The sequence below is a fragment of the Melanotaenia boesemani genome, chromosome 7 (assembly GCF_017639745.1).
Source record: "Melanotaenia boesemani isolate fMelBoe1 chromosome 7, fMelBoe1.pri, whole genome shotgun sequence".
Taxonomy (NCBI): Eukaryota; Metazoa; Chordata; class Actinopteri; order Atheriniformes; family Melanotaeniidae; genus Melanotaenia; species Melanotaenia boesemani.
In genome coordinates, this window is record NC_055688.1 from 14,270,256 (window position 1) to 14,342,344 (window position 72,089).

The 72,089-nt window shown below is 38.5% G+C and overlaps 2 protein-coding genes and 2 long non-coding RNA genes across 5 annotated transcripts; 1 reads left to right on the forward strand and 3 right to left on the reverse strand.

Moving 5' to 3' along the window:
• Window positions 1-6,868: 6,868 nt before the first annotated feature.
• On the reverse strand, window positions 6,869-7,809 carry LOC121642962. The gene is made up of 3 exons (XR_006011017.1): window positions 7,361-7,809; window positions 7,158-7,254; window positions 6,869-6,901 (listed from the first exon to the last, which is right to left on the reverse strand). It is a non-coding gene; the product is annotated as an uncharacterized LOC121642962 (long non-coding RNA).
• A 4,821-nt stretch (window positions 7,810-12,630) lies between these two features.
• LOC121642621 lies at window positions 12,631-25,497 on the reverse strand. Its single transcript, XR_006010928.1, has 3 exons — window positions 25,417-25,497; window positions 23,522-23,525; window positions 12,631-12,643 (listed from the first exon to the last, which is right to left on the reverse strand). It is a non-coding gene; the product is annotated as an uncharacterized LOC121642621 (long non-coding RNA).
• A 5,990-nt stretch (window positions 25,498-31,487) lies between these two features.
• On the reverse strand, window positions 31,488-37,557 carry tmem144b (transmembrane protein 144b). 2 transcript variants are annotated; one of them, XM_041990493.1, is made up of 12 exons: window positions 37,391-37,557; window positions 36,316-36,486; window positions 36,094-36,216; window positions 35,587-35,686; window positions 35,361-35,441; window positions 35,154-35,232; window positions 34,888-34,967; window positions 34,136-34,257; window positions 33,816-33,935; window positions 33,240-33,337; window positions 32,241-32,294; window positions 31,488-31,994 (listed from the first exon to the last, which is right to left on the reverse strand). In XM_041990493.1, exons 1-12 carry the CDS (start codon window positions 37,458-37,460, stop codon window positions 31,911-31,913), a joined length of 1,182 nt encoding a protein of 393 aa, XP_041846427.1. In that variant the 5' UTR covers window positions 37,461-37,557; the 3' UTR covers window positions 31,488-31,910. The 2 variants fall into 2 exon arrangements, with proteins under 2 accessions (XP_041846427.1, XP_041846428.1); XM_041990494.1 differs by having other exon boundaries at window positions 31,492-31,994; window positions 34,136-34,254.
• A 715-nt stretch (window positions 37,558-38,272) lies between these two features.
• Window positions 38,273-44,753, forward strand: gask1b (golgi associated kinase 1B). The gene is made up of 4 exons (XM_041991202.1): window positions 38,273-39,406; window positions 40,370-40,587; window positions 42,298-42,524; window positions 43,577-44,753. Exons 1-4 carry the CDS (start codon window positions 38,527-38,529, stop codon window positions 43,782-43,784), a joined length of 1,533 nt encoding a protein of 510 aa, XP_041847136.1. The 5' UTR covers window positions 38,273-38,526; the 3' UTR covers window positions 43,785-44,753.
• The last annotated feature ends 27,336 nt before the right edge of the window (window positions 44,754-72,089 follow it).

A 72,089-nucleotide genomic window follows, 5' to 3' on the forward strand; every position in this document is an offset into this window, starting at 1 on the left:
TTAGGACGACAATACACTGTATTTGAGTATTTGTAGATGAGGGAAAATTGTTTTCCAATAATCTCCAAAAATTAAGTTTCTTAGTAGCAGCCACTTTATGAGAAAGTCTGTTGTAAGGCCAGTCATGATATTTCCTAAACAAATAGTTTTATTATTGAAACCAAACCATATGTCAAAACTTTAGGTTACTCACGTAACCCTGGTTCTCAAAGTAGCATGAGTGAGATATCTCACTATGGGATACACCCCCTGCGTGTTCCTCAGAAGCATCTCATTACGCCAATCCTGATTGGCTCATGAACATGACGCTCACGTCACCCTACCTTTAAATAGCCTGGGCAATGACACAGCATCATTCAAGATGAGCACTTCTTCTGGTTTTGCCCGGCAAGCAGGGCTGTCTGGTGAGACATCTTATTCATGCTACTCTGAGAACTGGGATTACGTGAGTAACCTAAAGTTCTCCTTTTTAGCATTCGTTTCAATATCTCACTATGGGATACGGAGACTCCCGAAATACCAGACAGCTTATCTCTTGTAAAACACCAGCAGTCAAGGAGAGGAACTCCCCTCCACTGAATGCCCACTGCTCACGGGCCAGGCCCATAGTGCCAAGCGCTCGGGGTGTAGATGGAAGACTGTTCCCCCTGCCTGTGACAACATATCCCGACGAAGTGGAAGCTGCCACGACTGTCTGCACAGAAGATGATATATTTCCCCCAGCCAATGCATTGCAGGTCAGCAAGCAGCAATCAGAATCAGTCTGTGCCCCTGTTCCCTCACTCTGGATAGAGTTGGGGGCATAAAGTAAGACATGGGGCCATACATGCGCCAGTGCAAAAGGAGAAAGCGTTTCAGTGATAAAACCACCGCTAAGATCTCCAGGTAGTCTATGTGAGAGTGCTGGAGACTCCGGCTCCAAACGCCTCTCACACACTGGCCCTCATGAATCCCGCCCCAGCCGAACAGGCTGGCAGTGACCACTTTCCGCAACAGGATGGCGCCCATGATCACCCCCTGTGACAGGAAAACCAGACGTCGCCAGCAGCAGACCGCCATTAGGCACTCCACTGTAATGGTGACCTGGCGTGTGCCATGGGAGGGTTTCGTTCAGAGGAAAACGGGCGAGACTAGCCCTGAAGGAGCACATCCTTTCTGCTGACAGGTGGGCAGCTGGGAACCCAAGCTGGTCATGGCATGCGGCTTGGGCTCCGCATTAGTCTCCTGCTTGTCATCACCAGCCCTGCAGTGGACAAGTAGTGATCTTCGCCCACCAAGCTAGCTTGGCGTGCTAGTCGTCATTGGAAACTCCTCATGGTGAAGCAGGTGCAATGCATGCAAGAACCAGGGGCTTGTATAGCCGCCCGGGCGTGTCCCAGCCTGAGGCAGCTCGAGCAGACCTGGTGTGAATCCTTACTCGAGATTTTGTTCACGCAGACGCAGCAACGAACCCCAGAGTCCCAGTTCCCTCAGATGTGAGGGACGTCATTGGCCATTCCTAGCCAGCTGGAGTGCTAGCTAAAAGGTATTCGTTAGCTTGAGTGCTAAACAAACAAAACGGTGTTACCTGGTGTGCCACACCATGCGGGTATAACCTTGCAGTCATACGCCTCAGTCTATGGGGAAGACCGGGAGATGCAGCTAGCTGGGGTTAGAGAGATCCGTCTATGGACAGTTAAGCTAGCTGCATGAGAATGAGATATGCTCCTAACGAAGCAAGAATAAGTTTTTGTATGACGCTGCTTGTAGCGCAGGCTACTTAAAGGTAGGGTGATGTGAGCATCACGTTCACCAGCCAATCAGGATAGGCATAATAAGATAGGTGGCACTGAGGAACACGCAGGGGACGTATCCCATAGTGAGATATCGAAACGAATACTATGAAGGAGAATCTAACAAATGGTAAATGGTCTATATTTATATAATGCTTTTACTGTACCTAGGATGATACCCAAAGTGCTTTCCATTATACATCACATTCACCCATTCACACACTGATGGCAGAAGCTGTCATGCAAGGAGCTCAATGGGGGTTCGGTGTCTTGCTCATTTCTCTATGTTGACCAACATTCACACAAAACTAAAAGCTATCATCATTTCACTGATTTTCTCTTCTCTAGTCTCTTCCAAAGCTCAATGCAACAATCACAACACTGATCCTATATTAATGATATGCTGAGATAAAAATGGTTGTATAATTTTTTGGGCAAAACATTTAGATTCTAGTTTACCATAGTTAATATACCAACAGCAATATTCACTACAACAGTGAAAACAATTAGTGATCAATAACAACTTCACCTTATCTCAACTTAGACTTAAGAAGGGTTTTGAAACTTTTACAGGCAGAAACACACTCCATACGGAGTTGTGAACAAAAGACCTCGGACCTCAGACCTTAAATACATTTAAGAAGCAAGTATAAAACACTGCAACCACTTAATTTACTACACAACTAGATAAACAGTGACAAACTCAGTCAAAAAGTGTCCTCAGTATTTAACCCTAAGGCTAATAAAATTTTCCTCATTGGCACAGTTTTGCAGCTATTATTGAGTTTGACAAGGACAGATGTGTACTGTATATTTGTGTAGACTAGTATAGCTGACTAGCCCAAGTATTAAAATAACCACTTGTCAGTTTAACATAGCACATAATATTAAATATCTTTATGTTACACCAGGAAATCACATATGGGATTGTTGTGATTACCAAGACTTTATTAAACAGAGAATAAACCAAGGAAATGTCTTACTGGAAGACAGACGGACAAGTAGACGGAATCCTGGAAACAGAGCTGTGAATGGAAAGGTGCAAAGTCCAAGTGAAAAGCAATAAGGTCCAACCAGGAGTGACTGTGGAGCTGGTGTATATAAAGTCCAGTGAGTAAATTGGAAACAGGTGTGAATGATTTGGAGCCTGGAGAGTGACAGGCTGGAACAGATCAGCAATCTGGAGTGTGGTTGCTGTGGTGCGTGGCTGAACCTGGTGTGGGTGTGACAAGAACCTTCTGTATGGCCAAGGCTGGAATATCAAGTAGCTTTTATGTGTCGGCTGAAGGGAAATAAATTACTGTACTGCAACAAACCACAGCAACATTTACAGTAGAATGGAATTTTGACAACAAGCAGTACCATCTTTACTATTACAGCTATTTACAAAGAAACAGGGAGCATCTCAACTAGCAGTCATTATGTTATGTTTAGACAAACGTTTGCAGCTTGTAACACACCAGTCATCTCTCCTCTATCACTCATTTATAGAATGGTGAACTCACTTGCTGTCCCAGATGAATCCTGCTGCTGTTGGTGGGGATCTTGGAAAATATCAGAACATGTCCTACAGTTTCTCTCCTCATCCTGAAGTGGCTTTATTTATTTATTTAATTTATTTTATAATGTCCCTCTCTGCTTATATTCTGCAGTTCTGACAGTGACTAATCAAAAACAGGACTTTCTGTCATTATGACTTCTGTTATTAACATTGCAGATACCCAGATTAATATAAACCTCACTCCATGTCCATCTGTTCATGTCAGAAAATAGTGCCACACTTTTGTTAAAAACAATTCCTCTTATCAAGCGTTAAAACCACAGTTAACATAAAAAAAACAAAAAACAAAGATATATTCAGTTAAATGCTGTAACCCACTATCTTTACTTCAGAAGAAGGAAGAATATATATGCACACTAATCACTCTTGTTTAGATTTTTTTTCTCAGAAAATGAACTGAAAATCATACAAATGAAGTCTCTGAGGTGCTTTGCCATTTCTCTCAGGGTAACATCTGACTGTTTGACCCGAGTCCATGTGACTCTCTGTGTAAAGCTCGACTGTTTGAGCATCGGTGACATCGCTGATACCCTGAACCTCGTGGGTGTAGCAAAAGTCAACTCACTGGAGTCCTGAGATGTACTTATTCTCATATCATGTGAGTTTCTGCATCAAGATTCTGAGATCTATTCCAGTTATCTAATTTATATGCAGAAATGTTCAAGTACAAAATGAAATTAAACAAATACTATTGGGTTATGTGTATTCAGAATGTTTTATCTCAAAAGGTCTAAAAGAAGACATGTTGAGGTGGAATAAATTAGAAATATATTTCCCATTTTGTTATCATCATATATCTATATCTAAATCTATAATATAAAACATTTTAAATATATTTCCAAGGTTTCTGTTTGTAGTATCTCACCTTTAATTCTTGTTGCCAGTGTTGGGGTAGTTACTCTAAAAAAAAGTAATTAGTGACTAGTTACCCATTACCTCTGTAAATTGTAATGAAATTACTTTACTAGTTACTGTATTTGAAAAGTAACTTCACTACTTATTACTTTACCATTTCTTAATTCACCGAGCAGACATGGACAAACTTCATAGCCGAATCATCACTGCCTGTCTACATAGTGTTTACTGTATATTGTAAACAAAATGGCTTTAAAACCACAAGAACAACATCCCTGTCTGTGGGAAGAAATGAGCACACTTGTCTAAGAATCATTTTATCTAGTATTTTTCTAAACCTGGGCGATTCTATAGTCAACAGGGGGAGCATGTCTCCTACAATGAACCCTACAACTGGCTTGTTAATTTCTGTCTTATGAGCTGCTGCGCTCCAGAAAATGTTGAAAAAAGCTTAGCTTGCTTAAACAGTCGGCTGCTGAATGATTCCTTTCACCGACTGGCGAGCAGGATCTTTCGCCACAAGTTTGAACTGAAACTGGACGGAAAGGAAAATAATTGTGAATATCAATATATAACACTGCTTGTTGCAATATAAATTCTTATAAATGGTGAATTTACATAATTTATATATGAAAATTTTTAGTGTAATGAATACATTTGAGCTTACATAGATAAAATAAATCATGCATTCTGTACTGTGCGGCTTTCACACTTTTTTAACTTCTGAATTTAACAGATGTTTATTGCCTTTGAAAAAAGAAAAAAAAAAAAAAAAAAAGGTTAATTCACTCATCCTATGCCTTAAAGCAATACTCTGGTCCTCGAGATCTACCATCCTGCAGGTTTTAGTTTTTCCCTGCTGCAAAACACCTGACACAAATCAGTGGCTCATTATTTGGCTGGTTTAAAAGTTGACAACAAGCTGTTGGAGAACCGTTTTATTTCATTCAGGTGCGTTGTTGAAATACCAAAACCTGCAGGATGATTTGTCTTGAGGAACTGGAGTCAGTGACAGCTTTCTAGGATATCAGTCATTGTTTTCTACTGAGGTTAAGGTATAAGCTATTCATATTCTAAGTGTCAGTGTAAGTTTATTGCATTTTAGGATAAAGACTTAAAGTTGCAGAATAAGGTTACTGTTTAAAGCAAGCTAATTTGTATTGTTCTATGTTCTAAGCTGATATTTTCAGCTGAAGGTTGACATTTAATCAAAATTTTGTCATATTCTCCTGTTATAACATCAGCAACTCAAAATGGGATGTTCAATGAATATAACTTCTTTATTACAGATGCAGATCAATGCAAGGCAAGGCAAATTTATTTGTATAGCTTGTTTAACGTACAAGACAATTCAAAGTGCTTTACATAAAACATTAAAAGCATTACAGCAGGGTGCAGGAAGCAATAACAAGTGTATTAAAAAAGAAACATTAAAAGAAAAAGCTAAAATATAAAAGATGAAATGCAAGAAATTAAGTTCCAGTGTTGGTAAAACAGTATTAAAACATGATCAAGTTTAAAATTTTGAGCTTAAAAGAAAGAGATGCAGATTTGGATTTCTAAATAAAAACTAGTAAAATGCAGCAGAGAACAGGTGGATCTTTAATTTGGATTTAAATAAACTGAGTGTTTCAGTTGATCTGAGACTTACTGGGAGTTTGTTCCAGACATGTGGAGCATAGAAGCTGAATGCAGCTTCTCCATGTCTGATTCTGACTCTGGGAACTGATGAGAAACTGGAACCAGATGACCTGAGGGTTCTGGTAGGTTCATACTGGGTCAAGAGGTCACTGATGTATTTTGGTCCTAAACCATTCAGAGCTTTATAGACCAGCAGCAGAACTTTAAAGTCTATCCTCTGATCAACAGGCAGCCAGTGTAAAGACCTCAGAGCTGGACTGATGTGGTCCACTTTCTTGGTCTAGGTGAGGACTTGAGCAGCAGAGTTCTGAATAAGCTGCAGGTGTCTAATTGATTTTTTTTTATGTATAACTTGTAAAACCACTGTTACAATAATCAAGCCGACTAAATATGAAAGCACAAATTTTCAAGGTCTTCCTGAGACATCAGATCAGTGGCGGCTGGTGAAAAAAATATTTGGGTGGGTGCAGAATTAGTTTAATATTTTTTTATTTGAAAAAAACAAAAAAACATTGATTAAACAATGAACAATGAACCCTGAGTAAAGTAATAAACTACTACTTAAACATAAATTTGGCTCTTCTTTCTTTTTGTGCTGCAAATTTCTCGATTACTCTTTGATTAAAGTTCAACATGTTTGTAATGAGTCCCTTTTCCATAGAAAGCATAGTCAATGCGTTTAGTCTCTCCTGGCACATTGTATTCCTCAAAAAGGTTTTTATTCTTTTCAGAGTAGAAAAACATCTCTCTGCCTCTGCTGTGCTCATAGGTGTGGTTATGATTATTTTTAACAGTTTGACCGTTTCAGAGAACACATCCTGGAGATTATTTTCTATAAACATCTGAAACAAGTCCACAGCACCACGGCAGTTTCTAAAGTCATCAGTACTGTACAGGAGACCAAGCTCAGTTTTAAGCCTGCTAGCTGTGAGCACTGGGTATACAATCAATGTTGCAGTCAGTGCTTCATCTGGAAATGCAGTGTTGTAGTCTTTGAACTGTTCTGGTTGTAGCAAAGTAGCACAAATAAGATATCCTCTGAAGGAGAACCTCTCAGAATTGTGTCGCAGACCTACCAAAAAACAAAAGAGTAATATTACAAAGTACTCCTGAATCACTTAAACCCACATTTAAGTAATAAATAGCCATAATGATTAACAAGTCTGGTACAGTTTCCAATTAGCAAATAAGACAAGTTAGACAACTACGGGTAAAAAGTGTGTTTTTTGTTTTTTATTACATTCAAACTCTAAATATTATTCTTTGTAATCATGTATGTACAAATGCATTAAATTATAACACTCATCAAAGCCTGACTAAGGACTCACCTCTGCTGCAATCCTACTACGCTCATCTGGATTTAGCTTCCGTCTCCTCTTTCCTGGTTGAGATCCACTGCTCTCAGTCAAGGAATGAACAGCATTTCTGGACAAATTATGAAGATAAGTTAAACAATAAATGTGTGTATAGTTGTTTGTAGCTATAAAATTTTGCTAAATAAAAAATGTTAATATAAGAAATGTAATTATACCTGATTCTTTGTATCTCGCTCTGGAACTGCTCCATGCTGCGTTTAATGTGAACAGAGTCGACATTTTTTTTCTGGAGCTTGGCATATAGAATGTCAACATGACGCATTATTTGGTGGAAAAGTTCCAGAAAGAACTTGAAATCCGAATTCTCCAATAGCATAGCTAAGGCTCCAGCTTCTCTCATTGTATTGGGGTTGAAGTTACCACAGTCCCTTATTCTTTCAAAACACAGGATTAGCGCCTCCCGGTGTTCAAACACTGTGTTAATGGCACGGCTATGGAAGTTCCACCTGACAGTGCTGGTGCTTGGTAGTCTATGAGCCACTACTTCCTTCAAAACACTGGTACGTTTGAGCGATTTGGAAAAAAACACAGAAAATCCACCTATGTCAGAAAAAAAAAATCCTCACTCGGGATATGTGAGAGGTGGCCTGTTGCATTATTAGGTTGAGCTGGTGAGCATAAAAATGGATGTAGTGGGCATTAAGGTACACATCCTGTACTTTTTTTCTGAACACCTGCACTGGCACCTCTCATTACACTTGCACCATCATAGGCTTGACAAATGAGTTTATTTTGGTCTTCATCTGGGATTATAGCAGCAAGTTGTTCTTTTAATGCAGTGGCTATGGCCTCAGCGTTAGTTGACTGCATAGGAATAAACCCAAAAAAACGTTCCTGGACATTACTAGTATTGTCTATGTAAAGTAGGACCAGTACAAGCTGGGATTGGGTGGAAATATCCGTTGTCTCATCTGCTTGGATTGCTAAAAATTTACTTTCTCTGACCTGTTTCACAATTTCTTCTTTGGTGACATTGAGCATGCATTGTAAAAGTTCATTCTGTACAGTTTTTGAAGTCCCTTTAAAGACAGTGGCCTTCTCAATATGTTCTCTCAAGACATCATCCAATGAAGCAACAAAATCCACAAGTCCACGAAATACACCAGGGTTCTCAGATGTTTCACTCTCATCGTGGCCACGTAAAGCCAACTCGAATGCCCCGCAGAACTTATTGCAGTCTATTATTCGAGACAATATGTGCCGATTTTTTGTCACCTCCTCATTGTGTCTTCGAATTCCAATTCTGTATCCCTCATCTAGCTGCGCGGCTATGCTAGCTCTGCCAAATATCCTTAGTTTCATACTGTTATCAAGGTGGCTTCTCACATTTTTGTGCCGTTTACATTTTTCTGACAGATGTTTTAAGTCGCTTACCCCCTTGACAGTCCACAACGTCTCCGTGCCACTGCACTGAAATAACAAACACGGAAAACAGAAAAAGGCGTAGCTAACACCACACCCTGTCAGCCAGCTCCGCTTCTCATAAGCCGACCGAGAAAACGCTCACGTGTAGTTACGTCCACGGTCTTCTCCTTGCTGTTGAATGTTTAAATCAGGTTGATCTGGCCCAAGTTCCTTCACTCTTTTTCTTCTCTAAAGAACGTTTTGAAGTTGTTTTGAGACAACTGAATTTTCTTTCACTACCGTTGCCGTTGCTGTTTGCGTTGAACTCGCCATCTTGCCTTCTCTGATTGTGCTGTAGTGAACTCTCTGATTGGCTGATTGCAGCTCTGCAAAGGTGTGCGGGCTGATGGGTGGGAGATTGGGTTTAAGTGACAGAAGATCAGAAGCAATGAAAGAAAGATAAAATGACATTATAATCAAGCCTAATTTTCTAATTGGTCAAGGGCGCACAACCCTGCGTCCCTGGGTGTAACCTAAAGCAGCAAATTAGAGACAAGCCTCAGGACACGTGTTTGTCAAAAGTTTCGTTTCTCTCATAAGCTTACATCAGTCCGGCGCCCAGTGAAGAGGAAGAAGGCTATTATGCCAGATAAACAAAATAACAAAATAAAATGCTCTTTTATCGAAAAGATTCTGAATAGTTAGTATTAAAGAGATAGAAACAATAAAGACAATAAAACAATATATTTATTGACAAAACTGTTCTTTGTCAGTCTGGCTTCACCACCTATTCCAGCCTGAGGGCGGCGCCCTTGCGCCCTATATTAACCAGGCGCCACTGCATCAGATCATTTCCGCTTGATATAATCTCAAGGTGATAGTTTGGTGATAGAATGTTTACATGGTTCAGCAAACACAAATTTGCACAGGGGCTTTCATTTTGAAAATTAACTGAAGCTTTTACACTGTTCCCGTGCCCAATTTCCCGTCTGTTTCATCAAAAATAAACTCAGTGTGTATGTTTAGCGGAGAGCTGTGACAAGGTGCTTTAGGGATGCTTCTGACACACACCGTGGCATGCCCGGTGTTAATCTAACTTTTGACTAAATTGGCAGTGAACAGCTGCGGAGGCCGCTGCACAGTGGAAACTGAGGGTTATTCATTGCTTGGGTACCAACAATATGAACAACATAGGGTTTATATGGAGCCAATCATCAGATTTACAGTAAAGAAAGACAGAAACTTAGGTCTTGCATGAGTAATCCTGCCACAACTCTTTCCAGTCAAATTTGTCTGAATTGGAAAAATCCCACTGAGTGCCAAAAGAATGTAATATGTAGTTCCGTACATAACATTAATTTATAATTCCATATGTAGTTATTTTGATATATGTCAAAGTCTCCATCTCCCACTATTTCCCGCTTTACTTCCCCAAGTCTGACTGCATAAACTTTTCTGGTTGTGAGGATCTTTTGCTCCGGTTTCTTTCTATTCCTCATTACCTCTGTTATAAACCCGGAACACTAGATGGAAAAATCCAATTTAAGGACTTGTCTGTATAATTTTGTTAAAAACAATAGATGCATGTTAAGTTTGTACATTCAGTGTCCAAGGCTGCATCTGAAGTCCCTTTGAGACAAATTTTGTGTTGGTATACATGAGGATACATGAGGTTTTTTCAGGTCAGGAAAAAGTAGATAACATTTAATTACCTTGTCAAGCTTAGACAATGCTCTAATGATAAAACATGCCCTTTCTCTTTTTCTTTTCTTCTTGTTCCCAGTTTGAATTTGTGAATGCCTCATTGTCTGCTTGCCATTTTTTTTGCCTCTGGCACCTAATCTTCCCCTTCTTGTTCATTAAAATTAATTCTGGCAAGACTTCTTGAAAGATTTTTCTGTTGCTAAAAGGTAAAGAACGGAAGTTTGCCCAGTTTCAAGAAAAGATGGATCAATACCTTGCAGTACAATATACATTGAAAATACAATCTGCAAAATAAAACATTCAATGCAAGGCAAATTTATTTGTATAGCACATTTCATGTACAAGACAATTCAAGGTGCTTTAACTAAAACATTAAAAGCATTACAGCGGGGTGCAGGAAGCAATAACAAGTGCATTAAAAACAAACTTTAAAAGAAAAAAAGATAAATAAAAAAAATCAGAACAAAAAAAGCTAAATTAATATATATAAAATTCAAGAAATAAAGTTCCAGTGTGGGGAATTAACAGTTGTTTTGATAATAGGCAGTAAAAAGAAACATTTTAATCCTGATTTTAAACTGCTGAGACTTTCAGCAGACCTGCAGTTTTTTGTATTTTTCTGGGAGTTTGTTCCACATGTGAGGAGCATGAAAACTGAACACAGCCACTCCATGTTTAGTTCTAACTCTGAGAACAGAAAGTCGATTTGACCGATGACCTGAGGGATCTGGTTGGTTAATAATGAACCAGAAGATCCTGAATGTATTTTGGTCCTAAACCATTCAGTGCTTTGTAAACAGCAGGATTTTGAAATCAATTCTTTGACAGACAGGAAGACAGTGTAAAGACATGAGGACTAGAGTTATTTGATCTACTTTCTTGGTCTTAGTGAGGACTCGAGCAGAAGTGTTCTAGACTAGGGAGACTAGGGAGATCTGTGAGGACAACTTTACAGTAGTTCAGTCTACTAAAGATAAATGCATTGACAAGTTTTTCTAAATTCTGCTGAGTCATCAGTCCTTTAATCCTCAATATGTTCTTTAAGTGATAATAGGCTGACTTCCCAATATAACTGCAAAAAATAGGTCGCAGTCCATGACAACTCCCACATTTCTGGCCTGGTTGTTAGTTTTGAACTTAACTCTTTGAAGCTGAGTAATGACTTAATTTTTCTTCCTTGGCTCCAAAAATTATTATTTCAGTTTTGTCTTAATTTAACTGAAGAGTGGTAGACAGGGGCCCAATCCCATTTCACCCCTTGGGCTTACCCCTTACCCCTACCCCTCTGTCCTAAAAGGAATTGGGACACCCCTACCCCTACACGTGGACGCGCAAAACGGAGGGGTAGGGCTAAGGGATTGGGCCATGGTCTATACTTCAGCTATGCAGGGGTGGGTCTAGAAAAGCTTTTATGGGGCGGAGGTGGTGGGGGTGGTGGGGGTGGGGGGTGATGCTACTGTAGGACTTTTATCACTGCTGCACAAACACACTTAAATGATAAAAGGAAAAATGTGTGTTTTGCCAATTTTATTAGAGTTTCTTCATCAATAGTGGCTGTTAAACTTCAGTAGTCACATCTGGTGGTTTTATGACAGTTATCACCATAGAGATGGCTGGTGAGATGATGCTGTATGAATTCTGCATCATGATCTAGAACATGGTAGAGATGAAGAACAACACAAAGAAGTATATTACACGCTGCATATACTTCTTATTCGGTCTTGTCCCATGATGACGATGGATCAGTGGTGTCATGAGATGGTGAAACAGTGAAAATTGTCTGCTGTGTCATCACCATCAAGAATAAAAAGTCCAGTGTTGATGAGCAAGAAAAAGTAAACTGGTGCTCAAGTGTGAAAAGCCTGATTTAACCAGTTATCAAAAATCAGTATACAAAGGGAAAAAGCACAAACTAAAATAGAGTTTACCTAGTTAAAAAAAATGTTATTGTCCAGGATCAAAAGGCATGTGCAGGGCAGATCTTCTCTATCATGCATGTTAGAAAATGCAGGCTCAAAAACTTATTCCCTACATCTCTGAGGAGACTTCTTACTCAAGAAACATCATGCAGCAGAGTTTTTTGGAAGCATCTCTCTGAACAGAACTCCGTTCTGTTCTCTTCATCTCCATCTCTCCATCTCCTCTGTTCATCTTCTTTTATCTCTTCTGAATCTTTTGTCCTTTTGCGGAAGTTTAGGGTGGCCCATGCCCATAAGGAAGTGTGGCTGACTATTTCAACCAATGGACCAACTCTGTGGGCTTGGTGGTCAGGTCAAATAACTACGTGGGCTGGTTCAGTATTACCTTTCTGATCCCCTTTGTAAACATATCAGATTAAACATTTCTTAAATACATTTGCACACAAAGCTATTAAAGTCTTAAATGATGCACTGTGAAAACCCTACATTGATACATATTGGAATAGACAAAGATCATCTATTTAAACACCAGTAAGTACAACAAATGTTATTAAAATATCAAACAATAAATTAATTAATGGTTAACAAAGTTTCAAATCATGAATTAATCAGAATTGTTGATTAACTTGTGCCAATGGTGAGGATCTGAATGGTCTGCAGTATTCTATAAGGCATGCACAGGTGTTTACCATATAAGGCTCTTAATGTCTTAGGTGCCTTAGAGATTGGACTTAGCACACGAACATCACATATGTAAACATATGTGTCTCCACAGGATTGGCTCATAGGACTTAAGGAATGTCTTTGTTTGAAAGGTATATAATGCTGCCACACACATGTTTTTTTATGCCTGACCTTTTGTAATAAATCTTTTTATTATACATGAAGCTGGTATCCGAAGATATTTTTTCCCGAAAGCAATTTTTTCCACATCATCTGACCCAAAATACATCAATATTTAATGGCAAAACAAAATCTTTATTCTCTTTATTACCCTTTTGGAATGTTAAGTTAAAGTCCTGGTGGGGGGATTAGACCTGTGGGTGTTAGCCTATCACCTTTGAAAAATACACATTTTAAAGGTAGAAGAAGGTCCCAGGTCATGAATTCTGGACCTCTATTTGAAAGCAGTAAAAACCTTATTTTTGTTTTAGTCACATCATGACCAGGGTTTGAATTACATTAGGGCTTTTCAGTATTGTCGCCTTCACTATATGCATTTGTTTATTTTTTGTGAAGCCAAAATCTTCAAGGAGTTAAATATCTCCTTTGACTACAGATCTTTACTATTACAAACTTGCTGGTTATAGACTGACCCATTCATAAAAATACAACAACTAAGTCGGTTGGTGGACACATAAATATAAAAAGACTGCAACAGCGCCACCACGCATGGATGGCCACATGAGGAATAAATTTAAAACTGTCTCATAGTAAGTATTATGTCCAAAAATTTAATGGAATGAATTCATAAACATCGACACAGGAAAAAATATTATTTTAAATAAATATCAGAAACTTTATGAAAAATTTAATAAAATATAGACTTAGACTGGACTATGTTATAGAGCTCCCCCAGTTTCCCATAAAAGTCTCTTCAGGGGAGCTCCACTACCTTTCAGGGGAGCCAAGCTCCCCCTAGCTCCCCAGTAACTTGAACCCTGATAATGACAGATTTGTGGGTATGCAGAAGATTAGTTCAGAAACAACCTTGATCCTGAGTTTAAGAAAAGTTCAACTTCCACTCTTTCCCAATGCCAGAGTTGACCTGTGGAGAGGGACCAAGTCGTAAATTCCTGAGTTTGGGGCTTACAGAGCAGATTTTATTGCTCTTTGGGGGGAATTTTTTCTGGTCTGTAAGAAAAAAGGTTAATCAGAGATGTTAATAGTTATTTAATCATTTAAGACTTTGACATCTTATAACATACAGATGTATTAACAAATGTTCATCTGATACTTTTACAAAGGGAATCAGAAATTTTAGCACTTTACCAGCCCACGTAGGTATCTGATCGCCATCCATCTCCCAGAGCCTGCCACTGGCTGGAATAGTAAAACCACACTTCCTTATGGACGTGGACCACTCCAAAACTTCCAAAACTTAGATTCAGCACTTGTAGAGTTTTATAGATACTTCAGAAAAACTTTTTTACGTGATCTCTCTTGGGTAAGGAATCTCTCTTCAGAAATGGAGAGAAAGAGAGGCAGAAGGAAACAGAGTGAGATAACAGAGTTTGCAGAAGAATAAAGTTTTGTCATGATGCATAAAGATGCATTGAGCCTGCATTTTAATATGCATGAAGGATGAAGAGAGGAGTCCACCTTGCATGTTTTCTGTTTTACATCTACATTTTTCTTGTTTAACTACGTTTAGTCCACATTTTCCCCTTTTTAATTTTATAACTGGTTAAATCAAACATCATGCTTCAGCGCCAGTTTGCTAAGTTTTGGGCTCATCTTTTTGGCCATAACACAACAGATAATTATACTTTCCACCATCTATAGATGTTACACCCCTGAATTAGGGTGGAAAGAATCACAAGAGTGATTAATACTGCTTCCCTCATGCAGTGGGTTTATTGCAATGCTGTACAAGTAAAGAATACTGAACAAATATACATGGCTGTTCTCCTGCCATGACAATCAACGAAAGAGAATATTGCAAAAACAAGACAAGTTGTGAACAAAATAAGTAGGCTACTGCTATATTTCTCAAGGCAAAGGCACATGTCAAAGTAAAGCAATTATGTCTCAAAATAGTAAAAAAAACTTTGATTTGACTTCACCAAACTAACATAAAACAAGCTAGAATATGTTTAATCACTGTGCCATGAAGACCATTCCCTGAATTAGGGTGAAAAGAATCATGACAGGGATTAATACTGCTTCCCTCATGCGGTGGGTTTAATGCAATGAGGAAACAGCATTGCAATTCCCTTTAGTGGTAGGTGAACCAATTGATGCCAGGGCAACAGGATTTAAGGCCTTTTAGCTGCTCACCCATGCATAATGGATTAGATTGAAAAAATGACAAAATCCTTACAAAGGAAATATTTTATTTTAACTAATATTTAACACTTACATAAATTATTATGTTTTACTATTTATTGCAAACCTTGTTACCGTTTTTAACCATTTTACATATTTTAAAATGAAATCTCCTTATGGATTACTCCGTCTTAAGAAAGTAAAGGTACAAAATGTGGTTCAACCCATCAACACATCACATAGACACGCCAGCAGAGTCTTGGAACAAGACCGCAAAAGCAGACAATTTTTCTGACCCACACCTGCGGACTGCCATGAATGACGAACCCTCGGGGCCTTCCTGGGAGCTTAGTTGGGAATCAACCCACCGAGTGTCACCATAACAGTTGTAAGTGGGTCGACTCCATCCAAAAGGAACCAGACAAGTCCTACCAGTTTGATCTCTGTTTTTCTGTTAAGAAAATGGTTGGTTGTCTGAGAGAGTCAGTTATAGAGAAATAATTTGCACTTCAGTTAAGCTTTCAGCTTAAACAGATGAGACTCCTCTTTCTTTTTAGTTTCATAGGATTCAGAAATTCTTCTTCCCTTTAAACATTAGTTTATTTAACACCGCAGGTTAATTAACTTCTATTTTCATTTTGCTCCACATCTTACATTGCTTACACTAAGATGCTGGTCTGAAGATCATACTTGCATTTCACAATGTTTGTTTGATTCATTTTTTTCCCATTCACCCTTTTTGTAAATATTCCTTTGACATTATGCATTCTATATTAGTTAATAAATATCCACATTTATTTTAACTAGTCCGGTTTGTGATTTATTCTTCTGGATCATGTGTTTGATCCCTTTGATTTAGCATCTTGAGACTGATTTGATTTGATACACTTCAGTTAATTAATTAATGTAGGACTTTAGTGGTTTTCCATGCTTCCATTAAAAGAAAAAGCTTGTTGGTGCTCCGAGGTAATTGCTAGTAATTAATACTTTATATTGATTATTAAAATTAATATTTTATCTAAACATTTTTGATGTTTAATGATGCTTGAGCACTACATCTTTTAATCAGGTTTCCAAAAATAAAGTTATTATGGGTGCTATTTTAAAAATCAAAATTTATCTCAACAGAGGCTGATAGTTGTCATTTTGGCCTCAACAGCTGTGCACATAATTCACCAAAAACATTTTATCCTCCTTATTTATGAAGATTCTGAAAGATTTTAAGCCTTACATTTAGAAGATGGCTGCAGGATGACCCGTTTGATATATTCCACACAATTAACTACTCACTTATTGCATTTGTCTGACATTCTGAACTGTAATAGAATTTACTACTGTTCATATTAGTTCTCAGTATTGGCAAGTACTCAAATATAAGTATTTGTACTTGGTTTAAAAAAAAGGGGTATCGGTGCATTCCTAATCTTAGCCAGTTTTTAAGAATCGAACACTAAAGCTGGTTCATTAGAAAACAAATCCTTGCTAGCCAACTAGCATTTATCCAAGGCTAACTGAGCTAGTTAGCAGGACAATTAAACTTGCTAAAAACGTAGTGTTACCCTCTCTGCCAACTCATATCACATACAAACTTTTTTACATTTATCCTTTGACTGTCTTTCTTTCTCCCTTTGTCTTTTCTTCAAATGTTTTTTTTTCTTCCCCCTGGAGTTCTTGTTTTTGATCTCTTAACACAATGTTTCATTCGTATATTCACTAAAAGGGTTGATGTGTCCCTGTCAATCATTTCATTCCAACCATCTTGACTTAATTATCCTGTAAAAACACCAGCAACAGCTGATCATTTTAGTTTAATTTATCATTTTATCCTAAATTTATTTTTAAGCATAAAGGAATAAAGACAAATAATTGTCATTTGTCTTAGATGAATTTGATCATTATTCTCTGGTCCCTCTGGTGGGGTGTGGGGCCCTTTGCATTTCTATAGTCCACTAGCATGAAATGGGCCTGCTCTAAATCTGATTCATAATATAGTGGCCTTCCTCGCATTAGAGGTCCAATCAGATATAATGAGTTAAAATGTAATCACTAAGCTTAGTTTTCGTTCAGATGCCCTGTTTTTGGTTTTATCAGTAATGACTGTAGACACAAACCATCCACATTTTAATTAGGAATGACAGCAGAAAATTACTCACATTGATCCCAGTCCCTAGTTAAACCATGCCTGGAGTGTGCTGTTTTATGAAAGAGGAAATATTTTTATAGAGGAAATATATGAATATCTCAAATTATCGTGGAAAAAAAAACAACATTGTTGCTGAAATTATGAGTAGAATGCTCAGAGATGTGCAAAGTTCTGTACTATTATTTCTGATATGTCAGATGTGCATTACAACTGTCTAACTAAATGTGACACTCAAAGCGTTTAGGACTTGTTCTGCTGCAAAATGAAGGATCAATTTAATTAGTTTTATGGTCTTCTGGAATGAATACCAGTAAGCAAATGAATACTCTAATCTCTTTCTGTAGCTGTGATACAAACTGTATGAAATTGAGACCAAACAGAAAAATTATACATTTTCTACAACATCAACTAAATCCATGTACAGTAGACTCTGAAAGGCTGAAGACAGATGTAAGGCTTAGACAAGTGGCATTAATAACATGTTTTCCTCAGCACTGAATGTGGACAGACAATAAATGCTAAAATGACGGTTTTCTGTACACACAGCTTAAATTTAAAAATCTGAACAGTGATCCCCATGTTAAAAGGGAAACTTGTTTAAGAGAACAAGAACTCTGACTTTAGGCTGAATGTACCTTGCACACCCATTCACCTGGCTTTGTAGTTAACCTCTCTGCTTATTGCAGTGTAGTGTCCTCTCCTCAGCATTTCATAATTAGAATTAATTAACATTGATTAGATGCGGACTATATTTGCTATAGCAGACTCAGCAAACTTAAGTCGGGGGAGCACACAAACCTTTTAGGGTGTAGTATTACATGTTTACAGTGATGTGGGGTCAGGCAGGTGAAGCAGTGCCTAACCTGTCATGATAAAAAAGAAAAAAACGTACATAAAGCATATATGAATATTTTCCACTGATCTGTGATAAAAATGTCTTTTCAGTATGACTCTACATGTTTTTGACATTTTATTAACTAAAAATTGCAGAATTTGAGTATTTCCCGATCAAATACACGGCAGAAATCCTGTGCCTCAACTCTGAATGCGCGACCCAATACAAACTGGGTTTTTGTTCCTCAGCACACCACCAATATGAACTTTACAGAAATATTTCTTATACACCAATACTCTACATAGTCTGAATAATGTATTTAATGTATTAGTGAGAGAATTATTCCTGTTTATCGTACAATAAATTGGAGAGAAAAGTCATCAAGTGAGGCAAACAGCCTCCTCACCTCAAAGAGGCACACTCACACACCAGCTTAGGACTTTGTCACTATATTTAGCGAGTTTTCAGACCTGTCTAGCATTTTCTTTTTTTTCTTTTTTTTTAATCAAAAAAGCAACAAGCGACAAATCTAGTGAGTTTTTCTGGTATTATGGGAGACTTTTGGAGACTGACATGAATAAACGTAGTTTGTTCTTCTCAATTTGGAATTGGTGCTGCGCAGACCCCTCCCTGTCCAACAGCAATCAGAAGAGGCTTGGTCCTCACACAGAAGCAGCTCCCAGCTGCATTCAGAGCAGGAGATGATCATTGCTGCATTTTTACATTGTCTTTTCATCAATTTTTGCCTTTCCCATGACATTCCTCTTCACGACAGCCTCCATTACAACTATGTACCAGGCTATTATACAAATTAGATGATGACATCATTTAGCAACTTCTAGTGACTTTTAGGACAGCCAATAGCTATTATTCTTACTGAGTTGGCAACAGTGGGTTTGTGAGTGTAATTGAAAGAGGAATGCTAATGGGATATGAAGCATTACCAGTAGTTGCATGCTGTTGGATGAATATTGAAATAAGATGCTCTTTTCAGTTCTTGCAATTGTAAATCTGACTCCAGAGGAGTCAGTACTTCACCAGCCACGAACCTCACCCCACGTCACTGCATGTTTATATAGCTGCAGGAGCTCTGAAGATTGGTTCTTTATTTGAGGCATATAAAAAGCACATGTGGGTTTTCTAAAGACTGGCCAGAGACCTCACAGATTCACCAGACCTGTTTAAGATGTCACTATTTGTAATAAAACCATCTATTTTTATTATACATCAAGCTGGCATCTGGAGCACTTTTGTTCCTTAAAGTATTTTTGTCACATCCCCTGCTTGAAGTAATTCATTACAAAATGGCAGCATGATCCAGAGGAGAATATCGTCACATGATGTCACCATATCACGAAACCAAGGACACTAAAAGAAGGAAACAACAGGACAGCACAGAGAAGAGGGAAGGTTGTCAACCACACCATGGCTTCATTAACTACAGAATGTTGGCAAGAACAAATAAACAACAGCAGCTATTCAAATCATTTCCAAGGAGTCCCACCTACCATCTCCAATTATCCTCATTCTGCACAGCTTTAAACTCTTTTGGAACCTCCAAGCAACTCCACTTATTTCAACCTATCATTAGGCTCAGTTCATTCCTCATATCAACATGCAACCTGAGCAGTAAACTTAAAGGTCCCATATTATACACTTTATTCCCAATCTGAGACCATTCATTAATATCTAAATGAAATATTTCCGCCATGGTATGGACAAATCGACCCTCAGTTTGAGTGCAGCGGCTTCTCTTCACCTCCCTCTTTTTAGCAGCTTCAGAAATGTGCCGTTTATGGTGGGCGGAACCCTGGTGGAGCAGCTCAGCTGTTGGCTCCGCCCATCGCATCGCCCGTCATGAGGTGATTCACAGGTTAATATATTTTCAAGCTATCAGACTAATAAGGCCGAAACGATAAAATAACTGCCAGCTCTTACCTCTCCAGCTGTGTCACGGACAGTTGGTATTGAACCTGGCTTCAGCTTCAAACGGTTGGCGAAGCCTGCTTTCCATGCCCCCATGTTGTGGAAACAGTCCTCTTTGAAATGCTGGCCACAGACATGCAAAACCTTTGGAAGTTTTCCGGGTACATTTCCTCCAAAAATAAAATTAATCCACTCAGTCCTCGTGGGTTCAGTGGATGGAAGTAAAAAAACGTTTTCGTGTTCATTTATGCAGCCACAAACAGAACAGTGCTTCTGTCGCTTAGCCATGTCCGCTAACGAGGGTTGCCGAAGAGGGAAAAACACTGGGCGCTAGGTGATTTTTAGAGGGCGGGCTTTGAGAGCCGGTAGACGGGTCCATCGCTCTGTGGGGAGTGGTTATTGTCCCTTATGACGTCATAACGTACACGCTTTCAAACAAGCTCATTTCAGCGCTTACTTCCCTAGAGGTGGAGCAGGGGGGAGAGAGAGCGCCTGAAAGAGTTTCACACTTACGGGTCTCCTACACATGCGGGGGGACCAGTATGACTGTTCCAAAACCATTAAAAAGTGAATTTTGCATAATATGGGACCTTTAAATATTCCTTAACAAAGCATTCAGTGCTAAATGGAAATGAATAGGTTCTACATCTCACTGTTGGATGACAAATTAATAATTAAACTAATTTACTGAATGTATTTTGGTGAGGACTGAAAAGCTGTTTAGAGCCAAATATCAGAGAAAAACGTTTCTTTCCTACCTTGAGGCTTGGTTATGATCATTTGCTCCTACCTTGTCTCTTTTTTCTTCTTCTTTTTTGAAGAAGTAGGGGTGATAAATATATTCATAACTAACAATTTTTTTTATTATGTTACTTTGATAGTTTGATATCAGAAAATACTAAAAGAAGCACACTGCAAGATCTTTTTGATCTTAAAACTATTTGAATTAATTTTTAAATAGTCAATTAAAGCTGTAGCCATCTAAGATCAAGCAAAATAGCATACCTCTGATATCATTTTATTGTGCACTTGAAAAGTTAATTCTTCACTCTCTTTAAATTGCTTGAGCCAAGTAATGTGGGAGCAACCAAAGTTTTTCCCTCCAGTTTGAGAATTGTCGATGCACAGTAATTACACATTACACAGTAATTACAGAAAACACAGCTTGCTGAGCACTGAAAGTAACTAACTTTACTTTTGCTTACTCATACACATACAGAGAGCCGCAGAGTTGCGTCTCTGTTGGCTCGAACAGTGCTGAAGCTGGGAAACGCTTTGCTATGGTCCGGAATGAGTGAGTGAAGCCATCTCTCTGTAAAACACATGAAACTACACTCACAGTATTCCCTCTGGGACTTAATAAATGCAATAAGCTCGTCCATTTTATTACCAAGAGATGTCATGTTCCCTGTCCCCGTGTTGTCTGCTGGCACATCTGGCTTGTACCTCTGCTTCGTTGCCTTGCCTTGCCTTAATGTCTCCTCCACAGCTTCTTCGAGATGAGGCAACAGCACAGGCTTACAGAGTATAATCAATGTTTAAGTGTGAGCCTCAGAGAATACCATAGATGGTTGAGGTGGCAGATTATGGACTATGATTCAGGTTAGAGAATCAAGGCACTTGGAGAGAGAGATCGGTTTGTCTTCTTTAATAAAGATTGTTGGACCATCAGTGTACATACATACAGTATATGTATGTATGTATGTATGGTATGAAAAGAACAGCAACAAAGATGTATTACAAAATGCTCAGCATATTACAACCCCAGGTGGCGTTGTCAGTCTTCCAAGGTACACCATTTTAAATAAAGGATTAATAACTTTAATCTTCAATCTCTTCATTTTTGACAACACCACTCGTTGCATCATACCACTACGCCACATATACATAAATTATGAAAAGGGTCTATTAAGAGGCATACAATGCAAGCGTGCTCTGATTGGCTGGCTGATAGGTAAAGAGCAAGTGGGGAGAAAGAACATTAGGATGTCTTTGTTACACAGTATGATCGCTAGGATCATTTTCACATATTTATAAAAACAGTTATCTGACAATGTCTAAGTCTTTTAGTGAAGTCCTCAGTTATGCTTAACGCCAAATGAATTTCACAACTTTTCAGACCTCCCTTCCATGGCCATTAGGGAAATTGACCAATTTTAGGTCTGGGAGATGTTTCAAAATAATTGATGGAAAAGAAAAATAAATATAAATTCTTTAATAAATTCTGTGATGTACTGGCAACCTGTCCACAGTGTACTCTGCCACTCAACTGCTAATTCTGGAGTGGGCTCCAGCTTCCCTGTGACCCTGAATTGGAATAAGCAGTGTAGAAAATGAGTAAATAAATTAAGCTGTAGTAATATTAATGAAAATGGTGGCACCTGAGCTGACTCTTATTCATTTGATGAAAATGTTTTTGTGGCAAAAAGCACATCAGTAATGTAGAGCAGCTGACATTGACAAACTACCTCTTAGTGACTGGACTGTTTTTAATAGGTGGAAGATTTCAGACAGAAATTTAAAATTGAGAAGTGCAGCAGCCATCATTTTGGAACATGTATGATTCAGAATTGCTTAACATATTGAACACATCTTAGGTCAATCTTATATTTGAAAAATTTTATAATTTTTTCTTTATTTTGCAATGCTTTCTGAGCTCTTGGCTGTCAGTAATAGACAGATTTGGTCAAGACTGAGCTCAGTTTCTCATGCATTAAACCTACCTGTCACAATACCCAAAATACTTCTGCTAGTGGAGAGTTCATTTTTATGCAACATGAGGAGATAATCTCTTTAATGCAGACTCAGACTTGAGAGACTTGCTAGAAAGTGCTTATAAATGTCTAAAGTAGGCATTTATGTCTGACAGACAGTTTAAATGTTTTACACAAGGTGTAGCTAATGCTTCCCATTAATTATTCATTTTCCTGTAAAGTTGATCTAAGCATAACCCTTGTTATTTGTGAGACAGCATTGGCTATTTCATTCCCGCATCTGTTTTATTTGCATCTTCTACATACCTGCACTTTTCTTCAGATCATTATCTGTCATCATTCAGTTTTAACTTACCTGACATAGTCTACCTAGGTTAGGTATATATGTGAGGAAATGAGGCTGTGGAAGACCATGGGGCCAGCTTTGAGCCAATTGTGCAAGTCCCCAGCAAATGTGGTATATAGCAAGGAGATGCTCTGTCCCCACTGCTGTTCTGCTTTGGCCTGAACTCCCTGAGTCTTTTTATCAACAAGACTGGCTATGGATGCCAACTTTGAAATGGGGCCAACATCAGTCACCTCCTTTACATGGATGGATGACATCAAGCTGTACGCTAAGAGTGCATTAACTTACTGATCCACACCACCAGGATCTACAGCAGGGACATCGGAATGGCATTTGGACTGGAAAAATGTGGCTGAATAGTTTTAAAGAAAGGGAAGGTTGTCCATACAAAAGGAACTGAACTACCAGAGGGCAGAATAACAGATGTTGAGGAGCGCTACAAGTACCTTGGCATACCACAGGCAAATGACAACCATAAAGAAGCCACAAGGGAAGCTGCAACAGTCAAATATCTCCAACAAGTAAGGCAAGTCCTGAAAAGTCAACTCAATGGCAAGAACAAGATCTGGGCAATTAACAGCTATGCCTTGCAAGTGATCAGAAACCCTGCTGGGATAATAAGCTGGCCAAAGGAGGAAGTTCAGACCACAAATTTTAAAACACAGACATGGTTCACAATCCATGGAGGGTTCCACCCCAAATCCAGTGCCCAGAGACTATACACTAAGCGCAAAAAGGGTGGCCAAGGACCAGTGAGCATCAGGGTCACTATCCAAGATGAAACATACAAGCTTTATGAATACATCAGAAAGATGGCCCCAAGAGATAAGATCAGCATGTAGTGAATGTCTCAAACAGTGGGCACTGGAGGCGGGGAAAAAACCCTGCATGGGCTGTACCACTGACAGATAGCTAAAGTGACAGATATGATCAAGTCCTACCAATGGCTAGAGAGGGCTGGACTGAAGGACAGCACAGAGGCGCTAATCATGGCAGCACAGTAGTAAGCCCTGAGTACCTGGGCAATCAAGGCCCAGATCTACCACACCAGGCAGGACCCCAGGTGCAGGCTGTGCAACAATCCAACACCTCACAGCAGGGTGCAAGATACTGGCAGGCAAAGAATACATGGAACACCAAAACCAAGTAGCCAGTGCAGTGTACAGAAACATCTGTACAGAATATGGACTGGAGACCCCAGGTCACTATGGGCAACACCTCCCTCCATTTGTGGAGAATGAGAGAGCCAAGATCCAATGGGACTTCCAAATACAGGCCGACGATATGGTGGTTGAGCAGCAAGGGAAAACTGTTGTGATCGATTCAGCCATCCCCAGCGATATACAGTAATATCAGGAGAAAAGGAACACAAGAAACTGGAGAAATATCAAGGACTCAAGAAAGAGCTGGAGAAATCCTGGAAGGTGAAGACAACTTTAGTACCAATGGTCATCAGAGCACATGTCCCCCACACTGGAGAAGTGGCTCCAACAGATACCTGGAGAAACATCAGACATCTCTACTCATAAGAGAGCAGTCCTAGGAACAGTTAAGATACTGTGCAGGACCCTCAAGCACAGTGGAGCTGAGCTTGAGATGAACAGCCACCCAGAGGGAAATGTGAGAGTGGGTGAGGAAAGATGTTTTTTTTTATATATATACAATATGTATATATAGGTGAAACAAAAAAAAATAATATTGTGCAAAACTTAATTTATTTCAGCAATTCAACTTAAAGGGGTGAACTAATATATAGATTATATAATTATATATTATATGCAAAGTGAGATTTTTCAAGCATTTATGTGTTATAATTTTGATGATTATGGCTTACAACTTATGAAAACCCAAAATCTACATCTCAGAAAATTAGAATAGTGTGAAAAGGTTCAATGTTGGAGTCTCTAAGTACCACACTCTAACCAGCAAATTAATTCAAAACTCCCGAGCATTTAAATGGTCTCTGTCTATTTCAGTAGAATTGACAATCATGGGGAAGGTTGCTGACCTGATAGTTGTGCAGGGAACCGTCACTGACACCCTCCACAAGGAGGGAAAGCCTCAAACGGTACTTGCAAAAGAAACTGAATGCTCTCAAAGTTGAGTGAAAGGGGAAAGTGTGAAAGAAAAAGGTGCACAACCAGGAGGGATGAGTCCAGCTTGGAGACTCTGTAGAGCAATGGTCCAAAGCACTCTTTTCCGATGAGAGCAAATTTTGCATCTCATTTGGAAATCAAAGTCCCAGAGTGTGGAAGAGGAATGGAGCGGCAACAATCCATGACACAGTGTGACGTTTCCACAGTCTGTGTTGATTTGGGAAGCCATGTCATCTGCCAGTATTGGTCCACTGTGCTTTATTAAGTCCAGAGTTAATGCACCTGTCTACCAGGAGATTTTAGACCACTTCATGCTTCCCTCAGCAGAAAAGCTATTTTGGGAAGCTGACTTTATTTTCCAGCAGGATTTGGCACCTGCCTACACTGTCATAAGAACCAAAACCTGGTTCAATGACCAAGGGATTACTTGATTAGCGTGCAAACTCTCCTGACCTGAACCCCTGTAGAAAATCTATGGGGCATTGCCAAGAGAAAGATGAAACGCATGAGACCGAGCAATGTAGAAGAGTTAAAGGCCACTGTTGAAGCATTCTGGTCTTCCATTACACCCCAGCAGTTCCACAGACTGATAACATCCATGCCACGCCACACTGAGGCAGTAATTCATGCAAAGGGGGCTTAAACTAAGTACTGAGTGCATATACATTTCTGTATTCAAAATGTATTGATTTTTTTATTGATTTCATGCAGTATTTTAATTTTCTAAGATTTTGACCTGAGCCAATGCCGCCCCGTATATATGAAACATTCAGAACACACACAAGAAAACTTTGTCAGAGTAAAAATTTGTCATGAAAAATTTTTTTATAGGTGCAGGATGAAGAATTCAGTGACTACTGAGCGTGTTGTTGGTCTTTATAAGATGTTTTTTAAATGGAAGCGTTACGGTTAATGATTTTTCTTTTTTCTGTAAAATGGCACCTGGGGTTAAGTTACAAAATATTTAACTATTCCTTTCATTTTAACCATAATGCTTAGGACTTCAATTATTTAGATTAAAATTTGATAAGTTCCACTTGAAATACAACTAAAACTAAGTACTTGTTAAAAAAAGAAAAAAAGTAAAAATTGTCTCTAAGAAATTCTGCTAGTTTTCATGTATTTAAACTTCTTTTTTTTTTTAACCAAACCACATGATCACATTTATACCCATCTGACCTTCACATGCTCAATACACTAATTGTGTTTGTAAAAATTAAAGTGATTGAACAAGCAGCATTTTGTGTGCATCCAAACTCTCCATTACAAATTGGAAAAGATACAATGTATGATAATCCTATTACGGACCATAAACTTATTAAGAAAAATAGTCTTCAACCCAAAGTTCTTCACTTAAACATCATGACGCATGAAAATAATGCTCTAGTTTTACCAAAGTTCTCTTTTAATTTCATGCTTCATTCTCCATGGAGGGAGCATGATTTTTCTACAGTACACTTGATTAGATGTTTGTGCTTGGTGAGCTAAAGCATATTAAGACTACATTTCTTTCTGAAGTAAAATGAGGCAAGTTCCCTTTGTGTGTGATAGAAATGCAGATATTTGGAACATAACTTAAAACGTCATGGTGGCAACTGGACATGCATAAAAGCTTCTGAAATTGCTTACGTTTGACATAGAAAGCTTGAATGGAAGATCTTTTATTATGCAAAAATGTGATGTAATTGAGAGCTAAAGTGGCTGCAAGCTGAGATCCCACAGAAATTTTTGGCAAACAGAAATAACACCACAAGAGATTTGGTTTAATTTACAGATGTTTTTGGATCGCATGTTCATATTTATAATTTTATCTCACTAATATTTAATAAGTAATCTTGATGCAATCATCATCAAAACATTTTTCATTTAGAACCTTTTTGAACCAGTATGGCAAGTCTTTATGGCGCAAGTGTATTATTATTGTTTTAATCAATAATATGTAGCTCACTTTTAAGATTTTTTTTATATTCAGAACTGACCATAAAGATTTTTACTAATAGTTTCTGCTCCTGAAATTCAGGTCTTTATAGACGATATAGTAGTTCTGAAGAGCACAACAGGCAAACTTTGCTTTCTCCTTAACCAATTTGTATTTGTGTTTATGTAACCAGAGTAAAATCTGAGTAGGACTCAAAGCTGAACCAAGTATGTAACCATTTATTTTTATTTACATCTGTCTAGGCCAAGGCATTTTTGCAATGTTGGTTTTCAGCATTTAAGGCCAAAATCTTTTGGCAACTTGGAAACTTACTAAAAGGGAAGTCAAATGTGAGAGTTTTGTTCTAATTAGAAAGAGTGATACATTAAAACTGTGTTTCAGTTGTTGCTTTTTTAGAGACTATTTCTTCAAACATTTTTAAGTCAGACATGCACAAAAATTTACCTAACTGATTTTTATTGATTAGTGTTCATTCTCGACTGAATTTTTTTTTTATTTTTTCAATGCATGCAAATTTAATTTATGAGTAAATGGCTGATTAAGATGTGCTCACTGAATTAGACAAATTTCTGAAAACCCTTTCATGGAATCATCTACATTCTGAAATCTAGGTTAAAATAAGTGTCAGTTTCCAGTATGTGTTATTTTACAATCCTTAGCCTAAATCCTAAATCAGCTTGATACAGTATCATTTCCTGCACTCTCCTCAGTTACTAATTAAAATATATATATTTTAAAAAAGTTTGGTGTGAACAGAAAAATGCTGAAAGCCATGACCTTAAATTTGCATTAAATTCTACTTTATGCTTTCCTTTCTACAACACAATGTCCAAGGTTTCTGTCCTGGATGAGTTATCAGCAGCTGATAAAAAGTGTGCCGATTATAAAACAATGAGACACAAAAGCATCTCAGCCAAATGCCAGCCACCTTTGAGAAAAATTTCTACACCTCTTATCCATGGAACCTGTATCAGCTCGCATTCCTATTAGGCTTGTCTCTCTTCACAGACCCGTCTGCTGAAGTATAAATGCCAAATAAGAGAAAAACGCTATTGCACAGAGTAAACGAGGTTGAAAAACTAATTATTTCTTTTAATATTTTATCAGAAGTCAGTAAATATATCAAAACCTTTTCCAAATGACAATTATTCACAACTAATTTGCAACAGAAAATAGGTTTTGGAAGAGCTGTGAATTAATTTTATTATATATATATTTGTCAAATCACTGACTACATCTAATTGCTCAATACCTTCTTTCTCCTGTACATACATCTGATTATGTATTTTGATCCATTTGAGGTAACTTAAATAGCAGAACTAGCACTTCCAGCATTTGTATAAGATTAGGGAACAATCAGATGCTTCTATGGGGTTATTTAATATAGGCTTCTTAGACATGAAAAAAGGAAAATATAAAACCCTAAACCCTTTCACTTAAACTGTGGTTTTCTGCTTCTGGAGAAACTACAAACTAGAAAAGTAGTATTTTAGGAGTTAAACTTTCAGTAGTTCTTATTCATAGCATTTATTTTAAAGTCTTACTATGGGACGCCCCCCTGCATGTTCTTTAGGAGCACCTATCTCATTATCCAGTCCTGATTGGCTGGTGAACATGACACTGACGTCACCCTACCTTTAAGTAGCCTGACCTACAATGCAGCGTCATTCAAAAATCTTGCTTCGTTCGGTGCATATCTCATTCTCACGCTAGCTAGCTTAACTGTCCATAGACGGATCTCTCCAGCCCCAGCTTCCGTCGCCAGGCACTAGCTGCATCTCCCGGTCTTCCCCTTAGACCAGTGTTTCTCAATCCTGGTCCTCAGGGACCACTGCCCTGCATGTTTTAGAGGGGGCAAGACGTCAGCGCTACCGTGTTGCCAACATGCCACGCATGCACAGTTTTGACAACCGGTCACAACCCCGCTCTGCCACAAGATGGCTGCCTAACATCAGTTTCAGGAGCAGGGGCTGCAGAACTCACAGTCATGGCTGTCAGCCTGCAGTCCCTGAGGAAAGAGCAGTGGGCTGGCCTCTTGCCTTCAACTTGGGTGCAGAAAACAATTTCACTGGGATACACATCAAGTTGGAAGTTACATCTGTCTTGTAATCTCAACTGAAATACTAATTTTACAAGACTGGCCATGAACAAGAATGTGGATGAAAACCAACTTCAGTACAAGAGTGTTGCAAGATCTGTGTTACAACTGGCATGTAATTAAACTGTCGTGTCTCAGCAATGACGTGCACAGATAGAGCCACCTAGGTGGTGCTGAAGCACTTGCCCTTGCCGTTGGGGCTAAAAAAGTGCCCTTTTTATCAGAATCATTTTTTAATACACTGTGTATTGTATGTGCCCCACTATGCTGACGCAATCAAACACCCCTTACACACATGTGCAAACCCGTTTTGTTCCCATTATTTCTTTGGCAACGTGATCACACAAGGGGGGCACCACCGAGGCACATTGTAAGCATGTGCATTGCAGCAGCTGGACCGTTTGCGAAGTTACTTTCCACCACTCCACCTGCCACTACTCAGGTAATGCTGAACTATTTCAAGGGCACCTTTTGCTCTTAAACTAAGCCTGATACCAAAGTATTCGTCCCTGTTGTAAAGTAGCCTGTCTGTCTCATTACAGCTTAAACGGCTGAGTCTAAATCAGCAGACTGCCCACTTAACGAGCATGGCACTAATCAGTGATACCTTGCCAAATCTTAGGCTAAGAGGTCACTAACACAAATCACAAACACAGGTATGTTTGGCTTTTTCTTCCATGACATTTTCACGATGTATTCGTAAACCACATCACATAGTGTTCTCCAATTGTCCATCTCTTTTGTTGCAGACTGTAACAATTTGACAATTTTTTTCTTTATTCCAAGCAGCATTGTTCTAAGCGGTCTATTAACACTGTTGGCCTTGGCTTTTATCAATTGCAGCATGCCTAGAAAAGAGAGATTAGGAAAACAGAAGTTAAAAGAGCTACGCCAGGCAGCTCAGGGAAGCAGCTCTCTGCTGGCCTGGATGAAGCCATCAAGCAGCAAAGAGGATGAGGAGGAAGATGATGAAGGAGAAAGGTCAGAGCCAAGAGTCATGTTAACTGTTTAAGACCTTATAATTATTAATAAATAATTCCTTACATTTCTTTAGCACTTTACAATGATTGGGGGACCTCAGGTTTTTATAAATAAACTCTTCCACAGATTTTATTGAACCATGTAAAAATGTCCACAATGTGGTTTGGCAGCCAAATCTGGTACAAGCTATATTAGCCCAGTACATCATTTTGTAGCCCCACAAATATAAGTTCCATGTTAGGCCTTACAAAATTTATAGTTATCTTGTATTTACCATTGTAGGTAGGTGAACAATGAAATGCTGACTATCACAAATACCAATTTAGAATTTGTCTGCAGAACACAGCTAGTGGCGAGGCATTGAAGTCAGACTATGGCAGACTGGTGTTGGTCTTAGTGGTGTAATGCATTGGCTCTTGTCACTAAACAGTCTTACTCAAAGATGGATCACTCTATTCTCTCTTCTGTCCCACACCATCTACCAGCATGGAAGATGAGGAAGACAGGGACAGCAGTGTCAGATCAGTACCAGGTTCACGTACAGCAACATATTTCAATAAATATGCAAGTACATCAAAGCCTGTAATGTTTTGTTTGTTTTGTTTTTCCCCATACTATAATTAAACATAGGTGGTGGCTCCACATGCTCTGTAAAGTGCTTTTTTTTTTTTTTTTTTTTTTTAAAATGAGCACCTGCCCCTCAAAATGTCTGTGCATGCCCCTGAGCCTCAGTGAAGTCAAAGCACTGTCTCAAAGCATATACTTCAGCTAGCGATTACAAAGTCATGACATGTCAGTTGATTTTCATTCTCCATTTACCTACACCATGGTTTAATTAAAGAGCATCTACTTAAGAGCAGCTAATGATTTATTAATTTATTTTCCCAAGACTGATAAGTATCTGTTATGTAGATAACTACACTATCTGAATCAATTTTAGCATTTTGAAACTGCTAATTTCGTTAGTAATACACAGCTGAAGATAGCATTGACCATGCTGTTAGAAAACTGTGTTCTAGCATGTGAAACCCACTTTGACACAAATTAAAAACACATACAAACTGATGTACACTGAGAACAATAGCAGTAGCTATTCATCTGCTGCAGTATTCATAAATATTCTTTTCCAAATTTGACCACATAACACTTCAAACACTGAAGACAAACTTAAAATCTGACATCTTGTATGTTGCTGTGACAATCGGTCTGAACAGGTACCCATTGCTGGAGAAAGAATTTATTACATTTCCTTGTAAATATAAAATCTTAACATAGCCACATCCAGCTTCTGTATATTTGGGAGATAGAGCCACATTAATGCGTAAGAGGACAATTGTTGGTTTGCAAATTAAAGGTAACAGTACTTAATAAAACTGCACAAAATGATTAAGGGAACTCTCATTTCAGCATGAAAAATGTCTTTGGGTGTTAATATTTTAATAACAAGTGTCTTTTTTAAACTACACAATACATTAAATACAGAACACATTCAGTGTAAAAAAAATTTCCAGCACCACAACCCTCAAATCTTCAACTTTGCTACATCATTGATTTAGACAGGATTCAAAGATTTATTATCCTCTCCCATAAAATATATAAAGCACTCTCATTCCCTTCTTGTGATGACAGTTTCTACAAACAAGATGTTTTCATTTGACAATGCACTATCCCATTAGAGCTTTGAAAATGCAGTCAGCAAGGAGCCAGTCAACACGACACATGATGCCAAGAAAAAGATTGAGCAGTTTTTTAAACCCTTGGGGGAGGGAGAAAAAAATAATTTCACTTCAGTACATCAATGAAACGTATTCAAACCAATTTCCTTTAAAAAACACAAAAAAATAAAACCTCCAGAAAACAAATTTTCTGGAATCTGAATACATTTCAAATAATCGGAATTTAATAAAAAAATAAAAATAAAATTAATCAAATTTGGATAATAGTGGCACATTACATTCAGAATAGGATGATCTGGATTATTAACAAGAGTTTCAATCCTCACCTTAATCTCTCTAAACACCAAAGATCCCCACAGTGCCCCAACCAGACCATAGCCCTAAACAGAAAAAAAAAAAATCAGTTTATGGATCACAGACTACAGATTCCAATTAGTTACTTAATCCGCTTTCACCATGTCTAACAAAGACACACTTCTTTAAAAACACACAAAATAGAACCTTAAAAAGCCAAATAACAGTCTGACTGTTGTCAATCATCAAGATGGGTGGAAAATATGGATGGAATGAGAGTTGATGCTGTTGTGCACAGAACTTATTTTAGTTATGATGTATATAGATTCACTGACAAAAACATGCCAAAATCCCAGTGAGAGGGCACTTTCTTGATGAGCATTGATTTTAGAACCTTAAATTAGCATCCAATTGAGTCAGTTTTAATATACTATGAAAGAGGAGGGAGGAAAGAACAATGTTTAGTTATTTTCTTTGATTAAACTGGTAAACAATTTGTGATCTGATGACTTAAGAGCCCATCCTGAATGAAAAAATGGCAGCAAGGACATAAGGTGGTCATGTTATTTAGTACAGACTTTGCAGGTAAAGATCAGAAAAAGGACTTGTTCTAACACAATCAAAAGTGACTCATTTGGATGACTTAATTGTATGGACAGTAACGTTTTGATAAGATACGCTGCATTAGTGTTGATCACAGTATCAGTATTAATGTTAAGTGGCTAGTTTATTTCTTTGTCCATCACAAGGCAAAGCATAGAGCACGCCATTAGTGGTTGTGTGGAAAGCCCTTTTACCATAGACAGCAGACCCATAGGTGCCCACAACTAGAAAGCTTAAATGTAATTTATAAAAATAAAAATAAAAAGTGTTCAGGAACTACTTTATCTCCACTTTGAAATTAAGACTTTACTATTGCACAAATTGGGAATTTTAATGTCAGTGTATTCAAGTTAGTAGTTTTTTTTTTTTTTTTTTTTTTAAAAACAACCTTTCATCCTCAGACCCATTTCAGGACATCTTGCACTTACTGCAGTGACAATAGGATAGGCAATGACAGAACTCAAGTAGTTACTGGCCAGGAACCAACAGTATGTGCCCAATGCCCACATCAATCCAGATAAAAGCCCTGAAGAGGGAAAAAATGAAAAATTGGCCTTTCAGCAGTTCAGTTCATGAAATCTAACTTGAAATGCACATGAATTAAAAAGCAGCAAACCAGAGTTTAAATCTAAAAGCCATACTGTGTGTTCAGTTTGGGAAACTGGAAAACATGACTGCATATTCAGCTGAGCTAAAGGAAGCTGCTGTGCTACATTTCTTCAACAGCTGATTCTTCCAGTCTTCGTTAGGGTCAAACTGGAACTATTATTAGATGTTCTGTAGCCTCTAGGGCACAACAACTCAGTGGTTCAGAAAAAGAAAATAATCTGGTGGAAAGTAGGAAGAGAATCCCCAATTTTAAAACTGCTCAAGACGAGTCACATACATTATCAAATTATAGCCCTATGCACTGTATAAGAAATTCTGACATACCTTGTACAAGAATGGTTAATTGATGTAAATAACGTTTAATGATGTATAAAATGATCATGCAAAAATGCTACCTGGCAGGATGGCTCTGGAGTAAACCCTGGGCTTATTCTTCATGGCAGCACAGTAGACAGCAAAGTACACCGTACTTGTAACAAAAATGCCTGAGTTCTGCGCATAGACATAATCCACGTCTGTGAAATGAAAAAGAAAGAAAGCATAATCAAGTCATTACTAAACCAGGCTCTCTGGAGGAGCTATCCTATCAACAAACAGAACTGTTCTGATAGAGAAGACATTTTAATTTAATTTTCATTGTTTGCTTGATTAGAGAACAATGGTAAATTGAAGGCTTAAAATAAAAAGAAGGAGTTATCAAACAGTGAGATCATACCATAGACACTGGCTCCATAGAAAATGCTATCATGGCACGATGAATGGCTCTTTATGTAGAGGACAGGTATAAAACACAAACCATACAGAAGGCCTACCACAACAGCAAGCAGACAACCACTGCTGAAAGGAATACAAGACAGAGTAAAGAACTGAATGAAAGATGCAATTAAGTCTCTTCTTAAACCTTGTTCAATTTCTATGTTAATTTCAACATTTGTTTTCAAAGCTAAAGAACAAAATATTCATGCTTTCAAGCTCATGTTGCTACCTAAATTAAAACTGAATTCATATTGCTTTAATTCAGATTTTTTAATAACTAATGCTTTAAAAAGTCTTTTTATTTTTCTTTCTTTTTCTTAAAACGAAGCTGGCAGGCAGCTGGAGAATTAATGAAGCAAGCCACAATTTTAAGCAGGGATCTCCAACTCTGGTCCTCGTGAGCTACTGTCCTGCAGGTTTTGGATTCTACCCTGATGCAACACACCTGACTCAAACCACTGGGTCATTAACAGGTTTGCGCAGAGGTGTGTTGTAGTAGGAGACATCTAAAACCTGCAGGACAGTAGCTCACAAGGACCGGAGTTGGAGACCCCTGATTTAAAGGCTTCATTTAAATCTTAAATGTCATTCTTGCTCTGGGTTTTGTGTTGGGAGAAATTTAAAAAAGAAAAAGAAAAAAAATCCATTAAAGTAAATTTACCTTGCAAACTATTTTTGTGCACACAGCTCAATGAGCTAAAGGGAACTCACATGAAACGCCTATTTTTTGGTCCAATGGCATCTATCCAGAACGCAGATGAATGTGGTGCATAACTTCCTGAATTTGTTCTCTGCAAAGACAGTCTAATTAGTCACAATGTATTTGAAACCATAGCAGAGTAAAAAAAAGTCAGAAACAAGTCAAAGTTCCCAAAATTTGATTTGACAAAAGAACAGAAGAGCTTTCACCTTTTTAGAGATGGCATATCAAACAGTGAAGAGCTAAAGAAAATTAACTCAGCTCATGGTATACCCACTCTGTCAATTAGCAGTGGAATCGATTCCAACTCAGGATGGAGCTCCACTTCAGTTTTCACAAAGAAAAAGATCAAGCCACTAAAAAAAACCCAACATGCATAATGTATAATCAAATGTTAAGTTATGGCAACTATAAGGTTGTAACAGATAAAACACTGAGCAACACTAGAGATGTGGGAGTCATTACTTTATAAGGTACAGCTTACCTAAGTAAACACAACCCGGCGCCACAATAATTTAATACTGGTCTGGAAACATCCTGAGCATCAATCCCAAACCAGCCAAATCTGAGAAAGACAGGTGCATCCAGTTTGATATTTTCAAATTAAAACTTTAACATCTGTTATTTAAAAGAAAGAAAGAAAACTGTTTTAAAAAAAGACTAGAAATATAACTTCAATCCATTGTAGATCATACATTAATCTGACTCACCTTGAACTGGCCCAGCCCATCAACATGCTAGAGGATCCCCAAAGTAAAATTCCAAGACCAAGGCCAATGGATTTAACAATGGTAACAACTGCAATATTCCCTGAACCACAAGGACAGAAGAAGCATGCTTATGTTCGCATGACCTGCAAATGCATGAACTCCAACTTATTGAAACTGTTAGAATGACAATCTTTGCCACATTTATATGATCTCAAGTTTCAATACAAAGTGGGAGTATACCGTTTTGACTGGCAATCAAACTGAATTGATCAGAATAATTTAACCCTGGTCAGCATAGAAATCAGTTTGTCATTATGCTGTTAGCAACCACAGAAATAACTGTATCCAGCTATGTGAGATTATTCATGCAATATCTATATATCAGCTATTTGAAGTGACTTATAGTGGAAATGGAAGATGAACTGTTGCAAAAAGCCATCTGTTGTGCTATATGACAAAACGGCATATAAATAGCAGAGTGACTTTTACTTGTAATTACAAATATACCTGTAGTCCAGATCACACCTCCAACCATTGCAAAAGGGTAGAATTTGGGTGAATGAAGCAACAAGTTTCCAAGGATAGATACAACCCATATTGCTGCACAGGTTACCCATTGAAAAAACATACCTTAAAAGGGCACAGAAATCATGAAAAACATGAAAATCTCACCACTTCACAAGCATATTAGATGTGCAAAAATTAAATGACTAATAACTGAATGCTTACCGTCCCCAGTCTCTATTCTTTTGACAGGAACAAAATTGCTGCCATACAACAGTACAGCAGCAATGTTTGCAGTCAACCCATAAGCAAAATGTGACATATTGTTGGAGTTACTGGAGAAATTAAGCATTTCCACAGTGTAACTTCCAGTAGTTTCATCACCATCTTTTGTATCTGTAGGAGTTTAACATCCAAGAAAGAAGAATAAAAATACATAGACCCAGACCCACTTTCACCACACATCAATCACAGTACTACCACTAATCTGAAGTTGTCATTGAAAACTATGCATTGAATTGTGCGATTATGGTAATCGAAATACTGTTGAGCCTTTACTTTTATTACTGGTTGTGAAAATCAATCACTTGTGCATTATTCTGCAGAATGACAACCCCTCATTGTATGCAAGCCTCCATATATAATTATTGGTCTAACCTAGCTCCTCTAAATCTTTCTACCTATGTCTAAAAGCCAGAATTAATATGAATTTCAATCTTTTTCTATTCTACAGATGGTGGTCCTGAGACTGAAAACAAAACTTGGGGGGAAAGAAACTATTAAATACATGAATCCAATTCTCTAACTGAATTGAAACAATGAAAAACTTTTTGGAGGTCTTTAATCAGATTATGTGAAAAGCTTGAGAAGGAAACTCTCTTGGTCAATGTAAATGCTTCTAATATTCTTTGTATAATTCATACCATCATGCATTTCATGTAGTTAATGTTGGCTTCAGTTTTACTTGTGTTTGATACTACTACTACTACTACTAGTAGTATTATTATTATTATTATTATTATTATTATATCTTTAATAGTGGGCCAAAGAAACATCTTTTGGTCTTTCATGGTTCTACAAGTTGAAAAATATTCAGCTTATTCATAATGAATGTGTGGTCAAGGTGCCTTCTGCACCAGATCATTCTTAAAAGAGATTTTTCATCTCAGTTGGATTCATTCTGGCTAAATAAAAGATATATATATATATATATATATATATATATATATATATATATATATATATATATATATATATATATATATATATATATATATTCAAAGGAAAAAGGTTAACCTACCTGTAGTGCCATGGCAACTCAGCATCAATAACGACACAACAAATAAAATCAGAGATGAGTTGTTGGGCATAATAAAAATAAAAGTTTATCTCTTGGCGTCACTGGTACACAACGTTAAAAATTTGCCAGAAGCCGCGTGCGTCTGAACTGGGGGGAAAACGAGGGCTAGCCAGGTGCTGCTAATTATCTAATCAGCAGATCTGCCACATTAAACCAGCAGAGGATGCACAAAACAAATGCGAATCAAAATATTAGATGCGTTCTGACAGAATTATTTTAATGAATTGTCTTGGTCATGTTTTAAGGTAAAGCGTCTAACTAATGTTTAGACGCTTTTAAAAATTAATTTCTTAGTCCTAAAATAACTTTAGTCTGATGACTCATTCCTCTGGCACAACACAATAGGTCTATATTTCACTTGTTTTTATTGAGATCGGGAAATCCTTTGCTGTTGCCCCTTGTCAGAGGAAATATTTGTTTCTTCTAGTTAATACTTCCTCCTCTTTATTCTGTTCTGTGGCTTTATGAACTAAATATGTCGCCATCCTGCCGTCAGCTCATTAGGTTAAAGTGAACCACCAGATGTCGCTGGAAACGCGCGAAATAAGAGAAGCTCTTTAAAAACTTCAATTAGATTAATTTATATTCAGTTGTTTATTCTTTTAAGCCCTGTATTTAGCTCTAAAGCCAGATAAATCTTCAAAAGGATTAAGATGCACCTGCTAGTTATTCTAAAATGTTGCAAGAAAGCTGATAGCCGACACCCTAATATACTGTCTTGATGGTCTAATGTTGCATTTAATTAAGTCTTTAATCATATTCTTGCTGTATTGCATCATAAAAAAAATAATAAGCCTAAATAAATAAATAATCAGGCAGGCAGGCTTTTCCCTAACCTATTAAATATATGTACATATGCATATCTAAAATATGTACATACACATATATTAAAAGGTTTTAAGTTTCCTCAGACTTGGTATGGAGGGTCATTTCCCAGATTGGTTCATCCTCCAGATGTCTGCACTCTGGTCACAAAGCCTGCCTTCCAAAAATGAGTTTAGGAAGCTGTGCGCTCCTCCCCAATTTGAGCTTGATGGAAAAAAAGACACTCAACTGTTATAATGACATGAGTTCAAATGGGGAAGTCCTGGATTCACTGGCTATGGATAATTCATTTAAAACTAACGATCAATTACCGGAGGTGCTTTCATTCCAAAAGAAGTTTGTTAATTGCGACTATATGTCTGGTCTATTTGTTTTTCGTGGTTTCACATTTTGGACACTTGCAGCAACGCCGTGGCACAAGGACTGATGAGGACAAGGACCTGCATGTGCATGAATTTTATAATTTGGACTTTCACGGCGCACTGCCAAGCTCAGCTGACATGCAGAGAGTTGCTGAGTTTGTTGTCCCGACTCGATCAAATGTGGTGTACATAACGTTGAAATCTAAGCGTTTCAAACCAGCACATATACGAGGCACAATCCGACCAAAGCTGAGGAAAAAAACAAAGAGACCTAAAAGGATAAATCAGTCAATTACGCAAAACAAACTACGCACTTTAGAGCGGGACAAAGGCCAAATGAAGTTCGCTTCCAATATGTCCTGGAAAGGAACCGGCGATGTGGATTATAACTCAGTGAACGTAATACATAACTCGTTTTTAAATACTGTGGACTCACAGATTAGTTCAATCCGAATTTACAGCCAACGGGCACCGCCATGGTTCAGTGCACGTGACTTGAAAAGCATGCGCTTTCTTGCAGATGCCAAAGTTTTGCGCATAAAAGAATTCTTCCGAGGAGACGCTCCATCACTTCTGATATTTGAGGGTGAGACTAGAGCCCCTGTGGCCTACCAAAAACACTTAAAAGGAAGAGATGTATGCGAAGGGCAGTGTGGAATCATCTGCAGCCCCGTGGATAACACGGAGGTATTTGCTTTCCATTTGGACAGGGTGCTGGGGCTTAACAGGACATTGCCAGCGGTAAGCAGAAAGTTCAGCCTCTTACACGGTAGGTCATTGGGCACGAGGGTAAATTTGTTTTTATTGTCTGATCGTCCGTTTAAAAATGTCTGGGCAAATGAATGACCTTTTCCAACAAACTGATAATAAGAATAATACTACCCTATAATGCACACTTTGTAGAGATGTCATATTAAGCATTAATATGCTTCCCACAGATTTATTACAGAATATAAATGTTCTGTGTATTGTGGTAATCATTAAATCACTTTTTGCAACTGTTATTTACTCTAAATTATTATAAAATTTAGCACTGTGTTTTAGGACTGCTTTAGGTCTGTTTAACCAGACCTAACATACAAAAGTTGTGATGTTTCTCAAAAGCACAAAAATAACAGAAGCAACACAAAGCAGAAACATTCACACTTTTACCTTCAGAGAACTACATAGTAGGTCTATTGCCTTTCAAAAGATATAGATTTGTATTAGTATAATATACCACACAAGCCTTCTGTCTTTCTTTTCTTCCTTCCATCACCATCATACCATCAGCAACTAATGTCGGCATATGTATTCATATAATACATGAAATATTTATGGAGACACAGCAGATAAACAGGAAATCATATGATTCCAGCCTCAGGCCTTGGCCTGATGAGTCTGAAGTTGTCTCTGCTGTTTTGTCTCCTTTTAGCTATTTATCAGAGAAATTGTTTCAGGAAATGTTGTGTATATATTTTTTTTCTTTTCTTGATACATCATGTGAACAAAATGACAACATCAGTGTAGTGAAAGCCCCTACCAAAGGAAGGGAACTGTGGAAACATATAAGTGTTATCTTGGGAAACATTCTGGCTCACTCTCTCCTGTGTTATTCTGCTCCATTTCCCAGAGCAGAAAATGAGGTTATACTTGAGCTAAATTGAATAAAAAGTGTATCCATGACCCAGTTAGGTTTTGATTGTAACAGTTATTTAAACAGGACTACGTAATCCCTCTATCCTCTCTTTAGATGGCCAGTCCTGCCCAGTAGTGTCATGGGATGCATCACTGTATCCAGAAGGCGTTGCTGCAGCCCTGACCACTGTCAAGTTAACATGGGGGGAATACCAGAGCTCTCTTAAACAGAGGTGCTGGTATAAAAACATCAGCCCAAAGCCTGACTCTGGCTGCTCCACAATTCATCACTATGAGTGGAGCAAATTGGCTCTGTTTGACTTCTTGCTACAGGTAAGAAAGGCTGTTTGACAAATAAAATCTAACTTTTCCCATGACATCACAGGCAAATGTGATAAATTCCACATCTTAAAAAAAATAGAAAAATGCAGCTGCAGTTTCATGCTCTTGGGTTTAACTTTCTCTTGTGAAACTCTTCTCACCCCACTAAATTCCAACAGCATTTCCTGTGACCTTTGAAGACTTTCACCCTGCTGTCTGTCGTCATCACCGTGCTGCAAAAGATCTTGAACTGTAATTTTTCATGTACTCATTGTTGAGCAAATGAACATAATCATAAAAGTAATGCAAATTTTAATAGTTTCTTAAGAACGGTTTATAGGTAACAATATCTGAAAAGTATGGACACCAAATAGATATTAATTTCCTTCTTTGGCCTTTGTCCATCTGCATTGTGAAGAACCATCTGGTTAGCTTTGTTAAAATTATTTTCCTTTATACATCAGAACTGATTCATATTCTACTGCCAATCATCATTTAACACAAGTTACCCAGAGCCACTGGAAGCCATCCTAATCCGTGCTGTCATCCTCCATCCACGTACACAGATGATGCTTCAAAAATTAAACCTTTCTAAATCGTCTCTTTCATTATAAGTACTAAAAAAATCTGCAGAGAAAGAAATGCTAACTTAAGTTGACATTTTGGTATTAAATGCAATATGAAAAACAAAAACAGCCAAATAATTTAAAAAAGGAAACAGATATGAAGGATTATTATTGGAGTGTTTTGTCTGTTACTATATTATTTCTATGTCAAACCCAATTTTAATAGCAAACTAGCAAATATGTTAAGACACACAGACCTCATGTCTAGTTATAAAAATGTAAATTCATTCAATCAGCGCAGGGTTTGAGGAAGAGTGGGTGGAATTATCAGAGAAATGTTGGCTTGATTTAAATGTAGCCTGGATTTTCCGGATGGATTTAATTTTAGCCCTGTGATGGACTTGGCAATAGCAATCTGTCCAGGGTGTACCCTGCCTTTCATCTCTATACCATCTGGGAGATAGGCTCCAGCCCCCCTACAACCCTGAATTTGATTAAATGGATGTGATGGTTGTGTATATGTATGTATGTATGTATGTATGTATGGATGGATGGATGGATGGATGGATGGAATTAATTGTCTCCTGAGTAATGGCATGTGAGAATGTTTATTCATGTTACTGCTATCTGCTTGGTCCTTTTAAACCAGCCTTTGAATGGTAAGCAAGTCACCTCTGAAACCTACAAGTGAGATACTGCATTCTCCTACTTTGGTATTCCCACCTGAAACCTACTCCTCAAAATGAGATAATTTAGCATTAAGTGCAAAAAATGATGAGATTTCTGATTGAATTTTTGGTCACAAGTCCCTATAGATAAAGCAGGTGTTACTCGAGAGAAGATGCTGTCTGTTTAGCTTAAGAGGATTCCCTGTCTAATCATGTGCTTCAGCACTGTGGAGGCCTCAATGAGAGATTGATTTCAGTCAAATAATACAGTAACATTAGTGCCAAATTGACACTGTGAAGACCAAGCTGCAGAAGATATTTTCTTTGCAACCTTCTCTTTGCTTTATCATGGGATAAAACGATTATGTTGTCAGCAAGACGTAGCTAATGAAACAGGAAAACAGGGCATGAATAACAATCTAAAAAAAAAAAAAAAAAAAATCTCAGTTCTGATAATATTTTCTGAATAAATATGAACTGCTCCTCAGATTCACAATCGTCTGGATCTGAGCTGTTGTGGGTTCAGACCTCGGCAGGAAGATGAGTGTGTTCAACTAGGCCACCATGCTGCATGTGGGGACCCGAACAACATACAACTGGCCAACATCATCAACAGGGATTATGACCCCAGACACCTGGTGTTCACTAACAACAAGGGGTTCTTTGACCGCAACGAGGACAACTTGGACTTCAGGCTGCTGGAGGGAATTAAGGAGTAAGATCACAAACATCCATCATGCAATAAATACTCACATCTTTAATACAGTTTTCGTTTATATTTTATATATATATATATATATATATAATTAGAAAAAATCTAATGAACATAATATTTACTTCGAACAGCAATAGTTTTATATTTAAATGGATTTCAGTGGATGACTGAATTAAATAATAGACACCAGTGCGCAGGGCCCAGGGCCCCAAGAGCCCAGTAGCTTTTTAACTCGTACTGCTCTGGTGGATCTCTGGTTATCTCAGTGTCTTTGTCCTGCGCGGCTGTTTCCTTCCTCTCCTCCTCCTCCTCTAATGTTGTTCCATGAATCATGACGGCTGTCATTGATTGATGCTTTTTTCTCTTGTTCCGTTGTTTATGGTTCAGCTGAGAAGAAGGAAACTAGCGGTTCATGATTCACACCGTTACATATTAATCCCAAAGTATTGTTTTTGGCAGGGCCCTTTGCTAACACAGTAGTTAGTTGGTGGCTGGTGAGTTTATACTTCAGATATGTAGTAGGGTCAGTCTAGAAATGTTCTTATGGTGCACTAATGAAGAAAAGGGGGCACAAATGAGATCTATGTTTAGATAGATTTTATTAAATATTAAACTGATTATTCCAGATTATTAGATTATTCTAGATTTCAGATAATTCAGTTGAATTTCCATTTATACCCGTGCACAGTTCCATGAAGACTGTAGTCAAGCTGTATAACATCTCTGTTGTAGATCTGTCTGATTTCTGACAAAGCAAATGATGAACAAGTAGGTATTTGTCCTGGCACTTAATTTGCAGCTATTTTACTACAAGGTTCATTAATAATTATTCAGTTTACTTCCTGCTTCTCTACAACATCTGCTGTCATTGTCAATATAATTGCTTTTACAGTTAATAAGCAAACATGATGACAATTTCAAAGGCAAAATGTAACACATTTTTGCTGCTATGCCACTGCATGCAATTGCTTTACCTGTCAGCATCACCTCAACTAATTGCCTTCATTTTACAGTTCTTTCTTTGACAAATGAACAACTTTTTGTATTTTTAGGTTTCCAGAGCAAGCAGTGTCTGTGCTGAGGAGCAGGAAGCTGAGAGAGAAACTTCTCCAGTCTCTGTTTCTGGATCAGAGGTATTGGGAAAGCCAGGGCGGCAGACATGGCATCGACAAGCTGATTGATGTTATTGAAAGACGAGCCAAGGTCCTCCTCACATACATCAATGCTCATGGGATCAAAGTCATCACAATGGATGTTTGATGAAAGTCATGCAAGTTAAATGGCCAAATGATTCACATGGACAAAGTAAATAAATGTTTTGGTCATTGTTTTGTTAGTTATCAAACTGTTTTTTTTTTCTTTAATAAGCCACAGTTGGAATAAAAATTCCAGCATATTAGCAAACTGAGATGTGGAAAAACTTAAAACCCACTTGGAATCTTTATAGTGACACAGTTATATGTATCATATGTTTTGCACTATGCATAATTTTTAATGCACTGGGTCACCAAGATGTATTCAATGACCAGAAAAAGCAGACAGGAATTTTCTTCTTTTGTTTCTCTCTCTATTTTCGTTTGTTTTCAAGGAAGCGTGTAGAATAACCAGAGTCATCAGCTTTTGCCTTTTGGAATGTTAACCTTTCATCACAAGAACACAATAACAAATCATGCAAGTAAACTGAAGTTAATGTTCTTTGACTGGCTTCATTTTTTTCTTCCCAAAAGCCAGCACGCTGACAATTATGTAAAGAATTTTGTGTTTTTATAAGTTGTACTCCTCTTCAAACCCTCCAGCAGGAGCAATTATTATTAATTTGTATGAATGGAATGCACTTTTTTCAGAAGGTGAAATGAGTTTTGGCATAACTGGGCTTAAACAAACTATACTTCACGGTGAAATATTATTACCTACACTGTTTTAAATTAAACACTTTTATTTATCTTTTTTAAACATTTACAACATTATGCAAACATTAGACATTGCACAATTACCCAGAGAGCTCATGTCATGTTTAATTGTGTGCTGGTGATTGATGTACATTGATTGTACACGAACAAAGAAAGACTTCTAAGAAAAGAGATTCCATAGTTTCTTTTCACTATAGAAGTATTTGTACCTATCGGTAGATTCACCATTCATATTTATTTGTTTTTGTACTTTCTTTTTTTATTGTTGTGGAAATTTCAACTTAAAATGTTTAATAAAAGCATTTGTCTGTCAAAGTGATGATAGTTCTTGTAGAAACTTTGAGCATTTTTTAGTTGGCAAATCACCCTAACTGAGGCGAAAATGTCACTTTTAAATAGCTCCTAAAATTACATACAAGCAATATGTCCACTTGGTATGATTTAAAGCACAGACAGAAATAGTCTGTGGTTCAGAAATCTGAGCCAGAGTGCTGTCTGACTTTTATCCTGTCGTAAACACAGTGCTTTGGGCTCTGAGAAATGGAGTTGACGAGGCTTTGTGGGTTATTTTCTTCTGTTGCTGCCATGAATTCATTGGGCTGTTATTTTAACCTCTATGCACCCACATTAATGCATCAGTAGGTTCAATGTCTTTGTGTGTTTGTGTTAGAAAGACCCCTTCAGTTCGAAGCCTGCTCCACACCGGAACTTTTCACACATTCGTATGCTTATTCTCACACAAAAACATACACAGACAAAACATAACCTTTACATGTGAGGTGATTTTAAAGATACATGCAGACACATAGGTAAGCATTTGGAGCTTGACCTTTCTTGACCTTTTACCCCTCCTACCAAATTCAGCCCCACTCAGTAAAATTAGATCGTTGTAAATATTCGAGGTCAAGGTCTGCACTCCAAATGGATGAACAAGCCTTTATAAACAATGACTTGCAGTCTATCAATCAGCTCAGAGTTAAATATGAAGGCTAGGATAGTGAAATAAAAACTATATTTATCATATACCGAATGACACTAAAATCCATTTCCTAAGATTCACAGTTTGAAAACACAGAAAACAACCAGCCTTGTTCACTCCAAAGATAATTTTGAAGCTCAGCAATTGTGTCATATTGCATCTTCTTTGTCAAATAGAAAGAAAAAGAAAAAAAGTAAAGTGTGACGTAAGTTTTTTTCTGCTGGGACCAGCTGAACTTTCAAAATGGAGATCCCAGGAGTTACTTGTCTTTCCAGACATTTTCCAAATGTAAAACATATTATGAGTAAAGGGGTCATTAAGCAAAACACTAACAAATAATATACAAGTGAAAAGAATTATTTTTCTTTTTTTTTTTTTTTAATTTAAAGCCTACAAGTAAAAACGCTTGCAAATCTCCTTACTTTTAGAAACAGTTCAGTGCCTCATTTTTACAGCTTTTTTTTTACAGCTTCAACTTGGCACTGAGAAAGGTTACTGGGTATGGCTTTAAGAACCTTAAAAAAAAAGTCTGATAATGGATTTTTAATGGAGTTTTAAAGTTTGCTTGTCTTTTCCTCGTCTACCTTTCCAAAGTTCATTGAGTTTCTTGCTCCTTTGTTACTTTCAGAGACTTGTGCAGTATTAAATAAAGAGGACTCAAGTCTTGTGCATTAAACATTGGATTCAACAAGCCCACACTTTTCTTGCAGTCTCATGACACGCATCCAATTTGTGATACCATATTAAAAAACTGTAACCAGCAACAAAACCTGTGACTTCAAGCTAACATCCAGCTAGCAGCTAACAGTTGCAGGAGATAAGTGTCTCTGCTGCTGCAGGAACATGTTTCTCTGCCCCTCGTCTACTCCAACAAAGACAAAAATGTCTGTGGGCTGTTTATACTTGTGCTGTGTTGGCTGTGGACTGGATAAAACAAATGTTATTTATATCCTGTTACCTTTACTTTTCTGTTTGGGAGGTCATTTTACATTTAAAAATATTAAAATCACCACAAAGGCTTAATTTTTTGAATAATTGGATTGGTGATTTTGTCAGATGATGACGGTGTGGTAATGTGAGAATTTTAGAATAGTAACAAGTCTCAGCATACTTTTATCTGATGACTCAGGCTAAAATGAAGTTATAGCTTGTAATCTTTTCATTTGTGCAGAAAAACTGAAATGCATACTTTTCCAAATATTCTTACTTGAAGAATCTGGGGTAATTTAGACAATGACTAATAAGCTTTACCCAAGAAATGTGTATTATTCTTTAAGACTTTTAAAATATAGTTTGTAGCAAAACCCTAATAACTCATAGAGACTTTGGGAACCTTTGAAACATAACACTACCTTTATGTGCAAAGAACAGAGGAGTTATAACAAGACAGTATCTGGGTGGTCACTGTCAGAACGTTCCAGAGGTGGGAAAAAAATCCGGAAAATGATGCCTGACTGTGGCGTTTTCAAACAAAAGCCACAAGACACAACAAACTTCTCTGCAATGTTTATTCTAACTCTTTTGAAAGAGGCTTTCTTTGTGCTGATAAGGGCTTAAGAAGAGAAATTGAAAAAAAAATGTCAACATGGGTAAGATAAAGTCATGCCAAAGCTTGTCTTTTCAACTAAAATGCTGCAGAACACACACCTTAAAGTCTTATGGAATCAAAGCACATAGCTGTTGTAAATAACTTTAAAATAACGTAGACCTTGCATATAGGTAGAATCTTTCTTTCTAATTCTCTTGTTGTATAAAATAGGCTACATCTTTATGGTATTTACACACATTTCTACATAATCATATAGATTTTTGTTATAGATTTAGTTTCTTTAACTCATTATCCAAACCACGAAGCTTTTACTCTTTACCTTTATTTATAGGGTCATCTGTGATGAATTCCGAGAACATGTTTGCAGCTAACCTCAGGGCAATGAGCTGCATCACAGATAACATCCAAGATAGGATTACAGGGAATACATGCACAGTAGAGCTGCAAGCTGCTGGAAAAAATATCTCATTGTGGCATACAGATCTAAGGTCTACATTTCCTGCTTACGTTTTATCTCTCATTCTGGAGGAGGTCTGCAGTTCAGAAGCAGCCTTAGCGGCACAGCAAGTTTCCCCATGAAGTTGCTTTAAATTCAACATGTTGCTTAAAGATTTTAAAGCAGGACACCTGAAGTATCAGTTACACAAGTCTTTTTCTTCTGCATTTACTTTGTAACTACAAGGGGAAAGTTAGAGGTATTTTGCTTATGTAGTTTTATATTGAACTGATAAAAGAAACAAACTACCCAGAAGAAAGATATGTTTTAGATAGATTAGATAGATCTATGTTTTAGATTTGCAAAAGCAAAGAGAGTTGTAGTAGTAATAGAGGCAGTATAGGCTATGAGGGAGGGGCAGAGATGGGAGATGTTGCATCGATGGAAATCTTGAGAGTGAGTGACATTACTGCTATATACATATATACTCTCTCTCTCTCTCTCTCTCTCTATATATATAGAGAGAGAGAGAGAGAGAGAGAGAGAGACACAGACAGACAGACAGATAGATAGATAGATAGATAGATAGATAGATAGATAGATAGATAGATAGATAGATAGATAGATGCGCTGGGATAATAATTTAATAAATTAAATAAACTGGAGGAAGATTGGTGCTGAGGAAGTGTTTTCGTACTCTATCCACAGGTTATATTGCAGACATATCTCATATTAGATTCAGTTCTTTTTATTTCCCTATCAATCTACACACTATTCTATACAGTATAAAGTAAAACAACATTTTGGTTTTATAATTCATATTTCAATGAAAATAAATTACTGTTAAGAAAGTTGCATTAAGATAACTTACAGTTTTGATTCAGCAGGTTGTCTTACTTACAAGTTACCATGTTCTCTCCGTGTATGCGGGTTCTCTCCGGGTACTCCGGCTTTGCCCACTATCCAAAGACATGCATGTTAGGTTAATTGATGATGCTAAAAAAAATAAATGGTTGTTTGTCCCCTATGTGTTGGCTCTGCGATGGACTGGTGACCTGTCCAGGGCGTACCCTGCCTCTCACCTGTTAATGCTGGGATACGCTCCAGCTTACCTGCGACCCTTAATGGACTAAGTGGTTCAGAGAATGAATGAGGTTGTCTTACTTGAGAGAGTTCTCTCAATCTTCTCAATAGAAATGATGTTTTTTCATGTTCAGAGATCTACTGTGGGGTTTAAGCTCTGAATCCGTTGCTCCCAGTTTTCATGAAGCTACACATTTGTGTTTTTGGTAGCATGCCTCAGGTTGTTGTCTTGAAAAAATGTAAATCTTCACCCTGGTCTGACATCCTGAGCTCTCTTTAAATGGAACTGCTTTATATTCTTCTGCTTTTGCCTCCATCCTGCCAAGTCTCCCAGTGTCAAACAGAAAAACTTTCCCAACAATATGATTCTGCTACCAGTGCATCCTACTGCTATTACTATGAATCATTTTAATGAGATGATGCGCTGTGCCTGGTTTACTCAGCCAAAACAATTGGCTTACTATTATGTGCCTATTAGTGAGGAATGGTTTCTGTTAAACTGCTCTGCCATAAAGCCTTGAATGATGGAGCACTTCACTGATGATTTTCCTGCTGTAAGGTTAGCCCATCTCCACAAAGAACTCTCAATCTCATTCTGGGCTCCGTTGGTGGTTTCAAACATTTTCATCTATTTTATAGAAATTAAGATTATGGTGCCTTTGTACACTGTCAATGATCTTTTTTTATTGCTCCTCAAGTCAGTTACTCAATTATGCTTGACTTCATACAGTTAGATGAAGTGTGATATGTACACTTGAACAGAGACATCTGACACCATGGAGGTATTAAATCGGGTAAGTGAGTGTACTTAAAAAAAAGGGGGGGGCTCAGTGGATTGGCATTTGAAATATCTGCCAGAAATAAATGGGGCAATCAAACAGTCGTGGACTGAATATGTCTCATTCTATATTTAGAGGTCTTATGATGAGACAAGTGTGGCATGTAGAGTATGAAGCAGACGACTCATATGATTCCAAAGGTTTATTTGTCACATGATGAGAAAATGATTTGATCATTACTTAGTCTTGATTACTGTCTACCTTAATCTTTTCACACATTCAGTCCATCCCAGCAGTTACTAGGCAAGAGGCATGGTACACCACAGACAAGCTGCCAGTCTATGAAAGGGCTAACACAAAGAGACAAACAACCACTCATGCAAACTCCACACAGAAAGGCCTGTTTGGTCTGATCGAACCCACCCAGCTGAGGCTCAAACCAGTGACCTTCTTGCTGTGAGGTAGCTGTGCTAACCACCAGACCACATGCAGCCCATTTATCTGACTTTACTTTACTTTACTTTACTTTACTTTACTTTTACTTTCCTTAAGACAGCAGCAGCACAAGAGAAATTAGAACTATTGCGAACAAATGAAAACACATGAAAAAATACATGAAATTTCCCATCTTTCAAACTGTGTATTTATACAGAGCCTTAAAAACAGCAGCATTTCCAAGGAAACATAGTTTGAGTTTGAAAAAGACCTAAGTATTTATTTATATTAACAAACATGTCTTTACACTTTAAATACCAATTTAAACTCTAACTGGTATGTATGAAGTTGATTTATTATGTCTTGTTTTCACACACTGTTTGCTAAACTCCATGACAACACTAGTCAGTCCTCTTTTCTTATGACGAAAGTACTATTCTGGCAATGTCCTGCAGGGGGAGGGAGCCATGTGCATGAAATGAGCTTTGCGAAACCGTGACCTTGGTCAGTTCACAGATCTTTAACAAAAACATAAATTTAAGCTTGACAGGTAGTTTGAGCTAACTCTAAAGTTCCTGCCAGATGACTAAGCGGTCCTTAAAGGAAGTAATATCATAAACGTGATAATTATGCAGTGGTTTTACAAAGCAGGACTTATGGCTTGGATACAAAATCAGAAAGAGGTGTTGACCAGACTGAGCCATTTCCATAGTAATTAAGATTAGTTTGAGTAAACAAAGCAGAAATAAAGCAGTGTTGTTTGAGATCCTCTGATTTTTCATATGCAAACTAAACTGGGTCTAAGGTGTTCCCTAAAATGTATTCAGATGTTTTATTGAAAAGCAAGCTGAAATGTAAAAGCAAACATTTATTAAAGAAAACTGTGCTTTTTGCTCATTTGATTGTCTCCTTCTGTTAAAGATAAATGTCTTTTCTTTCCTTATGTAAAATAGAAATTCTCTTTATAAAACATTGGAAAAGCTGAGTTTAGGCTTTTTTCGAGCTGACCCAACGCAGTATGCAAGGAGTGCTTCACAGACCAGATGGATGTTTTGAAGTATGATGACATGAAGTCTCCATCGGCATGTTTGGCTTCCCAACTAAGTGACTTATTTCCATTTCTTAGTCACTGTAAGCCAAATATTTCACCTCTTTAGCCTGTATGAAGAAGGAAGAGGAAAGAATGTGGCACCACTGTGACTGAGGAAACACTCCAGACAAAATCTTCCATTGTCAATGTTACCCATTCCTGAAGAAATCCAAACAGGAACAGCCTGGCCTGGGTTGAGGAGGCACAGAGCGGGCCAAAGAGGAAATGACTGATTCCAGTCTCAGGGGTGCGGCAAGTTCAGATGGTCTGTGGCCTCAGTGCTGTCATTAAACAAGACAAGTAGGAAAAACAAATTTTTATTCTTTCAGTTTAAGTGACAAATGCCAGTAATGGAGCCAGCTTTTAGATCAAGTTAATCTTATCTTTTGGTCATTCTAAACAAGTGTCTGTTTCCTTTTCCTTCCAATTTCTCTGTAAGCTTAGCTATTTAATTTGAATTGTGATTTCACAATCCTTAATTATGTTTTAAGGTTATTATATTATTTATGATCAGCAAATTAGAGAACTTCTGATTTTAATGCACATGTGGCTTTTTAAAGTGACTAATGATGTGGTGATCAGCTTGTATGACATGATTCCTGGGACTAATTGCTGTCACACTGTACTGTATGACAAGGACACCTAAAGGAGTAGTCAGCATCTTTATAACTCTGCTATCCTCTTTCTTTCAAATGAACAATAACAACCAACTGTTTCTGTAGAGGTGTCATGTCCAACTCCAACATGAATGTTGAAAACAGAGATATAATGTATTTTTGTTTACATGATACACCAAAATTCACTGGAGACTAAATTAAATTGGGGAGTAAGATTTATCTTGTACTTTCTAACATGGAAAAAGAGTGCCACCTGGAGAAAAAAAAAGTTATTGCTGTATTGAAAACACAAGTACAGCATTCAGTCTTCAAAGCAATAAATTAGTTTATATTTTTGGTATTTATTTATATATATGTACTTACTTTACAGTGATAGTGCTTATTATGGTGTGAATCATTGCTTGTTTCTGATGATGCTGCTTCCCACAGACTCTTGAAGTAGGCAAAATGGGCATCAGAAAGTGAAACCGTCAAGAGATCCTCTTCACTCAGTCATCATAAGAATGCCCATTTCAGCTCAGGCTGGGGTTAATTTTAATGACGTGAACTCAAAGGGAAGAGTTACCCACCAGAGAATGTTGGGCTACTTTGGAAAAAACTGTCTGTGCTGCCCTCTAGTGGTCAAATAGGTGTAACATGGGTTTCTTATTCAGTTTAATGTGGATACCACAGTCAGGAGCATTCCAGTCTCAAAAATACAGAGAAATGTGGAAATTAAAAAGAAAGTACATGCGTGTTGCAATGTATATATATTCTCAATGTGTTTTAATGAATCTTTAGAAGTCGATTAATAAGCACATTTAATTGTTTTTGTATACAAATTAAGCAAAGTTGACTGTGTTCTTACGTATTTTCTCTGGATTAGCTGCACATTCAAAAACTTAAAGTAGCCTTTTTTATATTTTTAACAGGTCATTTCATATTACTGATCAGTTATTGTTTGCTGTCTCTCTGAAATACCGGTCACAGAAGTTGAGGCAGGGGCAACAAGGAAATCAGAATATGTGTGATGGTAAATTAAATAAATGAATTAATTAATGAGCTGCGCAACTAATTAAATGGACTGGAACATGACCTGGGATTTAAAAAAAAAAAAAAAAAAAAAAAAAAAACCATCCCTGATAGTTACATCTATCAGAAGAAAACTAATGGAAATTTGATTTTATCTTCACATAAACCACTTCTTTTTGTGTAAATATATTTGTGTTAATAAGGTTATGTTCTACATTTTGTCTGGCTAAATTCCTGTATTGTCATATGGTGATTATCAAAATAATTTTCTCTTGAGCAATATTCAATGTTAGGACCTATGGTTGTGTTGTGTGTTCTTGGTTTGGGCTTGTGATCGATAACAGCTCAAGTCATCCGCACTGTAAAAGTATAAGAAAACAGAAATAGCTGACATTGCTCTTCATCTACATCTTTTCTGATAAAGTAGTCTTTGCACTTCTAGGATAGTTTCCATGGAAACCATACAGATGTGAGAAGTTGTGCTTAAGGCAAGGAAGGACATATTCATTACTGTATTCACATTTACGTTTATCCCCCCCACCCTTGCACATCATCCTCAATTGTGTTTTAATAAAAAGTTACTTCAAGAAGCAAATACATCTAAATAACTTGGGATGAACGTTGAAGCTACTGGCACTTAAAGCATTTGCTTTGTGAGTCAATGTTGTGTCTGAAATTCTCCAGCTGCTTCTGTGTAGATAGTTACTGCATCTACTTTTACTGTCCCTTATCTCCTGTCTTCAGTGTTGACAGTGTCTCTTTCTTCTGTCTCTTATAATATGTAAAGTATTTCCTTTCCCTGTGGTTGATGCTGTTTCAGTTCCTGAAGCACCTGGAAGATGCTCAAAATTTCTGATGAGCAATTTTCTTTCCAAAAAAAAAAGCCTAGTAATGCCTACTACACTGATTGTTTTTATTTAATTTTTTCATAATTTGTAAAATATGTATTAATCTTAAATTGTAATTGTGTATTTTAATAATTTAATTTAAATTTTGATGTTATACAGCCATAAACTTTCTGATATATAAAAGAAGTAAGGCTTACAGGTATAGCAGTTCTAAGACAGCAGAAAGAAGGCCCAAGCACAGACTGAACCAGGCAAGCAGAAGAGTTTAAAGACAACAGTTAGTGGCAAAATAGCAGACAATCAAAAACAGAAGTCAAGGCAAAACTATAGGATCTATGTTTCTGGATTGATATTAAAGATTTAGCTTATTATTATTATTTAGTTTATTATACTCATAACTATAACAGACCCTTTTCTATCCCTCTGAATAACCCAGCAGCTTTGTGAACCTCACAGCTTATTTTTGTGTCTGGGTGGCACTTCTTTTTTTAATTCAGTGACAAAAGATAATATTATTTGATTCTTTCAGTCCTGTCTTTAATTTTAATAATATTTTAATTCAAGATTCAAGATCTTTATTGTCATTATACAAGAACAATGACTTTTTGAGGAGTCTCTCAGCTTAGCACACAAATAAAAACAAATAGAAATATAACAGGTACAAATAAATATATACATAAAAATACAGATATAAAATATATGAAGGACATAAGAACACCTCTATATATACAGAAAATGAGAGAATTCACAGCAGACAGTAATATTTACATGGTGGATGAAGTGCATCCTATTGCAAATACTGAGGTCTCTCTCTCTCTATCTCTCTGTGTGTGTGTGTGTGTGTGTGTGTGTGTGTTTGTGTGTGTGAGACGCCATATTCTCTAGTGGTGTGGTTACGCTGTCCTTAGAATACCACATATGGTGGAGGTTTCAAACCTATCCACCTAGGTACCTGGTTTTACACATGATCGGTTTCATGGAGGCTAATCCCTGGTTTCGTGGGGATGAAAGGGTGGATGGCTAAAATACTTTTATGGTTTTACTGCATTCAGCATTGTGGGGACAGCCCCTTAGTCTTTTGTGGTTGTTTTAATTGTTACCAAGGGTAATCAATGAAAACAAAAGAGGACGAAAACAGAAATAAAGTTTATATCTATTTGCCAGACAATAAGGAGAGCACTCCCATTTTACTCCACTTGCCGTCCTACAAACCTGAATGCTCCCGCACACCATGCCGGCTGACAATCCACGACACAGGGTGACAGTGCCTTAAACCTTAATTGATTGCACATGAAACCACTGCAAATAAACACTGCATTGATTTGACGCCAACGAGATCAGGTGTAAACACTTCTGAGTAGCTACTGACAGGGGTACATAAATCATTTTAGGGGAAGGTGATCCAGTAAACAAAAAAGCAAGATATAGAAAAAAAAAAATTATAGTCCGCTCTTAAAACTATCACAACACAAAAGAGAGAACTTGGACCGGTAGCGGACTAACTTGAAAAACAATACCAAACCTTATAGATCACATGAGAACTACACACAAAAAGCACAAAATTACCACAAACAATATTTTTATTTGATCTCCAAACAAAACATTAAAAACACAGCCTACTTGCGCCATCAAATTCCCACACCCAGTCAGTCATTCATGTTGATCAACATCTATTAGTCCCCAACCCTGCCATACAAAATACATTAAAAACTCATCCAGAATATATAAAATTCAACATATTAAAGCCATATTTACCCGATCAGCTGCTAAGGTCAAAATATACCCTAGACTGCCGTGGTCCAGCAACACGCTGACCACCCAACAGGAAACTGGTTCTGCCAGGCAAAGTGTTGCTTCCTCTTTTATAGGGAAAGAGCCCTGAGGCCTGACCGACACCCTGCGGTGCCACCCGCTACATAATGTTTCTGTACTGTTTTTCTGATGGAAGGCGTACAAAGACAGCATTGTCCAGATGGGTGGGGTCGACTGCAATGCATCTAGCTCTCTTCTGGACTCGAGCGGTGTAGATGAAGTCCAGATCTGGTAGACGACGGCCAACAATCCCCTGACCTGTCCTCACCACCCAGGCTAAGTTCCTCTAGTCTTGTGCTGTGCAGCTGCCATACCACACCATCACACTGAGACACAGGATGGTGAAAGGAGTCCTGTTAGTTTCAACTTCCTAAGAAAGAATAGCTGTTATTGGGTCTTCTTCACCAGGTGTGAAGTGTTCACAGTCCAGGAGAGGTTAGAGGAAATATGGATGCCTAGGAACTTAATAATAATAATAATAATAATAATAATAATAATAATGGATTAGATTTATATAGCGCTTTTACAGTGTATCTGTCATTCATACCTGGTGATGGTAAGCTACATATGCATCCACAGCTGCTCTGGGGCAGACTAACAGACCACCACTGAACATTTAAGGCCACATTCATACACCAGCAATGCCAACACTGGAGGTAAAACGGTGCCGTGTCTTTCTCAAGGACACAACAACAACATACTGGGGGAGTGGGAATCAAATTGCCAGTTATTGGACAACTCACTCTACCATCTGAGCCACTGCTGCCCTGGGCATCCACATGTCTCCATCAGTGTCCACACTGATGGAGAGGCAGTGGACTGCTACTATGATCTCACTTCTCTTGTTGATGTTAAGAACCAGCTTGTTCCCGGAACGCCATTTTGTGACACTGGACCTCTTCTCTGTGTTGAGGTTCAGTGCTATTGAGGTTGACTTACCTATCCTCACCACCTGGGACCTGTTGGTGAAGAAGTCACAGCATTGTCTGTACCAGAGTTTTGCTAGCTGGATGTCCTTTTTCAATTCTTTGCAGGCCCTGCTATAAAGCCAGTTTGTCTCCTGCTCTGTAGGCTGCATTCTGGGATTTTAGCAAGAACTGAAATGTGCTGTCCACCCATGACGTCTGATTGGGGAAAACCGTGAATTTCTCTGTAGGTAAAACAGAAATAGTGCAGAAGCGAACATAGGACAGCAGAAGTGAACACATCCATCCATCCATCCATCCATCCATCCATCCATCCATCCATCCATCCATCCATCCATCCATCCATCCATTTTCTTCCGCTTATCCAGAGTCGAGTCACAGGGACAGCTGCCTAAGCAGGGAAACCCAGAATTTCCTTTGCCCGACCACATTCACCAGCTCATCCGAAGGGATCCCAATGTGTTCCCAGGCCAGCTGAGAGATATAGTCCATCCAGCGTGTCCTGGGTCTTCCCCAGGACCCCTTCCGATGGGACGTGCCCGGAACACCTCACCAGGGAGGCATCCTAACTAGATGCCTCAGCCACCTCATCTGGCTCCTCTCGATGTGGAGGAGCAGCGGCTCTACTCTGAGCCCCTCCCGGATCACCAAACTTCTCACCCAATCTCCAAGGGACAGCCCGGCCACCCTGTGGAGAAAACCCGTTTCAGCCGCTTGTATTCGCGATCTTGTTCTTTTGGTCACTACCCACAGCTTGTGGCCATAGGTGAGGGTAGGAACGTAGATCCACCGGTAAATCGAGAGCTTTGCCTTTAGGCTCAGCTCCTTCTTCACCACAACAGATCGATGCAGAGTCCGCATCACTACAGATGCTGCACCGATCCGCCTGTCGATGTCCTGCTCCATCCTTTCCTCCTTCGTGAACCAGACCCCGAGATTGGTGAACTCCTCCACTTGGGGTAGGACTCCATTGCAGACCTGGAGAGAGCACTCCACCTTTTCCGGCTGAGGATCATGGTCTTGGGCTTGAAGGTGTTAATTCTCATCCCAGCCGCTTCACACTCGGCTGTGAATTACTCCAGTGAGAGCTGGCCAACGAAGCCAACAGAACTACATCATCGGCAAAGAGCAGAGACCCAATCCTGAGGCCACTGAACTGATTTCCTCAACACCTCAGCTGAGCCTAGAAATTCTGTCCATAAAAGTTATGAACAGAATCGATAACAAAGGGCAGCCTTGGCAGAGTCCAACCCACATTGGAAACGATTCTGATTTACTGCCGGCAATGCGAACCAAGCTCTGACTCTGGTCGTTCAGGGACCGGGCAGCTCGTACAAGCGGGTCCGGCATTCCATATTCCCGGAGTACCTCCCACAGGAGTCCCCGGGGGACACGGTCGAATGCCTTCTTCAAGTCCACAAAGCACATGTAGAATGGTTCAGCAAACTCCCATGCCCCCTCAAAGACCCTGAAGAGGGTGTAGAGCTGGTCCACTGTTCCACGACCAGGACGAAAACCACACTGCTCCTCCTCAATCCGAGGTTCAACTATCTGACAGACCCTCCTCTCCAGCCTCCCCTGAATAGACCTTACTGGGGAGGTTGAGGAGTGTGATCCCGCTGTAGTTAGAGCACACCCTCCAGTCCCCCTTTTTGAAGAGGGGGACCACAACCCCAGTCTGCCAGTCCATGGGAACTGTCCCCGATGTCCACGCAATGCTGCAGAGGCTTATCAGCCAAGACAGCCCTACAGCATCCAGAGCCTTAAGGAACTCTGGGCAGACCTCATCCACCCCCGGGGCCTTGCCGAGGACCTTTTTAACCACCTCAGCGACCTCAGCCCCAGAAATAGGAGAGCCAGCACCAGACACCCCAGACTCTGCTTCCTCATCGGAAGACGTGTTGGTGGGATTGAGAAGATCTTCAAAGTATTCCCTCCGCCACCTCACAACATCCCGAGTCGAGGTCAGCAGCCCCCCATCCCCACTGTACACAGTGTTGAAGGAGCACTGCTTTCCCCTCCTGAGCCGCCGGATGGTGGACCAGAATCTCTTTAAAGCCAAATAAAGAAAAAGGTAAAAAAAAGAAAAAAAAAGAGGAAGGGAAAAAAGCCTACAGTTTCAACCTAATGACAAGAAAAACAAATAAAAAAAAAATTACTGGTACTTTTATTGTCATTATGTGGAAATTCAATGCAATTATCCCATGAAAAAAAAAAAAACTTGAAAAATTGCTAAAAAAAACTGCAGCAAAAACATTTGTTAGTTCTTTCGCATTTTTAGTCATGTATTAAGAGCCATTATGGAAGGTCCAGAGAGCCACTTGCGGCTCCGGAGCCTCAGGTAAAAGACCCCTGATTTAGTGTTTGTAAAAAGAGGACAACCCACAGCACATGGGGATGGGACTGAATGCTATCGCCTCCTGAAAACAGAGAGGAGGCAAGGCAAGGCAAGGCAGTTTATTTATATAGCACATTTCATGTACAGGACAATTCAAAGTGCTTTACATAAAACAAAGATATTACAGATATTTAGAATAGTGAAAGGCATCAACACATAATCAACACATAATCACAATAAAATAATAAATTACATTAAAATGATTAAAAGCAAGATTAGTTAAAAAAAAGTTACCGTGCAGATTTCATGCATAGGCACATGAAAAAAGAAATGTTTTTAACCTGGATTTAAAAATGTCTACATTTGGGGAAAGTTTAATCTCCACTGGCAGTTTGTTCCATTTGTTTGCAGCATAACAGCTAAATGCTGCTTCTCCATGTTTAGTCTGGACTCTGGTCTGGACTAGTTGACCAGAGTCTTTGGACCTAAGAGCTCTGCTAGGTTTATATTCTCTGAACATATCACAGATGTATTCTGGGCCTAAACCATTCTGGGATTTGTAAACAAGCAGAAGGGTTTTAAAATCTATTCTGTGACTGACTGGAAGCCAGTGTAAAGATTTCAAAACTGGTGTGATGTGTTCAGATCTCTTAGTCCTGGTTAAAACTCTAGCAGCAGCGTTCTGGATGAGCTGCAGATGTTTAATGCTCTTTTTAGGAAGTCCTGTTAAAAGACCATTACAGTAATCCAGTCTACTGGAGATGAACGCATGGATGAGTTTCTCTTGGTCTTTCTGGGAGACTAAACTTTTAATTCTGTTGATGTTTCTGAGCTGGTAAAAAGCTGTCTTAGTGACAGCTTTGATGTGGCTGCTGAAAGTCAGATCTGAGTCTATCAACACTCCCAGGTTACGAACTTGGTTGGTGATTTTAAAAGCCCGAGTCTCCAGGTGTTTGCCAATGCTGTCCCTCTTCTCTTTGCTACCAAACAGAATAATCTCAGTTTTGTCTTCATTTAATTGTAGAAAATTTTCCCTCATCCAGGTGTTTATTTGCTCCAGACACTGACACATTAAGTCTATTGGACTGCAGTCATCTGGTGACAGAGACACATAAAGTTGTGTATCATCTGCATAACTTTGATAACTAATGCTATAGTTCTGTAATATTTGACCCAAAGGGAGCATATACAAGTTGAACAGAAGAGGTCCAAGGACTGACCCCTGGGGGACTCCACAAGTCATGGCTACTCGCTCGGATTCATAGCTGCTGATCGTAACAAAATAACTCCGGCCTTCTAAATAGGACCTGAACCAGTTAAGGACCGCTCCAGAAAGTCCAACCCAGTTTTCCAGCCTATGCAACAGGATTCTGTGATCTACAGTATCAAACGCAGCACTGAGATCCAACAGAACCAGGACTGATACTTGACCAGAATCGGTATTCAACCTAATGTCATTTAACACTTTGACCAGAGCTGTTTCAGTGCTGTGATGAGGTCGGAAGCCGGACTGAAATTTATCAAGATTTCCACTTTCATTTAAAAAGTCATGAAGCTGGTGAAATACAACTTTTTCAATAATCTTGGAAATAAAAGAGAGGTTAGAGACAGGTCTATAGTTGTTCATTATAGAGGTGTCTAGAGTCCTTTTCTTTAGGAGTGGCTTTATAGCAGCGATCTTTAGTGACTTGGGAAAAATGCCTGATGCCAGTGAGCTGTTAACTATCAGTAGGAGATCACTTTCTACTGAGGTAAAAACTGTTTTTAAAAAGTCGGATGGTATCATGTCCAGAGTGCATGTTGTTGATTTCAAATGCCAAACTGTTTCTTGTAGGACTTTTAAATTCACCATTTTAAATTGCGACATGACAGCAGAATTGTTTCCAGGTTTTAGGCACAGACTAATTTTCTTGTTTGACTGTGTGGAATTAATATTTTGCCTTATTGTTTTAATTTTTTGGCTAAAAAAGTTTGCAAATTGGTTGCATTTCTCAGTGGAAAGGAGCTCAGGGCTTATCTGTTTAGGAGGATTAGTAAGTTTTTCAATCATAGCAAACAGAGTGCGAGAATTGTTGACATTCCTGTTAATCATTTCAGATAAATGCAGCTCTCTGGCCTTGCACAGCTCATTGTTATAGTTACGCAGGCTTTGTTTGTACAGCTCATAGTGAATTTGAAGTTTATTTTTCCGCCATTTCCGCTCAGTTTTTCTGCATTCTCTTTTTAGGCTGGTAACCACAGTGGTGTTTCTCCATGGTGTTTTCTGTTTGCTCAAGTTGCTCTTGATTCTTATCGGTGCAACAGCATCCATTACATTCAAGATTTTCAGATTGAAATGATCCAGGAGTCCATCAACGGACTCTGCACTGGTTGTTGGTAACATAGCTATGGCCTCCACAAACTTAGCACTTGTTCTTTCATTAATGTACCTCTTTCTAACGGAGAAGCAGGTTGGTTGAACATTCTGAGTGATCAGTAAATCAAACAAAATACAAAAATGGTCAGACAAGGCCAAGTCAGTGACAGCTACAGAAAAAATTTCCACACCCTTTGAAATAACCAGGTCCAGAATGTGACCTCGAATGTGGGTCGGTTCTTTTACATGTTGCCACAAACCAAACATGTCCAATATGGAACAAAATTCCTTGACATTACCATCCATCATGTTATCTATGTGAATGTTAAAATCCCCAGTTAAGATGAAATGGTTAAAATCAGTAGAGATAACCGACAATAATTCAGAAAATTCATCAATAAAATTTACACAGTGTCCTGGACGTCTGTAGATGATTAGAAATAGGATTTTAGGAATGCCCCTTAAAATAAAACTAAGATATTCAAAAGAAGTAAAATCACCAAATGAAATTTCTTTACACTGGAATGAATCTTTAAATAAGGCAGCTTCTCCTCCCCCTTTCCTCCCGTTTCGACATTTATTCATAAAACTAAAATGAGGGGGTGCTGTTTCATTAAGAACTGTAGCACTTGTGTCTTCTGTTAACCATGTTTCTGTCAGAAAAAGAAAATCTAAACTGTGAGAAATGATGAAGTCATTAACTAACAGTGACTTGTTGGACAGAGATCTAACATTTAGTACAGCTAGTTTTATGAAGTTTACACTAGTCTCTGTTGTATTCTGAGTTATACAAGGTACAGTTAACAGATTAGATCGATTCACCCCACAAACTGACCGTGTTCGATTCCTTATTTTACTAACTAACACAGGAATCCTACTGGGTCCAGGCTTGATCTCAGAACAGCTGTCAGTAGTAGCAAAACTACAGCAAGGACCCTGAACGCATCATGGCATGTTATCTTTGTTGTGAATTCTGCTGCTCTGTGAACCACTTCCTCCCGTGCCCTGGTCTGCCAGGACAGATGATCTAAGAGGAGGATGAGGAGGGGGAGGGGGGGGAGCCCTGTATTTCTTGGTAGATGGTGGTCGCTGGGGTTCAGACCTGGATAGAGACATCCTTTTAAGACCTTGGGTGATGTGGAGAAGAGGGTCTGGTGAGGGGGGAGAGCTGGGAGTTGATCGCTTCTCTGCTGTGTCCTTCGCTCTTATCTGTACACTCATGTTTGGGTTTGCCGTCCCAACAGCATGGCGCAAGTGTGCACCAAGTAATCTGCATCCAGTTAGATTTGGATGCACACCATCAGGTCTGAATCGCTCCTTACAGTTCCAAAAGATATTGAAGTTATCAATGAACTTTATCCCATGGGTGATACATGCGTTTGATAACCATGTGTTCAGGCCAAGAAGTCTACTGAAAAGTTCAATCCCTTTACCCGCTGTAGGAATGGGTCCTGAAATGTAAACATGGTGTGCTCCCAATTGACACAGTCTCTCCAACAGCAGAGAAAAGTCTTTTTTCAGGATCTCAGAGCCAATTTTCCTCCTCAGAATATCAAAAGACCCTGTGTGGACAATAATCTTCATACCATCTGGATGTGAAGACAGAATGGTCGGCAACATCTCTGTCAGCTCCCTGACTGATGTATCAAAAAGTGTTAGATTTTCCGTCTTTGCCATCCTCACATGCTGTGTTATAGAGTCCCCAATCAGAATTGTGTCTATTTGTTTTTGTGTGGAAGCGCCGATAGCTTCTCTAGTCCTCCTGTTTGTGGAATTTTGGCCTCTCCTCCTGGTCTGGTTAGCCCTGGGCTGAGTTTTAGGGCTATTTCTTGAATTTTGATATATCCTTGCATTACATTCATCATCATTCATTTTAATATGACTCAACACATCATATTTATTGTGCAGTGAGACTTCAGGTGGTGGAGTGAGTGCTGGAGCTTTAAATTTCCTGCTGGATTTACCTCTGCGACGAACAACATCAGACCAGGTTCTTGCTGGGGTTGATGACTTTGGTCTGGCACCAACAGTGTTCCAGAAGGAGAGATCAGTCTGATGGTCCGGTTTGGGATTTTCCTCAGCTATTCCAATGTCATTTGAACACATCCAGGGAAGTGTATCAGCCAGGTCTGTAGCGGGAGGCTCCACATTCGACATGCCTTCGCGTATGAAGATGTGACTCAATCCATTTGACAACTCAGTAGCATGTACAGAAGCTACTACAGAGTCAATAAATTCTTCATTCACACGAATGTCTTGCAGTGTTTCAATCCTCCTCTCCAACTGTGTTATCCTCAAAGAAAGTTGCTCACACTTAGTGCAGCTCACTGATACTGCAGGGTTAGGAGACATCATTCCACTAGTTCTCCGATGGCAATCAACTAAATTTATCAAAAAATATATTCGTTCCAGTGATTTATAAGTGACCAGGAGTCCTTGTTCCTAAATTTCTTGCCGGTAAAGATAAGAAAAAAGAAGAAAAAAAGAAGAAAAATGCAAGCAGAAAGGAGAGCAAAGCAGGAAGCGTCCGCACGGCAGCAAAGCAGGAAGCAGTAGAGGGAACATCATTGCTTTTGATCACTCACTGCCAAATGGCCTCAATCAGTTCTATTGCAGATTTGAAACTGGGAATAAGGAGTCTGCTGTGCTCTCCTCTCTTTGTTGTGAGGAGAGTGGTTTCTTTTTTTTTTTTTTTTTTAACTTGTCCTGTCCAGCATCATAGCAAGCAAAATGATTATCTGGTTGCTGTATCATGCTGAACAAATTTGTTCTGCCAAGGGGAGGCCTATGGGTAAGGCTCCTCTTGATAATTTTTGGGGCTTATTTACTTTGAATCACGGAACCTATGTAATCTTGTTGGACCTGACTGGAGGGGACAGAAAAAGATGGAAAATAGCAAAAAGAGCAAAGGGGAAAGAAGAAAGGAGACAAAAAGATCACAGACAAAAGGAAACGACCCTTCAATCCACACCATCACCAGACAACAAACTGTTACACCTGTACATGAACACACCAGATAATTCCCAACAACTTTTACAAAGGCAGAAACACAGACACACAGAAAAAACAGAGCTGCTAGCCATAAAGAGTTTTTAAATAATAACCAAATCAAAATGACATAACAGCGACCAGATACTAACTCATAGGAAAAATATAAAAAAAAAGAATTATCGCTTATTATAAAAACCCACTGGACAAGTGACTGTGTCAGCATGCAGAGCATGAGGAATAAGGAGTGATCAGTGATGAAGAGTGGTGAGTGAGATCATGCAAATGCAACCACGCCTCTACAGAGGTCATAGGCAGACCAGGGCCAGAGACCCGGGCCCTCAGCAGCAGCCCCGGAGCACCAACCCAAGCTACCCCACCACGAAGACAACTCCAGGCCCACCCGAAGGGCAGCAGAGGAGAGCCCCAGCAAGAGCCTCCCAAGGTCTTGGGACACAGGTCCCAGTGGGCCAAGATCAGCAGCCCTACCAGGGACCGGCCACCCAGGGCAGCCCAAGTGAAGGGCCCGGCGCCCCAGGAGCCTAGAGGCGGCCGCCCCACCCCCTAAAGGCAGAGGGCCCACAACATGCCTAGGAGGACCAGGCCCCCTCAGACAGCCACCCAGCGTAGGCCAGCACCCCGATGTTCCAGCCGCACACCCCGGGAACCAGGGCGCCATCGACCCCCTACCCCCACTCCCCACCTACTCCAATCTGCACCCCATATATCCCCACACTCACACCCTCCCCTGTGCCGTACCCACAAGCACTCACCATCACACAGTCACGTCACACATAACCCACCCACCATGCCCTGTGTGGGGACACCCCAGGCGGACCAGAGGACAGCGAGCCCCAAGCACCCCCCCTTGACCCAACACCCACAGCGCCAGCAGCCCACCAGAGCAGCCACACAACATACAAGCATCCCTGTCTCACACCCCAGCACCTCCCCCTATGATCCCCCGAATCCCACTCAGCCCTCCCTCAAACCCCTACACCCCTCCTGCCCCCGGGCCATACCCTGGGTCCCAGGGCAACAACCAGACACCAGGGCATGCACCAACCCACACCACGGCAGCACATCTGGGCAGGCCCAGACCCCCTGCACATACGGAGCCCACCACCCCGGAGGGAGGAGGACCACCCCTAGGCACCATAGCCCAGAGGAGAGTGGTTTCACTCTCAATCAGCAGGACAAAATGAAAGTCCTGTCCAGGACCAAGGTGAGGAAAACCCCCAGTCCAGACTGCATTCCTCCTCGTGTTCTCAGGCTGTGTTCAGAGCAACTTGCTCCTGTATAACACTTCACTCAGGTACTGCACTGTTCCACTTAGTTTTAAAAATTCTGTCATAATACCAGTGCCTAAGAAGACACCTGTGACATATCTTTTGATAACTATCAGCCAGTGGCTCAACTTCTGTTTTTAATGAAAACCTTTGAGCGACTGGTGTTGGACTATATTAAAGGACAGGTTTCTGTGTCTGTGGACCCACTCCAGTTTGCTTATAGACAAACAGAAGCATTGAAAACGCAATTTCTTTTGCTCTGAACTCTGTATATGAACATTTGAATAAAGAAAAATCTCATGCAAGGATGCTTTTTACGTACTATAGGTTTGCTTTTAACTCTGTGGTTCCTGTGAAGCTTATTCACAAATGGAAAACTCTTGGACTTGTTGATGCCATTTGCAAATGGATTTTAAACTTTTAACTTGCAGACCACAGAAGGTCTAAATGAATGGATGTGTCTCTGACGAACTCTGTGTAAGCACAGACTCCCCACAAGGTTGTATTTTAAGTCCTTTGCTTTTCACTCTGTACACATATGACTGTACTGCTACTCATCCTAACAATTGATTGTCAAGTATGCAGACGACACCACTGTTATCGGTCTGATCAGGACAAATAATGAATCAGAGTACAGAGCAGAGGTAGAAAATGTTGTTCGCTGGAATGAAGAAAACAACCTTGTTCTGAAAACTTCTAAAACCTGTGAAGTGGTTATTGATTTTAGTCGGTGTAAGAACAACGTGCCTATTGTCATTTATGATTCTGAGTTGATAAATATAAGTTTTTGGGTGTCACTCTCTCCAAAGATCTGAGCTGGCAGTCAAACACTAGTAACATTGCTAAAAAGGATTGCCAGCATCTCTTCTTCTACAAAAAATAAGGGAATTCCCCCAAAACAAACCTATTCTTTTAAACTTCTATTGGTCTTGTATCGAAAGTCTTTTTACCAGCTCTGTCACTGTGTGGTTTGGTAATTTCACTGTGAAAGAATAGAGTGGTTCGCTCTGCTCACAGGACAATAGGTTGTGACCTACCAGTCCTGGAGGACATTTACAAATCTAGACTTTTAACAAGAGCTCTACAGATCATCAATGATCCCTCTGGCCACCCTGCTACAGAGATATTTCACCTCCTGCCCTCAGGGAAACGATATTGCACTATTAAATGCATTACATCTCATCATACTAAAAGCTTTATTCCACAAGCTGCCATGACTTTGAACAATGCACTTTGAAATACCTCTGACATGCACCTTACTGTTTTTGATACCTCTTTTACTGCTAATTATTTATACTGTGTTTTTATTGTTTCTTGGTATTTATGCGTTTTAGGATGTGTCTATGTGCTGTATGTTTTAGGCTTGTGTTTCGTATGTTTGGTCTGTTTAAATGTTGACAATACACTTTGATCTCTTTGCAACTGTTTTCCAATGTGGTTTCTTATACTGTAAATGGCAAATAAACTGAACTTAACTGAACTAAACCAAAATTTATTGCATTTTTTCATGTAGCAGTAGGCCTTCTTTTAGAGGAAAATGACATTTTGTGCAAATAATTGTGATTAATCGCAACATTTCATGCGATTAAAATTCTAATCGTTGCCCAGCACCAATAAAACACAACCACACAGTTTTGGCATCAATTCACCGCAGTCCTGTACATTTTAAAAGAGCTTTTAAGATTTTATTGCTACTTTTTAAGTTTTTACTTTTTGCCTGTAAAACATTTTTGTCATACTTGGTTGTTTTTAAATGTCAATAAATCTGTCTACAGCAAATTAACAGTAGTGTACCAGGAACCAGATAGTTTTGAGTACTGTAATCAAAAGTAAGTCTTTGTTATCGTATCAGCTTGTCTTTAATGAGACCTGACACGATACTGCTAATTTGATTTCACAGTTCAGACCAGATTCTGTGAGAAATGCTGGGAGTCGTAACTTTATGTCAAGCTGGTGTTAATTGCCAATTTTGAGAGAGTGAACATTGTGAGTGTATTTTAACTAGAGCAGGGACCCATCTAGACATGTCATTATGAGGGTCAGTGACCAGGCTGTGAGCGTAAAGATGAAGTCTCATCTAGTTTGAATATATTTGCATGCTATGCATAGAAAAGAGATTTTTACACATACAAAACAAAATAAAAAAAAATGCAATGAACTATACTTAAGCACAGTCATGTAATTTAAAGTTTTAATCATAATAACATTATAAAGAATCTTAAACTTGTTTTCTGTCTCCTTGTGGATACCTTTTGTACTACAACATTTCTGACCAGTCATGTGGTAAAAAACATACACATATGCTAGAAAATAAATTCTAAACATAGGTGGGGTTGAAGACATTTCTATCTTGTGATGTATTTTCTTGTTCAGAAGTCTTGTCTGCTTGATTAAAAATTAATTTTAAGCTCAGGGAGACCCTAAAAAGTGCCAGAGTTTTTGTTATGGGAGTGACTTGGAACATCATACTCCTAAGCACTTAGAAAAGTGATTTTTGTATAATATTTCCCCTTTAAAAAAAGCAAACCAGCCCATTGAAAGAAAGATAAATTGTCCAAAATGCAAAAGGCTGGAGATGAAATCAACTTAAATGTATGTGTGTATGGCAATGTGTAAATAATCAGATTTCAGGCTCATCAATTCCTAAGCTCTTTCTCCATTTACAAAGAATCAACCAAGTGTTTTCTAAAGAGTTTTCTTTTCATTATTTTCTGTAAGAATTTGCATAAGTCATTGATTTAATTAACTGTATGTGAGTTCTAGGTAGTGGCCAAACAGTCTAAGATTCTGCTTGTAGTGTCATGCTTCATTTGCAAAACTACTAAAAAAGCTACATGAGCAGTGAGATAAAAAATGCATCATTTACACCCACAGAGTCTTCTCTCTTGCCTCTCTGCTTGTGCAGTTTTCTGATATGATGCCACCTCCTTTGGGAGATGAGAAACTCAGAATACCTCGACCTCTTTGTGTCAAACTCATACAGACTCACAGGGTGGAGCTCTCTGGTGGCCCGGCTGACAGTGACAAACTGACAATAGCTGAATGTTCCACTTCACAAATCTTTTTTTTTTCTTTATTTTCTGTTGAGCCACAGAAAGAACAAGGTTAAGAGAGCAAAATAACTTTTAACCCTCCAGGATTATTGTATATTTATGGACATCTGTTATTATGATGGATGTGTCACTAAGTTTACATTAGTGGTCAAGGACATATTGGTGATCACCTGTATATTTATTGGACTCCTGACCTATAACAAATCACAAACTGACACCAACGATGAAAATGTATTGCTGAAGCCAAAGGACAAAGTAGAGATATATATCTTTAGACATGCTAGAAAAACTTTTGTGGTTGGTCAGTTGGCTGCTTAAGTCCAGCAGCCCAAGATATCAACTATTGCTAAGCTGTGAAAGCCATGACAGTTAGTTCGGGCCTTTATAACTCACAGTATGGCACATTTTGACTTAAAAAATGTCCTCACACTTTATTGACTTGATGATTATTATTTTTTTATTTTTTTTTTTTATTATTATTATTTTAAAACTTGTTTTTCTATTGTTTGTTAATCCATTGAACTTTGGTTTATGACCAAAATTATGACAAATCAAAGTTTTCTTGATTAATTAATTAAAAAATGTTTTAAATATATTTACATTTTTTAGCAATTATTTGAGGGGGAAAAGAAGAAGAGGAAGAAGAAAACAAAACATACATATACATATATATATATATAAGTAACAAAACAGTGCATTGGATGTCAGATGATATTGATTTGCATGTCAACAGCTCAATAATGAAGGTAATGAAGGCACACCAGGTCATTCTGGCATCAATGCATTTTCGTTAGAGGACCCATGCATTCAGCGAAACAATGTCCAAAACGTTTGGCTGCTTCCAAAACACCACAACAGGCCATCTTCTAGTTGCAGCTTGAGATGAACACTGCCTCTGCATCTTGAAGGACGCCTCTTAACTTGGTTCTATAGTAGTAAGAGAAGCTGATCATTTCACCCTCATCTAACTCATTTATTGGAGCATTCTGCATTTATTCTTCTGCTCCTGTTCATTTTTATTTATTATGTTTTCAGTGGCATTGGTTTGTCTGTCTGTCTGTTTCTCTGTAAGCAATATAACTCACAATGTTATGGGCAGATTTTTATAAAGTTTTCAGAAATAAAGGAATAAGGAACAAATGATAACATTTTGGCAGTGATCCGATCACAATCTGGATCCAGGAACCCGTTCTTACTTAAAAAACAAAAACAAAAAAAACAAAAAAAAAAAAAAACAAAAAAAAAATGTTGGAGTGGTGGCCTTGTGGTTACAGAGGTGGGCTTGGGCTTGAAGAACCTGGGTTTGAGTCCCTGTGGCAAAACTTAGTGAGTTTGACCTATTGTGTTTCAGCCTATAGCTTGCAGCAGGGCAAGATGTATTCTCCAGTGGTTCTGATATTTAGAATCTCTCAACAATGTAAATGTTAACCCTGAAAACTCTAAGTAATATTTTTTTATTTGCTATTTTTAGTCCACTTTTTGTTGTTGTTGTTTTTAATGTAAAAAAGCTGACAACCCTTTTAAGTAGTCAATATACAAGTCATTATGAGTTTTCAGGACAGCCTCAGTTGTCAGATTATGAGTACTACAATTATGTAAAATAGATGTATCAATAGTACCATGAAGGCCAACTAAATAAACAAACTGAATGTATTACTAAGTCATTTCTAGTAATAAAACACAGATCAACAGTGATCAAGCCTACATATCATTCTTTTATGTCTTGGCTTTCAGAATAAATAAATAAATAAAATAAAATAAAATAAATGAATAAATAAATAAATAAATAAATAAATAAATACTAGCACTGAAACAAACACACAGCAGAAACTATTTACATATTTCTTTAAGTCAGTTATTGCTCTTCACAGTTATTTATGCAACTGTTTACCTAGTATCCTCACAAAAGTTTAACCATCTCCTATTTAGCTTTTTTTTTGGCAAAAACATTTTCATTGCTTCATTCTAGACATAGAGGAATATTATTTCTATTCTATTCAGACAGACATAGAACTTATTTGTCACCTGTTGATCTTTGCCTGCTCCAGATTGGACATTACAGTCAGTTTAATCTAAGTGATTAAAGGTTTGACAGGAAGTTGCTTCAACCCTGACAAAATACAGGTCTCTCAGCAACATGGTTGCTATAATGAAATGAAAAATACTTTATTAATCCCAAAGGGAAATTCAATATTGTAGTAGTAGTAATTTTTAGTAAAACAATCACATTAATTAATTAAGGGCTTTGTTCTTCAGCCTGATAGCTGCTGGAAGGAAGGATCTTCTGTATCTCTCTGTCTTGCATCGGACTTGAACAAGCCTCCCACTGAACACACTCTGTTGTTTCGTCACGGCGTTGTGTAGAGGGTGTGAAGGATCTTCCATTATCTTCGTCAGCTTGTACAGAATTCTTTTTTTGATGATCAACTCCAGCGGCTCCAGAGTTACTCCAAGCACAGAACCGGCTTTCTTGATCAGTTTGTTAATTCTTTTCAAGTCTCTGGTTCTGATGCCGCTGCCCCAGCAGATTGCTGCAAAGCTGATTGCACTTTCAACAACAGACCTGTAGAACATTTGCAACATTTTGGTGCAGACGTTAAAAGATCTCAGCTTCCTTAAGAAGTAGAGTCTGCTCTGACCTTTCTTGTAAATGTACTCAGTGTTGCTTTTCCACTCAAGTCTGTTGTCCAGCTGAACTCCAAGGTACTTGTATTCCTCCACCACCTCCACCTCCTCTCCCATGATGGAAACACTTCTATGTGTGTTCTTGTTCCTCCTGAAGTCAACAATCATCTCCTTTGTTTTCTTGGTATTCAAGATGAGATGATTGTCACCGCACCATTTCACAAACTGACCGACCAGTTCTCTGTACTCTGCTTCTTGTCCATCACTGATACACCCAACAACTGCTGAGTCATCAGAGTATTTCTGCAGATGACAGAACTCAGAGTTGTACTGGAAGTCTGAGGTGTACAGCGTGAATAGAAATGGTGAAAGTACAGTCCCTTGTGGTGTTCCAGTGCAGCTGACCACCATCTCAGACACACAACCTTTATAGCCATCTTTATTACGAAAATGTGATAAATAATCACATCATCATGGATCACTTGTTGATTTACCACATAGTCTCATAATAAACATTACATTCTCAGGCTGGATTGTAAACCTCTTGGATGGGATATAAATGCCTGGAAAACTTTTACAAAACACCTAAAAGGTAAGCCTTCAATCACAATTTGCTCCACATATTTACACACTACCATTCCTGAGGAAAAAAAAAGATGATTTAAGGGATAGTGTTTGTGGCCTTCAGAGCTGGCTTCCTGGAACAGGCCTCTGGTGTAGATAAATGACTAACACTTGGGCTGTAGAAAGGTGGTAGTAGGGCCTTTTTTCTCCTTTATTGAGGAGAATAATAAAAACACTGGGGAAACAGGAGGAATGGGAGAGATAGAAGGAAGTTTTAATGCTTTAATGGACATTTTAATGGAATTTTAATGCTCATCTGTCAGAGGACATGACAAGAAGAACAGCAAGCTTCATATGAAATATATTTATAAAATAAAATAAAAAAAATCACCAAAATTTATTTGTCTTGTATGGCTACAGCTCAGGTCCGATTCGCTTAGCTTGACATTAAAACTGTCAGGAGTTTAAACTGTTTATGAATTATTATTTATAGTCTGGGAGTGTTTTACACACAAGCGCAGCAGAAAAGAGACACAACATTATAAGCAACAGTATGAATAAACATTAAAGCAAAGTAAAATGTAATAGTAAAATACAGGGAAATAAATAAAATATATAAATATATAAAATATAAAAAAATATAAATATGAAGCAAGGAAAGCAAGATATACGGCAAGACATGGAAAACAGTGCAAAATCAAAGCCTTATACTGTAAATCAGACATTGAAGCATTTGAAAAGCATCAAACATACAGTCCCCTCAACTTCTCAGGAGAAAGTGAAGAACAAATAATAGATCTTGATCGGAGGATCTTGGGGGCCTGGCAGAAGCATGTTAAAAATTCATGGATATATTTTGGCATCAGATTGTTTTAGG

Bases quoted from the DNA above. Each gene is read 5' to 3' on its own strand.
- tmem144b (XM_041990493.1), bottom strand. From the start codon at position 37,460: ATGCCCAACAACTCATCTCTGATTTTATTTGTTGTGTCGTTATTGATG. The intron at 36,217-36,315 runs GTAAGCATTCAG...TGCCCTTTTAAG, and splicing joins AAGAATAGAGACTGGGGACG to GTATGTTTTTTCAATGGGTA. The intron at 35,442-35,586 runs GTGAGTCAGATT...TGTCTTTCTCAG, and splicing joins ATGGGCTGGGCCAGTTCAAG to ATTTGGCTGGTTTGGGATTG.
- gask1b (XM_041991202.1), top strand. From the start codon at position 38,527: ATGGGGAAGTCCTGGATTCACTGGCTATGGATAATTCATTTAAAACTA. The intron at 39,407-40,369 runs GTAGGTCATTGG...TCCTCTCTTTAG, and splicing joins AAAGTTCAGCCTCTTACACG to ATGGCCAGTCCTGCCCAGTA. The intron at 40,588-42,297 runs GTAAGAAAGGCT...ACTGCTCCTCAG, and splicing joins TGTTTGACTTCTTGCTACAG to ATTCACAATCGTCTGGATCT.